This window comes from Cornus florida, unplaced genomic scaffold, assembly GCF_030987335.1.
Source record: "Cornus florida cultivar Cherokee Brave unplaced genomic scaffold, ASM3098733v1 CherokeeBrave_3.0.0_Hap2_Chr11, whole genome shotgun sequence".
Classification (NCBI taxonomy): Eukaryota; Viridiplantae; Streptophyta; class Magnoliopsida; order Cornales; family Cornaceae; genus Cornus; species Cornus florida.
In genome coordinates this window covers 96,731,339-96,802,874 of record NW_026775581.1, presented here as the reverse complement: position 1 = coordinate 96,802,874, position 71,536 = coordinate 96,731,339, and the positions used below count along the sequence as shown (strand labels likewise).

The 71,536-nt window shown below is 36.2% G+C and overlaps 5 protein-coding genes and 1 pseudogene across 10 annotated transcripts; 4 read left to right on the top strand and 2 right to left on the bottom strand.

Moving 5' to 3' along the window:
* The first annotated feature begins 14,636 nt into the window (after positions 1-14,636).
* On the top strand, positions 14,637-18,680 carry LOC132284419 (checkpoint protein hus1). 5 transcript variants are annotated; one of them, XM_059786540.1, is made up of 3 exons: positions 14,637-16,118; positions 17,398-18,257; positions 18,379-18,680. In XM_059786540.1, exons 2-3 carry the CDS (start codon positions 17,469-17,471, stop codon positions 18,454-18,456), a joined length of 867 nt encoding a protein of 288 aa, XP_059642523.1. In that variant the 5' UTR covers positions 14,637-16,118; positions 17,398-17,468; the 3' UTR covers positions 18,457-18,680. The 5 variants fall into 5 exon arrangements, with proteins under 5 accessions (XP_059642523.1, XP_059642522.1, XP_059642520.1 ...); XM_059786539.1 differs by having other exon boundaries at positions 14,638-16,118; positions 18,366-18,680; XM_059786538.1 differs by having other exon boundaries at positions 14,639-15,299; positions 15,919-16,118; positions 17,398-18,680.
* Positions 18,681-19,586: 906 nt separating this feature from the next.
* Positions 19,587-22,713, bottom strand: LOC132284442 (putative pentatricopeptide repeat-containing protein At3g15930; annotated as a pseudogene).
* Positions 22,714-22,846: 133 nt separating this feature from the next.
* Positions 22,847-26,425, bottom strand: LOC132284441 (zinc finger BED domain-containing protein DAYSLEEPER-like). Its single transcript, XM_059786556.1, has 3 exons — positions 26,238-26,425; positions 25,528-25,625; positions 22,847-25,049 (listed from the first exon to the last, which is right to left on the bottom strand). The coding sequence occupies exons 2-3, from the start codon at positions 25,622-25,624 to the stop codon at positions 23,068-23,070; spliced, it is 2,079 nt and encodes a 692-aa protein (XP_059642539.1). The 5' UTR covers position 25,625; positions 26,238-26,425; the 3' UTR covers positions 22,847-23,067.
* Positions 26,426-33,620: 7,195 nt separating this feature from the next.
* Positions 33,621-38,960, top strand: LOC132284559 (uncharacterized). Its single transcript, XM_059786669.1, has 5 exons — positions 33,621-34,079; positions 34,190-34,289; positions 34,968-35,067; positions 37,333-37,421; positions 38,218-38,960. Exons 1-5 carry the CDS (start codon positions 33,917-33,919, stop codon positions 38,489-38,491), a joined length of 726 nt encoding a protein of 241 aa, XP_059642652.1. The 5' UTR covers positions 33,621-33,916; the 3' UTR covers positions 38,492-38,960.
* Positions 38,961-50,986: 12,026 nt separating this feature from the next.
* LOC132285606 (adenine phosphoribosyltransferase 5-like) lies at positions 50,987-55,319 on the top strand. 2 transcript variants are annotated; one of them, XM_059787794.1, is made up of 7 exons: positions 50,989-51,285; positions 51,417-51,527; positions 53,290-53,382; positions 53,865-54,014; positions 54,132-54,190; positions 54,513-54,584; positions 54,973-55,319. In XM_059787794.1, exons 1-6 carry the CDS (start codon positions 51,189-51,191, stop codon positions 54,567-54,569), a joined length of 567 nt encoding a protein of 188 aa, XP_059643777.1. In that variant the 5' UTR covers positions 50,989-51,188; the 3' UTR covers positions 54,570-54,584; positions 54,973-55,319. The 2 variants fall into 2 exon arrangements, with proteins under 2 accessions (XP_059643778.1, XP_059643777.1); XM_059787795.1 differs by lacking the exon at positions 53,290-53,382 and having other exon boundaries at positions 50,987-51,285.
* A 3,018-nt stretch (positions 55,320-58,337) lies between these two features.
* Positions 58,338-71,302, top strand: LOC132286379 (pre-mRNA-processing-splicing factor 8A). The gene is made up of 25 exons (XM_059788707.1): positions 58,338-58,784; positions 60,522-60,645; positions 60,753-60,845; positions 61,278-61,668; positions 61,888-62,374; positions 62,465-63,255; positions 63,424-63,509; positions 63,587-63,769; positions 63,959-64,273; positions 64,368-64,672; positions 64,768-65,222; positions 65,329-65,455; positions 66,003-66,368; positions 66,456-66,645; positions 66,731-66,838; positions 66,994-67,247; positions 67,631-68,247; positions 68,333-68,439; positions 68,551-68,805; positions 68,895-69,368; positions 69,603-69,764; positions 69,926-70,123; positions 70,208-70,486; positions 70,640-70,882; positions 71,036-71,302. Exons 1-25 carry the CDS (start codon positions 58,489-58,491, stop codon positions 71,225-71,227), a joined length of 7,098 nt encoding a protein of 2,365 aa, XP_059644690.1. The 5' UTR covers positions 58,338-58,488; the 3' UTR covers positions 71,228-71,302.
* The last annotated feature ends 234 nt before the right edge of the window (positions 71,303-71,536 follow it).

The window sequence follows — 71,536 nt, the reverse complement described above, 5'->3', positions numbered from 1 at the left end:
TTGTTGCAGATGAGAGGAAGAAACGGCGTCGTAGGCCATTAAATAGACTTGCCAAAAAAATTTGGCAGCTCTTACATTTGAGAGAAAAAATGAGATTTTCAAATTTTGAGAGGCCAAATGAAAGGCCATTGGAGAACTTGTTTTTTATTCATCTCTCAAATTATAAGTTTGAGAGCCCAAAATGCCATTGGAGATGCTCTTAGTAAGAAATCAAATAAACGAACTCAACTAAAGTCAAAACGTGATGGTTTAGACATCCCTACCTTAAAAGTAGCCAAAATGCATCCCCGGCCGAAAAAATCAACACCGGTCAACGCGGTCAATGCCGGTCAACAAAAGGAGATTCTAGTGTTCCAGCAGCTCGGCTCCGAAATCCAACTCTAAGTGGCCCAAAATCCTCTCCGAAGCCTTAGATCCAAAAACTTAAAAAATTCGTAAAATAATCACTGCTCCTCAAAAAATTAAATCCTTTGACCATGTGATAGAGAACGACAAGAGGGACGTTTTTCATCAAGGAACCAAGGCCGGAATTGTGATACTTCTCGATTCTAGAACCACGGGTGATCAAGTCCGAGCAAAGATCCGAGGGATACCAAACAATTAATATGTAAACAAGCAGAAAATAAAAACTGAACTAAGAATAAATTAATAATATGCTGAAAGAAATCTGAAATAAGAATCCTTAAACTTGAAATAATAAATTAATATAATTGAAAACCGTACAACTCGGGAATCCACCTAGTGGACCCCTAATCCTAAATCCTTGAATAAATTTACAGAATTAAAATCCAAAAATTAAAATAGAAAAGGAAATCTTATGTAACCGGAAGAGTGAGTGTCTGTATCTGCATCAATACGATCAAGCTCTAAGCCTGGTACTGTCGAACACCTGAAAAATAATAGAGTGGGTCAGGCCCACATACAAGTCCTGATCTTCTACGATCCAAACAGTAATCCGATACGCAGATACATCCTAGGAAGACTCAACAATATCTAGAGTAGTCCATATATATATATATATATATATATAGTACACCCTATAGGACGTTTGCTAGTCCAGTAGGTCTGTCTCAGCCTGAATAGAAGGCTACATGCGAATACGCACCCTAAGGTGGGCATGAGTACCTAGACCTACCAGGAATAACACCTATGTCCAGTTATCCATCCTAGGCGATATACGCGCCCTAACCATGGTCCTGAGACTCAGGCTCATACCATGGCACATAAAATATATATATAAAGTTCGTACTCCCAATACCAAATATCAGCCATCTATGTAAGGGTGTGATATATGTAAACACTTCATCCTGAAACCGTAGTAAGTCTTTCAATTCACAATTGATATGACACATGTAAGTGATGGACTTAACCTTTATGGTTAATCCATACCTTAATCCAATTTAGATAGGTCTTAGTATTTTGAGCTAAGCCATCCCCAATATGACACCGTCCCATACCGGTTCATATATATGCATCCGTATAAGTAGGACTTAACCTTTTTAAGGTTAATCCAACTCATTCCAATTTAGGTAGGATTTAGTATTTGAACTAATCCATACCTAGTATGTCACCGTCCCATACCGGTACATACAATCTTCCAGTTAACACAGTTGACCATACAATATTAAGTAGTCATCAACCACACTCCAGAATATGCACAAGATAATTTAATGCATATACATAAATATTAGGCATTCATTACGGGGCCTAAAATCTAATTCCAATAATGTAATGTGCTACAATAAATTCAAGCATTCACATACTCCATCATAGTGCACGAATTGATATAGTGAATAAATATTTTAAGTATCAACTTCACCCAAGCTAAGCATAGATAATTTTAGTTAATTCACTATACTTACAATACTATGGACATATGATTTATTATATATATTCAAATTATATTTAACAACCTTGTTAAGCTAGCAAATCCTCCAACATAGCATAGTTACTAAGACAACGCTATATAATTAACTACCATCCTCCAAACTATGCACCAATATGAATTCATACATACATATCAACATTTGGTATTTACTTCAGAACCTCATTATCATACTCCAACAATTTAAATAGCTAAAATATTTCATAGTATTTAAATTCTATATATAGTGCATAAGCTGATACCTTTTAACAGCCCTTAAGTACCAATTCATTTCAAACCAATCATAGTTGAATTTACAGATAATTCACTGCGTTCATTACATGGTGAAAATATGATTAAATATAATTAATTCATATACCAACAATTTGCTAAGTTCCGGTAATTAATTTCCTTAGCCAAACAGTGCAACGTATAGACATTTCTTTGAGCTGTTCCTTACTCCTTTCCTTAATCCACTACTGTACTAAGTGTTTTCAACTTTAACATAAGTCCCTAACATTTAATTACACCTTACAATAGCCTTTAAACAGCTTCTGAAAACACTATATAGCCCAAACACGCCCCAAAACCTTACAGAAATGCAAAAACTGGACAAGAGCAGGCTCTAGAAAAATGGAGCCTGCTCTTTGGTTGATTGAGTCGGCTCTATAGCCCTCAGAGCTGGCTCTAAGGCTGCCAAGAGCCGGCTCCAACATTAGGGAGCCGGCTCTAAGGGTTACAGAGCCGGCTCTTTCCCCTTTTTGAGATTGCTCTTACTCCCTTAGACGCCGTCGACTGCTTCTGTGTCTTCTTCTCCAACTCCGGTGTTTTCCCAGACCTCTGTAATATTTTTAATAGTTGTTCTAGGGTTCAATCTTTGTCCTAGATTAATCCTAACCCACTGATATGCAACCACGATCTGAATTAGACACAAGTTTTGAAGCAACGATTACAGAATTTCCGATAGCAACTTTAAGCAACTTACAACAGATTTATTTAGTAAAAAAAAATCAAAACTGTTTTAAGATCTTGTTCTAGGGTTTAAACTCACTCTTAGATTAGTTACAAGGCATCCAACATAAAATTTATAAACCTCAGTTTAAACCAAACTTAACCACAAACTATAGAAAGAACAGAGTATCACAATTAAGCAAAACAGTTAATTCACGAGTACTAAACCAGATTCGTATATACATAAAACATGTTAATAGGTTTGTTTACAACTGTTTTAGCCTTTATTAAGTCCCTGGGGTCTAACTAGGCATGCATAGAACATGAATTAAAGGGAAAGAGTAAGATCAAGACTTGCCTCTAATTTCCGGTTAGAAAACTGAAACTGTCGTCTCTAAGTTTTCCATCAACGTTGTCGACTATTGTTCTATACCTCCGATGCTCTTGGTTCAACCCAGAAGCACTCCGTTACAACCTCCTTGAACCTCTCTGCAAGCTCTCAAGTTCCCACTCTCTGCTTCTCTGTGTCTCTCTATCTCACTGTATGCGTGAATAGGGTTTTGTTTGTAACCCTAATCATACGTATAATGCAATTTATATAGGGCATCATTAAACCCTAAGTTTAATTCTACACCAACCCTAAGTCGGCTATATAAAACCCTAATAATACGTTAATACTTAACAACCATATAATTCATTAAACAAGAACTCCAACTAACGTATTTAACTAATTAATATAATTAATACAATTACATCAAATAACCAATAAAACAAAATCCAATTAACTAGAAAAATTAACAAATAAATACAACACTTAATTCAATTAAGGAAACAAAACAATTAAAATAATTCATCAATGCATCCAAATAATAGCATTCAATTAAACAGTTAAACACTAAAAATGCACTTAAACAAATAAATTAAATTCCAGGATATTAATTAAATCAATTAAGCAAACACAATTAATCACTTTTAAAAAAAAAACAAAAACAACTAAGTCACATAACTACATTAATTAATCAATGAAAAACAAAATTAAATTTTCAATTCTATCTTTTTGAAAACTAGGGGTATTACAGGAATCCCAACCAATTAGCTGGAAAATGAAAGAGAAAATCGAAGCCTCAAGAAAAAAGAAAAATGAAAAGGAAATGAGAGGAGAGAGAGAGAGAGCTGTGTGAGAAAGAGAGATTTCTGGCCAAAAAGAAAGGACAAGTGACATATGATATATGTGTATATCATGTGGGGCCCACCAAAAAAAAAAAAATCTTCTTTTTACTCTTTTTATATATAAACTGAGGAGGCCCAGGACGACATGGGCCGGATCTGACTTGCAAGCACGACATCCGGTCCGTACAGCTGGGTCGGCCCATAAAAAGACACTGCCATATGGGCCGAACGTGAATAAGCCCATCAAAAGTGACCAGGACTTATGGAGGAACAGGCCCAGATCCAGCAATCCGTCAATATTTGTAAATATCTTGTAAATATCTATAAATAAGGGAAGGAATGGAAAGAATGGGGGGATCTTTTTGTTGAAATGTAAGAATTCTAGAGAGAGAAAGAGAGTATGAATTTCTTGCATCTTCAATTGGCGCCGTCTGTGGGAATCGCATGGAAGTTTGGTTGATCAATGAGGAATATCGAGTGGATTCAGACCAATTCGGTTGATCGAGACTCGATCTTTGGGATTTGGATCCAGATCTGAGCGATTGTGACCTACTCTGGAGGAATTACAGTTCTTGAAGCTTTGGCAGAAGTGGCTTCAGATCTACGCAACAACGAGTTGTTCGATTGTGGCAGGATCTGACGGATTTAGAGTTCAGACAATTCAGATCTTGTAAACGGTGAGCATAATTCGGAGAATTCGAAACCAGATCTGAAAAATTCCCACTCACGAAGCTCGGATCTACTCGCGAACTTGAGATTAATGCCTTTACTCCGTTCAGGAATAATGATAGGTGAAAGCTCCAATCCGATGGAGGCTGTCCAGCAAACAAAGCTTGAGGAGTTGATGAACTTGATTGAAGCTCTCAAAAAAGAGAATGCAGAATTGAAAGCTGGAATGCAACATCGGCAAATACCTGCGGTTTCGCATCCACTTCCGGTCGGTGAAGGAGGTGTTCAATCTAATATCGCGCGTCAAGGCGAGCAGGACGAGAACAATCAGTCAGCTCACCACCGTGATGAAAGGATGATGGACAATTTGCCGCCAAATGTTCGTCGAGTTGAGGATCACGAAGGATCGACTCACGTTGATCCGCGACATGAGCAGATTAGACGGAATGAAGCCATAACCTTTGATCCGCATCGGGAAAGGTTCGACCGAGAGGAAGTGATAGAGGTTGATCGCCGTTGAGTAGCGTCGCCTTGGCAAAGAGAGTTCATAGAGGAACGGTCGTTCGATCCGTCTTACCGGCCCTCCATGGCTACTATCACTCATCGCGGTTCGGAGGGCAGAACCGTAACTCACAGAGCTACCGCTGGACTCCAGAGAGAGAATGAAGCTCTCCGATCCGCAGCTCGGACGGTTGATTCACCATTCACCGACGAGATCTTGAATGCCCCGCATCCAAGGAAGTTTGCTATGCCAGTCTTTATTCTGTTTGACGGAACAACCGATCCGATCGATCATGTGTACCATATCCAGTTGAAAATGGCCCTGAATACGGAAAACGACTCTTTAATGTGCAAATGTTTCCCTACAAGCCTAGCCGGACCGGCGCTCAGCTGGTTCAAAAACTTGCCTAGGAGCTCCATTGGTAGTTTCAGAAACCTGTGCGATCGGTTCATAAGCCAGTACTATGGGAACAAGCGCCCGCCGAAGGACATCTCGAGCCTATTCACGATGAGGCAGCACAAAGATGAACGTCTCCAGGCTTTTCTTACCAGGTTTAATCTCACTAAGAGTATGGTGATCGAATGCCACCCTTCTACAGCAGTTCAAGCCTTCAAGTTAGCCATGACACGTGGAACTCCGTTTCACACCAGTCTGGTAGTGAACACGCCGACTACTATGGATGAACTCAATGAAAGAGCCGATGGCTTTGTGCGCCTAGAAGAAGAGGAGGCAGCTAATGCTCGGACAGCGTCGCTCGTGTCGACCGAGGAAAAGTCCAAGGCAAAGATCAGGCAGAAGCAGGCTCAGCCGCAACGTCAGACCTCTTGGAAGGCAGAAAAAAGGTCCAGGGAGGAAGAGCTGATTACTCCGCTGAAGGTCACTCTGGCGAGGCTGTATCAGGAGAACAAAGATAAGTTTCATCCACCACTGCCAATTAGGCAACCCCTCGAACAGAGGGATCAAACTAAACATTGTGCTTTCCATTCCGATTTCGGTCATCAGACTAACGAATGCAGGAACCTGAGGAGGCAAGTGGAGATGTTGATAGCTAGAGGGGAGTTCGCGAGTTATGTTCAAGGCTCGGCGATAGAGCAGAATCGACCGGTGGAACAAATAAAAAGGAGTCATAAACAAAGCTCCCACAATTCACAACCAGTTCGTATAATCAATCCTATCCATGGTCGACCCGAGCCTAGTGAAGAGTCAGATGAGCTATTCCGGGCGCGCCTGCGGCAGGCGCAGATGAAGAAAAGGGTCAGCAGTGTGAATACTCTACACCAGCAGAGCCCGTCGATGCAGATAAAGTTCGACTGGACAGACCTGCAGCGTGTTCAACTGCCCCATGAAGACCCGTTGGTAGTCAGTTTAACAGTGGCGGACTGCTTAGTGCGCAGAGTTCTGATCGATCCTGGGAGCAGTGCGAATGTCATGCCGAGGGACACATTTGATAGGCTCGAGATTAAACCAGAGAGGCTCAAGCCCACTGGAAATCCCTTGTTAGGGTTCGATGGGAAGAGGGTGGAGCCCGTCGGGATGGTGGAAGTGGAAGTTCAAGCTGCAGAACGAGCTCTTATGGAAACTTTTGTGGTTGTAGAAATTCACCCCTCGTATAATCTCCTGAAGGGAAGAGGATGGATTCACAGAGTCCAAGGTGTACCCTCAACTCTGCATCAGGTCATGAGGTGCCTCGGACCCGATGGAGATAAAGTGATAGACATTCGGGGGGATCAGGTTGCAGCCAAAGAGTGTTATTCCGTCACACTAAAGCATGCTGGGAAAAGGAAGGCGCCCGTCCGTTCGGCAAGCCCCAGATAGCAATTACAGGAACCTCCGCCCGAGCAGAACAGGGTGGAGGAGTCAGTCGACTTGACCGAGGAGCCCCTTCTGGATGTGCAGATCGATCAGTCCAGGCCAGAACGAACTACCAGAGTAGGTATAAGACTGACCAGAGAAGAGCAGCAAGAGCTAGTGGATTTCTTGTCCCACAATGCCGACGTATTTGCATGGAGTCACCTAGACATGCCTGGAATTAGTCCCTCTGTATCCTGTCATTCCCTGAATGTCAATCCCAATTTCAAACCAGTGAAACAGAAGCAGCGAAGATTTGCTCCAGAACGTAATCAAATCATAGCGGAAGAAGTCGATAGGCTGCTTGATGCGGGATTTATCAGAGAAGTGCACTACCCTGATTGGTTGTCCAACGTCGTTGTCGTGCAGAAGAAGAATGGGAAATGGCGAGTATGCATTGATTTCACCAATTTGAACAAAGGCTGTCCGAAGGACAGCTTCCCGCTGCCTAAGATTGATCAAATGGTGGATGCCACCACCGGGTATGAGCGTTTAACCTTTCTGGACGCTTATTCAGGTTATAATCAGATCCCTATGGACCCCGTAGATGAAGAAAAAACTTCTTTTGTCACCGAGCGAGGAACATACTGTTACAAAGTTATGCCTTTCGGACTAAAGAATGCGGGAGCAACTTATCAAAGACTTGTTAGCAAAAATTTTAAGAATCAAATGGGAAAGATTGTGGAAGCCTATATTGATGATATGGTGGTAAAGAGTAGGAAGAAGGATGATCATCTGAAGCATCTGCAAGATGTATTTGATGTACTGAAGCGATATGGGATGAGGCTCAATCCAACCAAGTGCTCGTTCGGTGTGAGTTCCGGACAGTTTCTGGGACACGTGGTCAACCGCAGAGGCATCGAAGTTAGCCCCGCTCAAGCAGAGGCTTTGATTAAGAATGCCGAGCCAAAGACGATCAGAGAGGTGCAAGCCCTCACAGGACGAATAGCTGCATTAAGTCGATTTATTTCAAAATTGTCAGATCACTGCAAGCCGTTCTTTGACACGATTCGGAGCCATGGAAGGCAGGTCTGGGGGGATGAGCAACGACAAGCATTGACTCATTTGAAGGAATATATGCAGAATCCACCAGTCCTGTCAGCCCCAGATCCAGAAGAAAAGTTATTTCTATATCTTGGAGTATCTGGTGTCGCGACAAGTGCCGTTCTGATTCGTTGCAAGGAAGGGGTGCAATACCCGGTATTTTATGTAAGTAAAACAATGACAGAGGCAGTACAAAGATACTCAAAGGCCGAACGGGTGGTACTTGCACTTGTAAATGCAAAAAGAAAGTTGAGGCATTATTTCGAATCCCACCCCATAGCTGTTCTAACAACTTTTCCAATCAGAACGCTTATGCACAAGCCAGAGCTCTCGGGCAGAATGACAAAGTGGGCCATAGAGTTGAGTTCATTTGACATAACGTATGAGCCGAGAACAGCTGTTAAAGGGCAAGCGGTGGCCGATTTCCTGCTAGAATGTGATGCCGAGGATACGGAAGAAGACCTTAGATGCGGCTCTTGGAAACTTTTTGTGGATGGCTCCTCTAACCAGATGGGGGCTGGAATTGGGATCAAACTGCAAACCCCAGAGGGTACTTCCTTGAGTCAAGCACTCAGACTTGAGTTCCGAGCCACCAATAATGAAGCGGAATACGAGGCGTTGCTAAATGGATTAAAGTTGGCCAGAGAGCTACAGATCAAAAGTTTGACTGTGTATAGTGACTCGCAGTTGATTGTTCGGCAGGTAAATGGTGAGTATGCGACCAAGGATGACACGATGGGGGCATATCGTTCTGCCGTTTTGCATAAAGCCAAGGACTTTGCAAGGATTGAATTCATACAGTTACCGAGGGAACAGAATGCAGATGCGGACCGGTTAGCATGTAGTGTTTCGAGTTCCGGTGAAACATTGGCGAGGGTGATTCCAGTAGGAATACTGACCCAGCCATCTATTTTCGAAGAACCCTTGGACTCTGACCCTTGGCAAGTCAACGTCATACCGTATGAACCGAGTTGGATTGACCCCATTATTACCTATATTCGAGATGGCGTTTTGCCTATGCAGAGGGATGAAGCTAGGAGACTCAAAAAGAATGCTGTAAAGTACGCCATCGTGCGTAACCAGCTGTACAGAAGGTCCTACTCTGGCCCATACTTGAAGTGTGTCACCCCCGCGGAGTCGCAGCAGGTATTGCGAGCTATTCATGAGGGTGTGTGTGGCAATCATTCTGGGGGGCGATTGTTAGCGCATAAAGCAATGACACAAGGGTATTTCTGGCCAAACATGTCAAGAGATGCGGAGGAGTTCTCTCGAAGGTGCGATAAATGCCAACGATATGGACCATTGATCCACCAACCACCTGAGGAATTGCACGTAATGGCCTCGCCATGGCCTTTCGCGCAATGGGGGATGGATGTGGTCGGTCCTCTGCCAACTGCAAGAGCTCAGAACAAGTATGTGTTACTGGCCACGGATTACTTCACTAAATGGGTGGAAGCAGAACCATATCCTAGCGTGACTCAGACTCATGTGAGACGATTTATTTGGAACAATATTATCTGCCGTTTCGGCGTTCCCAGATCAATAGTCATGGACAATGGCACAAACCTCGACAGCATGCAAGTAAGAGAGCTGCTGGAGGAGTATGGAATCAACCAGAAGTTGGCTGCAGTAAGTCATCCTTAGGCCAACGGACAAGCAGAAATCACAAACAGAACCATTTTCGCCTGCATTAAGAAGAAGCTGGAAGACCATAAAGGGAAGTGGTTGGATGAGCTCCCGAACGTTCTATGGGCTTACAGAACCACCCCAAGGCGGCCGACTGGGGAGAGCCCGTTTGCAATGGCATATGGTACCGAGGCAGTTATACCGGTTGAGCATTTGGTCCCCACTATCAGAAGCTTAGCATGGAGTCGAGATCAGAACGACAAGATGTTAAGATTGAACCTCGATATGATAGACGAAAGGAAGGACACAGCGGCTATAAGGTTAGCATCGTATCAGCAAGTATTGGTGAATAGTCACAACAAAAGAGTAAAACACAGGGATTTTGCCCCTGGCGATCTGGTTCTGAAAAGAAAGGTGGGGATGGTCAAAAAAATGATGCCACCCTGGGAATGCCCATACAGAATTGCAGAAGTCATAGGCAAGGGAGCATATACGTTGGAAACCATGGCGGGAAGGTTGGTCAGCAAGCCCTGGAACGCCACGTCTCTGAAGAGGTACTACCAATAAAAGCTAAGTTTCGGCTTTAATTGGATGTTGTTTGTTGTCAATCAAATACGTATGAATGTGCAAGTTACTGAAATTTACAAAAAAATAACTTTCTTTTCCAACGGCCTACTAAAAAATGAAAAGCCAAGTGGCAAGTGGCATTCTAGCCGAGCGCCAGGCACTTAAGCAAGATAAGTGGCAGCTGGCACCATAAGCCGAACGCCAGACACTTGCTAAAAATTTAAAGCCAAGTGGCAAGTGGCATTCTAGCCGAGCGCCAGACACTTAAGCAAGATAAGTGGCAGCTGGCACCATAAGCCGAACGCCAGACACTTGCTAAAAATTTAAAGCCAAGTGGCAAGTGGCATTCTAGCCGAGCACCAGGCACTTAAGCAAGATAAGTGGCAGCTGGCACTATAAGCCGAACGCCAGACACTTGCTAAAAATTTAAAGCCAAGTGGCAAGTGGCATTCTAGCCGAGCGCCAGGCACTTAAGCAAGATAAGTGGCAGCTGGCACCATAAGCCGAACGCCAGACACTTGCTAAAAATTTAAAACCAAGTGGCAAGTGGCATTCTAGCCGAGCGCTAGGCACTTGCCATAAACAAACACACGGCAAAGCTAATATAAAAGAAAAGAGAGAAAAGATATATATGTATTGAAAATAGGTTGAACAGAGCACAACACAAAGGGAAAAAGAGTTCTGTCATTTCATTGATATTAAGCATTGAGTTTACAAAAAGTGAGATGTCCATCGTTACAAAAAGATATGGAATCGAAGAGTCCGAAGGAGCCCTAGCTAGATGCCTCAGTACCAACAGCATCCTGGTTGTGCCGACCTGCCTCCTCGGCCCCATCAGCCGTCTCACCTTCACGAGGTGGGGAATCAAGATGAATGACTGAATCGTTCGGCTGGGGCTCAGCGTCAGCAGTGGCTATGGAAGGTACCACAGTTGACGATTGAGGAGCGGTCAGAGGCAGAGCGGTAGGAGGAGCTGTGATGATCCTTGAGGAAGCAATGTCTTGGCACTCATCGAATATGCGCTCCGCTTCGGTGGGTTCTGGGTCGACATAGACCCCCAGAGGTTCGATCCCTAAATCCTTGTCGACCTCATCTGGAGTGGAACTGGTCTGTCCCTCATCCGGAACTCAGTCGGCGAAACCTTCCCGGAATCCTTGAGCATATCTAAGAGCACCGACCCTTGAGAACCGAGCGTGAAGAGTCAGCATCCCACCGCTCACTTTGCTGATCGCATCGATCAGAGCGGTACGCTCGTCCAGAGCTCTCTTCTCAAAAGCCATCCGAGCAGACTGTTCATCAGCCAGAAGGCGCTGGAGTTCTGCCTTTTCGTCTCTGATTGAGTCACGCTCAGTCTGCCAGACGCTCTTTTCAAGCTGGAGGGCATCCTTCTCATCCTGAAGAGAGTCATTCTCCTTCTTCAGGACATCTCTCTCTTGTTCAGTTTTTTCAAGCCGAGCCAGTACCTCGGTATTCTTGATGGCGAGAAGGTCGTTTTCTTTATTAGCCACCTCCAGGCTATCAGAAAACTTACGAGCCCTGGCGTTCCCCATCTCCACCTGCTTCTGCATAGCCATCATTCCGAACAATGTCTGCATAGGTGTACATTAAGAACGGTTAAGCCAATAGTCAGGTCGGGCGAAGGCAAGACCAAATAATATGAGAGAATTCATGAGTTGGAAAATAAAAGTCACCTCCATAGCAGATTGGGGAAAGCGGCTGAACACATCCTTCTGGGATAGGCCCTTTGCCGCCTCAAGGTCTTTCGGAGTCCACATGCTCCTATAGTACGCCATGGCGGTCTGGCCATCCTTCAGCATGGTCTCGTTCGGTTTCACGAACGTCCCATCCGTTCGGGTGTACCGAGGGGCCCATGGCGGTAAGGTGGGGATAGAAGGGGGGCCTGAAGCAGAAGCGGAGCCACCAGCTGCAGTAGGCCCAGAGGGAGCAGGAGCTCTGATCGCACGATGCAAGAGAGCACTCGGCCCGGAGACCCGGGTCCTTCTTATGAGAGGTTCCTCCTCAGGATCGACTTCACTGTCAGGATGAGGCCTTTTGCCTCGTTCTTTGTCCCGAACGCCCCCCGCGGCAGCAGGAGCTGTGGTAGTTTGGGGAGACGCGCTCGGGTTGGCAGCAGGGGTGCTGACAACGGAGTTAATAGCCACTGTGCTCGGGATAGTGTCAGAGATGGTGGCTGAGGAAGAGGCTGATGCTGGAGAGGAGGTCGCCCCAGCAGCAGGAGTGGCTGGGGGAGTATTTTTCTTCCTGCCAAAAGAAGGAATCTGAAGCCTGCTCATGTTGTAGCCGAGTGATGAGAGCGCTAAGAGGTTGTCTGAAGTGAGGAGATCTGAGCAGGAAGGAATATCGTTCAGAATGTATTTCTTCAAGTAATTACTCCTATCCCTGCAAACACTGTAGCTCAAGTCATCACAAGGTATTCCTAAGGAACGGCATAAGAAAGTACAAAAACGGGGAACGCATGTTTCGCAGGGGCAATCATGTTTATGAGATTTGAATTTCTTATAGGAGGAAACAGAACAGACACCAAAGGCGCTCGGGATTGGGTAACCCTCTGCAGCCGGCGAAGACCAAGCCCCACTAATGCCCACGATGCTATCCCTCCAACCCTTTTCAAATTTTATTGTGTCCGTACATATGGACATCTTCTCGAACGGGTAGAGGTGGTAGAAGGGTTCGTTAGTACGGATCTTACTGACCTTATAACACAGAAGAAGGTCTATGAGGTCAAGGTCCAGATTTCTGTCACGCATCAACAGGAGCATAACGGATATGATTCTAAAGAAATTGGGGTTTACCTGCAGGGGGGATATCCCCAATCTATTAAAGACATAACTAAAGAAAGGGTGCAGAGGGAACCTAACGACATTCAATTGAAGGTTCGTGAATAAGACTTCGCCGAGCAGGAGGCCGGCACCGGTCATAATGTTAACGTCCTGAGGGCAAACCCTAACTTCGATGTTGTCAGGAAGTCTAAGTCTCATACGAAGAACATCCAGATCTACAACCATGGTGGAAGTGCTTGAAGGATCTAAAAGGGGGTAAATAGAAGCCTGCCGAAAGTAAAAAGGAACAAAACTAACCTCAGAGGACTGCAAGATCGCTGGAAGAATGACTCTTGAAGGATTTCACCAGAAAAAGCTTAGCACTGTTCTAGAAAGAGAGAGATTTGACTGATGATGGAGACGGTAAAAAGACATGAAGTGGTATTCTAGAGCCTTATAAAGGCGAGGGGGGCCCGAGGGCCGAAGCGTCAGGAAGGCGAGAAATTCATCGAGCCCCGGAACATTGATTCTGGATCTGACCGTCCGTTCCCCCACGTGGTTTTCTCGAGCCGTCAACGTCATGATGAGACGCCATCAATAATTACCCCCTTATTAAATAAGGGGCAATTATGGGGGCAGTTGAGGAGGCCCAGGACGACATGGGCCGGATCTGACTTGCAAGCACGACATCCGGTCCGTACAGCTGGGTCGGCCCATAAAAAGACACTGCCATATAGGCTGAACGCGAATAAGCCCATCAAAGGTGACCAGGACTTATGGAGGAACAGGCCCAGATCCAGCAATCCGTCAATATTTGTAAATATCTTGTAAATATCTATAAATAAGGGAAGGAATGGAAAGAATGGGGGGATCTTTTTGTTGAAATGTAAGAATTCTAGAGAGAGAAAGAGAGTATGAATTTCTTGCATCTTCATAAACATATATACACACACTAAATACTTCACAACCACACATTTTCAAACACATAACCACATAAATATATATCATAAAATAATGTATGAAAAATAACGGCCCTGAAAAAATAATTCCCGTGCACAACAATACCGGTTGCGGGTCCCGCCCGGGACTTTCCCGCCCGAAAAACTGAAAAATGTCGAAATGGCGAACAATGCATTTCTAAGAGACCTGGATTCGAAGAAATACCCCAACCAACTCTCGAGACTCACCCGGCACACCCCACAATGTTCGGCACGTAAAACGAGGTACGAAAAGAAAAAATCTCGAAAAATCAAAAAATCTCTAAAAATAGAAAATAGGGAAAATCGAAAACATTACACTCTCTTTCTGCAACATTGCAAATTGACAAAAATGACCTTTCAGAGTATAATATTAATTTAAAATTTAAATATGATTTTTTAAAATGAAAATTATGTCTTTCATGGGGTCCGCCACAAAAAACTAATTTTCCATTAATAGATTTTTTTTTTTCACACCTTTTCGTCTAAGTATATTTATATATATATATATACATATCCAAGTGTATATACTTATCCCAATATTTTTTAGACATATATACCCTTAAAATATAATTCTCTGTGGTTTATATAAGGGTTATTTAAGTTATTTAAATGTTAGGTTTTTTTTTTAATCTCGTCTCTGCATCATATAACACTGCCACCATCCCCACCTTATTTCCACCACCACCTGCAAAATTAAAGGCACAACCACCACAATGGTGGCGCTAACACGACCATAATTGTGTATTTCAAATAATAAACCACCACCAACACATACCGTTACCCCCAACCATCACTAGTTTAAGACGACAAACTAACGAAATCGGGGTAAAATGGCAATCTTCATGTGGAAGTTCTTGCCGTTGCCTTAGTTCTGGCTCAGCAACACCTCTGGCAACATCATTAACTCTGCCTCACAAATCATTCGGCCTCTTCTCTGTATAGGAAGCAGCCACCAACGCCGACAAATCTCAAATTAGGGTTCTAATAGGCATATTTAGAGAGAGAATAAGACTTGAAGCAGATATATCAACCGTTGCTGGTATTATTATTCTCTATATTCTTCTTCCAGTACCTCTGTTGCCTCATTAATTTCATCTCTAACTAAGACCGAATCCGGCGAAGTCAATCGGTTTTACTATAGGGGTTGTGTGTGACTCATGGTTGATGACTGATTTTGGAAAAATAGGTAATTGGTGGTGGTGGTGGTGGCGGCGGCGGCGACGACGCTGCCGTCGGTGTCTGATTTCTCATTCTACAATTGCGTCCACACCAACAAATCACGCATTGTCAATTTCTCAGTAACTGAATCCAAACCCTTTCTTTCTCTATCTGATTTCTCTATTTTTGTTTTAAAATAATGATAAAACAATAACATATTTTTGTCAGTTATTGACCAAGCATTGTAGTTGTTTTGTATTGTGTGCCATGAGAGTAGAGGGAGAGGATGACGATGAATAAGAATAGAGAAGGATTTGGTGGATGTTCAGTGCTGCAACATATCTGACTAAGGCACGTGCAAACTAAAAGTATGTTACAAGGGCAATTTAGTCATTATGTAATTGAAAGGGCAGTATGGTCACAATATTATGCACGTGACTCTCAAATGCTTTTCTCCAGTTAGTTTTAGACGACCACTTAATAGAATTAGATAATGTGATAGTTTTTAGAAAAGATTAGGGGGTAATGTGATAGTTTTTTTTAGTTGAGGGGTTAGTCGATAGATTTTGTACACAATAAGGGGGTTTTGTAATTTTAGCCTGCTTAAGTTCAAATGTCAATAATTTGTTTTCACTTCTCAAATAAAAATGTAAGGCAAAATAAGAATGCGTATATTATTATTGAGAAATTAGAAAAAATTATTTATTTTAACATATTCTTACGGCGTTTATGTTCTAACTTTTTTTTAAAAAAAACCAGAAACTATCGTATCACTATCACAGTATTCCACTATTCCTGTTGTACTCGTATGGTAGAAGCAATTGCAACAAAATCAGGGATGATCTGGTAATTTGACCGCTCCCTTTGGTCCCTTTTCATTTCCCTCCATTCTCTCTCTCTACACTGCAAACCTCAAAAGAGTTCAAGAACCAGAAACCTAACCCTAGATCATTCAACAGGTACGCTTGTTACTCTTTCTCTACATATGTAATGATTTGTATATTGTAGTCCCGAAATACGCCTAGCCGTCTTGTTTACCCGTGTTGCTTTAATGTATGCTTTGATTTAAGTTCTGAGTACATGAAGTGGAAAATTGTTGGCTATTTTTGTTTCTATGGAAGAGTGAGGAGAAGGGAGGGAAAACTTCAAGTTGCTTTAATAGTTCTTCAACACATTGGAAGCAAATAGAGACTTGGCTCCTTTTTGAATTTATTTATTCTAGTGATAATTTTTCATGTGATGGGAAATTAAGATAAGTAATCTGAGGTGCTTTTATTGCTACTGAAATTAAAATCAAACTGATTTTTGCTCTCAAAAGCAGAAAATTAAGTACTCTTTTAAAGACTGAAGCAGGATGTTGTTCCTTGAATTATTATTATTATTATTTTAATTTCTTCTTTAATTGTATGGTTTGAATTCTTATTGGAGAATCAAGCACTTCATAAGATGATGTAAATTATGTTTCACATCTTTGTGATTTGTTTGTGGTTGAACTTAGAAACCGTCAATTCAAAGCCAAGTTGTTACTTGTCATTGCAATTTCTTGATTTCCATGACCATAGTGGCTCAATAATACAAGTACTTTCATGCTAGTTGGGATTGCTTTCATTCTTGGAAGTTATTGAATGTTATTGTTATCATGATATCTTAGTCACACATGCATCATCTTAGATTCCATAATACTTTTAGACAGATGAGTACTAGTACCTATTGTGGGTGGATCCATGTTTGTAAATAAGTTTGAGCGACATCTTGTGTTTGTTTTTCGCTTTTTGCTCTTTATTAAAACCTAGAAGCTGTAAATTATGAACGGAATATTCGGTCTTACATGTTTGCTTGTAAGTTGCATATTATCACAACCAGAACCTCAAAACTTATGTTTAATGTGTTGATGGTGAGCATCTTCTCTAAAAGTGTTCTCATGCAAAGAAGAATCGCTTGAACTCTGCTAATACCCATATACCACCAAATATTAAAAAAATCTACGTTGGTAAATTTCTTAAAATAAAATATTGTTTTCTATTTTGTTTTTTACTAAAAATAAAAACATACATGAGAACATCACTTTTATTATTGCCACCCCCTCTTGAGAATCATGAATTAGAAGTTTTTACTTGTTTCATATGAGGACTCTCTCTTTCTCTCTTTCTCCTGTGTGTTTGTGTTTACTATCTTGTGCAATGCTTAGAATACCTGAATTTCTGACGTTCATTTATAAAGATATGTCATTCTTCTCAGGAAAGTGAGTGTGCTTCAGAAATCTGTGGGGCATTACTATTTTTTGTGGCAATCAGAGTTGACAGTGAGGGATGAAGTTCAAGGCATTTCTCACCGATAATGGTGTAAACCTTTTAGAAAAGAGGCTCCTGCCAGCCCTAGACAAAATGGGAAAAATCTGTCACCTCTACCTGACCCGAGACCACACATTCTTCCTCCACAACCTCCTTAATGGTGATGGCATCCAATCAATTGCCCAGTTCCGCAAAGAAGCCCTCTTTGATGACTACCGCATCTCTAGCCAAAATGATGACCGCATTGCTTTTGCAATTGACCTGTCACTCCTCCACCGAGCTCTCCGTAGCATCATCACTATCTACACCGAATTTGGTGGCAGCCACAGTGGTGGTGGCATTGCGCCCAACTCTAATCGCCTCCAAATCAAACTGGTGAAGAAACTTCCTCCTCATTCACAGCAACCACTGCCATTCCTCACTTTCGAAACCAAGGGTTACAAGTCTGCAGTCATTCAAGATGTGCCCATCTCTAAACCTTTGTCAAGGTCTGATGTACTTGAACTTCAAGCTGCTCTTGATATGGCTCAAGATTTGCCTCAGACTTTAGTTCAAGTCCCAGATATGCATCAGTTACAAAACTTTGTTGATCGAATGAAGCATGTTGGGGATGTAATTAATGTTTCTATAAGCAAATATGGGGATCTACATTTGCAAATCTCAACTCTCTTGATCACACTAGGTGCCGAATTTCGAAAATTGTTAGTTATAGGAGAGCAAGCAGAGGTTCCAGTTGGAGATCAAGACTTGAGCGCTCAGACTCGAACCCAAAGAGCAATTCAGAGGGGAGATGCAATGACGGTGCAAGTTAGTGTGAAGCATTTTGCCAAGAGTCTTCAATGTCATTTAGCAAAGCCTGATTGTGCTTTTTATGGTATTGGTCCCCAGGGTGCTTGCTTGACTGTGATATTCCAGTTCTTTATTGCAGGTACACGTCAGACAGATAAATCAATCAGTCTACATTGCCGGCTTCCTGTACTTGAGACTGGGTCTAGTTGAAAGCTAACTGGTAACCATTTAGAGCTAAAGTAATGATGCAGAGAAAATTGAATAGGCGTTGCGCAGGGATAAGAATCTTTAGCTGTGTTGATTATCGGATGATAAAATTAAATAGAAATGTCAGCTTGCTCTATTTGTATTGAAAAGCATAACAGTGTGTAATTCAAAGTGCATTTTGAGAACTCAATTTATATAGAAAAAATATGGATTATCAATGCAGTTTAGGTATTCTCTTTCCTTGTTTGTTGATAACAGATGTGCATTTTGCAATTTGTGAATGCCATCTTACTATCATATTTCCCTCATTACTTTTTCTTGTAGGAAGTAATTTGCCATGCTTTTGCGTTGTTTTAAGTTCTCTTTGGAAAATGTCTCTATACATCGGAGAACATGATATGCATAGTTTTTCTAATGATGAAGGATTCCTAAAGTTGCACTTTGGAGGCTGATACTTGTGGTTGAAAGTATATTTGCATCTGGGAGATCTTCAGAATTTACTTTTTGTTACTCTTCTTATCTTATGTTATGGTCCAACAAAACCGGTTAGGAGTCCTGATTTCCTTGAACTTGTATCACTGAGTTTTGGGGAAGGAATAAAGCAAGCAACAAATTGTTGCAGTAAGTTGTTGCTAGGGATTTGGTAATTTTTTGTTGGCTCGCTTGTCGGGGTACTCATATTTGTTGCTGCGGTTTATACTGTCATCATAGTAATCTGTTGATGAAGTTCATTTTTTTTCCCCTGTTATTAAAGTTAATGTTGTCTTTTCAGTAATTGAAGTGATGTCTGGTTTCCTAAATCTTTTGTGTGTGTGTGTGTGTCTTCTCAGTCCCTCGGTTTTTTACTACTATGTTAATATAATAAATCCATTGTCAAAAGCATGAAATAAACTGCCCTTTTAAGTAGTGTGATCACAGGTTAAACTTAACCTGCCAAAATATTTCTTCACTCCTCAGAGCAGGCCAAGAAGCAAGATAAATGATGCTAGGAAACCTGGAAGCAGCTTGAAGTTACTAAGAAAAATGTAATGCCGGACCAATGCAAAGCTCAATTGAAACATATAACACGCTGGCTCAGGAAGGTAGATACTCTTCGAGTTAAGTGGACTTCAAATCATGCTAAATTTAATTTCAGCGACAATACATACTATATTTTTTCAAAGAATGGAACAGTGTACTTGATTACAAATTAGCTTAGATGATCTTGCATACTGTGGTAACTCTAAAATTCGGTCTGCTTTTGCTCAGGTATAGTAATCATGAAAGCGAACCAAATTGAAATAACAATTTATTCCTTGATCAAACTCTCACCAATATTCTTTACAAGAGCATGAGCCATGCCTGAAATGGTGGAATCGAGTTTGATCTCTTACAATCACTTCTCTGTCATACACTCCTGATACTAACTTGGCTACATTGTGACAATCAACACACAATCTAAGGTTCTTCACTATTCTAAGACTGACCCCAGGTCTTGAACTGATCCGCCCAAAGGCAATTGCTAACTTCTCACTATGCTGGTTTAGTGCTGTCTCTTTCTTCTCTTCTCCTACATCAAGGAACAATTTGGCAAATACCCAGCAAATTTCAGATCTTCTGTCATTTCCTCTAACTTCAAGTAGATTTCTTTGGATTGGGGGTGTGACTGGTCCCCGGCTACGAATTCATGAACATTACCATCCATCTCTATCAAACTGCAACCTGGGATCTTCTTGATACCTTTATCCATCATCATTTTTCTTACTTCGCATAAATCTCCCAATCTATTGCAAACAGAATATATATTGCATAAGAGAACATAAACAGCTCCATTTTCAGGCTCTAATTGAAGAATTTGTTTAGCTGCCATTTCTGCATATTTGTTAACTCTACAAGCACCAAGAAGAGCTCCCCAGACAATTGAATTTGGTTTCATGGGCATATCCTTATAACCTCATAAGCTTCATTTAGATGCCCAGCTCGACCAAGAAGATCAACCAAGCACCCATAATGTGCCACATTGGGCTCAATCCCATGTTGAGTGGTCATGCCAGCAAAGAACTGTTTTCCTTCATCTACCATACCAGTGTGAGTACAAGCACAAAGAACACCAATGTAAGTTATCTTGTCAGGTATGATTGAAGCTCTCAACATCTGTGAGAGCAAATCAAGAGCTTTTTTCCATGCCTGTTGATAGCAAGACCAACAATCATGGCCGTCCAGGTGAATTTGTCCCTCTGATGCATTTCATTAAATACCCTTAACGCTTTCTCCACAGCTCCACGTTTAAATCAGAGCATTACCTACATAAACATCATTCTTGATCTTGTTCTTGTCAATGTAATCCATTCTTCTAATTCAAGTGCCCCCAGACGTGCACAAGCTGTAAGAATGCTAACCACGGTGAGCACATCAGGTTTTATTTTGGAAGTCAGCATCTCACGAAAAAGCACTACGGCATCTTTAAACTGCTTTGGTTGGAGATACCCATTGATCATGGCTGTCCATGAAATAGTGTCCCTTTTAGGCATTTGATCAAAATATCTTCCACCAAAATCAAGATGTCCAGAATCCACAAATCCATTCAAGTGCCCCCAGACTTGCACAAGCTGTGAGAATGCTAACCATGGTGAACACATCAGGTTTTATTTTGGAAGTCAGCATCTCACGAAAAAGCACTACGGCATCTTTAAATTGGTTCGGTTGGAGATACCCATTGATAATGGCTGTCCATAAAATAGTGTCCCTTTTAGGCATTTGATCAAAATATCTTCCACCAAAATCAAGATGTCCAGAATCCACAAATCCTATCACAATTATAGTCCACGATATTACATCTCTTTTTTCATGCTCTCGAATATTCCAAGTGCAACATCCATCATCCCACAGGATGCATACATATCAATTAAAGCATTTTCCAATGCCAAACTAGGCTCAATTTTATAATCTTTAATGTGTTGATGAACCTGCTTTCCAGCATCTAGATCCTTCAGTACCAAGACAAGCATAACTGATGTAGGTGACACTCCCTTCTTCCCCATCTCATTAAAAAGCTTTCTTGATTCATCAAGCTGCTTACTTCTGTTGTACCCAGGAATCATAGCATTCCAGGTAAACACATCAGTTTTTGAAGTCGTAAAAAAAACCCAGCGAGCACTAACAATCTGCCCACATGAAGAATACACAAGTATCAAAGTTTTTTTGGCAAACACATTACAATCAAACCCAAACTTGTATGCATAGGCATGTATCCCTCTCCCACAGTCTAATGCAATATCTCGCGTAAACATCTTGAGCAAAAAGGGGAATGTGTAATGGTCTGGCTTGACATTCTTTTCTAACATTTCTATGTACAAAGATACCGCACATTTGGGACAGTCAATTCGAGAATAGCCCTTAATCATTGTATTCCAAATAAAAAGGTTTGGTTCAAGAATTGTATCGAACAACTGGTAGGCATAGTTCATATTGCCTTTTTCACGAGTACAGCAAAAGGCAATGATTTTGTAAAGCACGATGGGATGGGGTTTGAGGTGAGGCCTATCAGGATTATCTGTGAGTGAATTTGTTTGAATTGTTCCGTGGATTTGCAGCTTTCCAAGAGAGAGAGTTGAGAAATGCTTGTTGAGAACATAGAAGCCATGGAAATCCCTCTCTCCTTGAGAGCTGAAGTGTAAACATTTGAGAAGATCAAATGGGTTTTGGAAAATACCGAGACAGGCATATAATGGAAGAGATTTGCACAACATTTCACAAATTTGAGAAGAACGCCAGAAGATCTGCACAAAGGCTGAGCAGGACAGCCACTTCTTGTGCGTTAAGACAAACTAAAAAGCATTCCTTAGCTACAAGCACAAAACTGCTAATGTTTCTTTAGCACCAGTCTTTGGCTTCGTTTGGATTGAGGAGATTTGGTTTGCCATTAAGGAGAAAACATTTGAATTCTACCTTAACATGGGACATAAAAAAATAGTTTTTTATTATTTTTTTATTTTTATTTTTATTTTTTCTTTTTTTCTTTTAAACAAGAATGTTATCATTTCCTTTATAACTAATGTTGTCATTATTCATCCAAAGGAAGCCTTAATGTTTAAGGGCCGCTTCTACTTGCTAATAATTCAAATTGAAAGTGTTGATCTCTTAATAATAAAACTAGAAAATAGAGCCAAACCACCTAAAATTATGTAATTTTCTATAGTTCAGTTCTGATAAATAAGCTTCCAAAAAACTGTCAATCAGACTATTTTTCGCACCAATCTCTAGACTGGAAAATTAGATCCACCTGTTAGAATGCTACTAATCTCCGGCCGGTTCCCTATTTTCCTTTTCTCCAAGAACAGATCGGTAGAACTATGCATGTCTCATGTCTAAACCAAACCTTGATTGAAGTGATGAATTTTGAAACAATCATTAGAGTACAATGAGAATAAAAAGATTCTTACCTGAATGATAAAGCACCAACTTAGAAAATTATTTAGATTTACTATTATACCCAAAAAGAATATCGTAATATACAAGAAGAAAGAATCAGAAATCAAGGACTTGTGTCGACCTCTAGACTGTAAAGTATCATCAGACAAGACGCCAAATTTACAAGATTAATTAGTAAATCTAAAAGTCCACATTCTAATGTTCTGAAGATTCATTCATACTGGAACCAATCCTTAGCACAAACAAGGGCCTCTAATGTTGCAGGTTTCAATGAAGTCCGATAACTATCCACCTTCTTGCATGCAGTGTCAAACACACTATCTCGATCAACGGTGGAAACTGGTAAACACAATATATCAGATGCCAATTTGGAGAGAGTTGGGTACTTCAGTCTGTTTAGTTTCCACCATCCCAAAACATCAAAATCTTGTACACGAGGCAAAAGGGGTTCATCCAAATACTCATCTAGTTCTGATTTCATCTGTTGGTTACAAGTAATATCAGAGATATCCACATCAAAATCCAAAATATCATTACTGTCAGAAAGGTGGGTTCCTTCTTGAGGCATCATCTCTGTGTTGGCAAAGATTTCTTCTCCTTCCATAAAAATTGGTGGAGGAAGTGACTGCACAATGTATTCGAGAAACAGTTCACGAACACCCTCGTCAACAGTCTTGTTCCAGGCCTCCGCATTCTCACCGTAAATCCTGGAAAAACTGAACTCCACAAGCTTCATCTTGAACCTTGGATCCATAATTACAGCAATTGCCAGAACCAGGCAGCTGTCCTTCCAATATCTATCAAACTTCTCTTGCAGAGGTCTGATCAGGTTGCGAACAAAAATATCCTCATTTGTGACTGCATGCATCAATTCAAGCTGAATTTTCCAGACCTCATGGAAGAATATGTTCGCAGTTGGGTACGTTGTAGCAGTTAAAATGTTGGCAGCATCATATAAAAGCTTTAAATACTTGCAGACAGTTTCCACCTTTTTCCACTCATCCATAGATGGCGTTTCCTTGTAATTTGGATCAGACGTATCCAAGCAAGAAAACACTTCCTTCAGTCCACAAGCAGCCACCAGCATACGATAAGTAGTATTCCATTTTGTTTGGTCATCAATGACTAGGCTCTCTTTACTGGGCACTTGAAGCTGTTGTTTCACCTCAACAAATTTCTCTTCATGAACTTCTGAAGTTTTTACATACTTGACACTTCTGCGAACTTTCCTGATGGTATCTCTCATTGACCCTAGTGCATCTTGCGCAAGACAACTTAAAACACGGGCAAAACAATTTCCAATTAATAGCTGGCCATTGAGAATAAGCGGATTTTTTATATTGAGTAGACCTCTGAGATTCTCTCTAACAGTAGCACTCACAAAGGATTGATCAAGAGTGAGAGTAAATAACTTGTTATCCAAGCTCCAATTGGTTAGGCAAGCAGCAACAGCATCATTGAAGGAAAATTCTGATTCAGGATATGGTACCACGATAACATTAAGAATTCGTCGATGCAATTTCCAATCACCATCAATGAAGTGTCCAGTTAGAATTACATAGCCTAGATTTTGAAATGAAGTCCACAAATCCAGGGTAAGACTCACACGTCCAGGAATTCCACTAAGCAAGCCCAAAACGCTTTGCTTCTCCCTAAGGTACAGACCCACACAATCATCTTGAACAGTATTGAAACTAACCATACTGAAGTCAGGTTGAAGAGTCCGTACAAAATCAACAAAACCAGGATGTTCAACAATGTGGAGTGGATATTCATGCAGGATGATCATTTTGGCAATATCATGTCTAGAACGGTCCTGGTCGAAGGGGATTCTTGCTGATCCTCCTCTATAGCGTTTTCTTGGCAATTCAGTAACTCTTGCAGAACCATCAGTGTTTGTTCCACCAGGGTTATAAAGAGAGGGTTGATTTTTTTCCTGATTAAGGCGGCTAACAGGGCAGATCCCCAAAGAAATATGTCGTTTAAGGTGGCTAGTACCTGCTAATTTTGAGCCTGTAATGTAGGCAAATGACTTTCTGCACTGCTTACAGTAGGCCCTGGTGCAGTCATCACCAACAGTTTCAATCGTAAAGTAATCCCAGACAATGGACTTCTTTCTACTGCGCTTGTTCGGCTGTGTTTCCAAATTGGGTGGCTCATTGTTCTCAGTTGGGGTAGCCACCACTACGGATCCTGCATTAGAAGGAGAAGTATCATGAGAAAGAGTATGCATATGTAATTCCTGACATTAAATATGTCAAAATGTCCTCAACTAAGTAATATAATAGAATTCTTAAACTTATAAACTTGGTAAAATATTTGAAAATATGACCAAGCAGCGAAACTACTCCAATTAAGCATGTAAGACTAACTCATCGCATTCAAGCATATAGGCTGAGCCTTGGGCCAAGTGGCATCTCATTCCTCGGTGCTGATAGTCTATGGGTACACCCAATGGAATGAGACAACAGTTAAATTCTCAAGCTAATTATTACACATAATCATTATTTTTAACTATTCAAACAAAAACAAGCTTCAAAAAAATGACGTAAAAAGAGGCAGAGGCATTAAAATTGAGAACCAATTTAAGCACATATAATCAATTGAAGTCCACTGAGCACATAATGATCATGGATCATCAATCATCAATCAGATAATTTAGAAGACATACCATAGGGTTCTTCTGCACCTTGAAGTACCACTGTTACATCAACCATTTGAACTTGACCTGATGTTGAGATGTCACTAGAGTCGATTGAACACACCATACTGCATAAATACAAAATAAAGATTAGAGGAACCTTGTCAAAGATGTGCAACAACGTCACATAATTTTACATAGAAAGCAAAATAAAAAGGGGAAAAGAAAGAGAGAGATATATAGAGAGAGAGAGCAACAAAGCAGTTCAAAACGTCACACAAACCATATCTTCAACGAAGGAGATAAATTAGAGAGGAATCTGTCACAGACATACCGACCAAGAACACAAGAACCTTCATGCAACCAATTCAGGGGTCCAAAACTTCAATGAAGGATGAGGAATCACTGTATCTAAAATTGCTCCCTAAATCGGTTCGGTCTCATGTCTAAATTCTATAAAGTCATGAAAGTAATAATATTGATTAATCATAATTTAGGTTTTCAACAAACCCTAATTTGGGTTTCAACAAACCCTAATTTGGGTTTGTAAAAAAAAAATCAAGATCAGAATCAGAACCAATTGGTTAAACAAAGAACCAGTAGATCGAATAGAAGATGGAAAAAAAATTGAAAAAATTTTGAAAAAAAAAAGAAGGAACCGCATGATTAATGAAGTTCTGAATTGAAGAAAGTACGCAGAAAGACGTAAACTTGCATAAAAGTAAATCAGAAATTCATACCTCGAAATTGAAATCAGAGATCAATTGATGAGCCGATGGTCTCTGCAAGTACAATCTAGGGTTTAGGGTTTATATTTTTTTCCTTTTATTAATATTGTTATTATTTTTGGAGAGGTTGGATATATAATGGGCTTGAACGGGAACGAAACCCTAGTGGACCTTATACTCGTATAGGGCTGGTAGTGGCTTTGAGCTTTTAGCCTTTAGTCCTTTTTATGGGGGCGAGAGAGAGATTTATGGACCTAAATCCACCGCCATACACATTACCTAGATTGAGCCCACCATATTATTAAATCTGTACCGTTGAAAATTTGGTCCACAATCTAATACCAATTGGTTAACATTATCAACGGTGATGGTTTGCTCTATCAGCAATATAAAAAGGAAAGTGGTATTATTGTGTTTCAGATTCTATTTACTATTTCCCAAAAAGAGAAGAATTTGTTTTCCTTTCTTAGTACAATTACCTTCGTTTGGTATTAATATCCCTTTGCCTTTTACTATTGCTTAATGGAAAGAGATAACAGAAAGGAGACGTTTTCAAAGTTGGAAACAAAAAAAAAAATTTATTTTAAAAAATACTTTTTATAATCACCTAACTTTTTATTAAAAAAAGTTATAAAAAATGCAGAAAAAATTTAATTTATTGAGAAATTAAATTTTATGAACTTACAATAATGCATTTTCTTTTCTTGCAAGTTTCATACTATTCATAGCATGAAAATTTAATTTTTTATAACCTTTTTGAAAAAAAAAAATTCATGTTTATTCAATACATAATGGAATTTTTTTTTTTTTACCTCTCATCATTTCAGTTTCACTATTATTCTCCATCCAACCAATTAGAGCCTTAGAAACATTCATTTACTCAATATCTTCATTTGCAAATCACCAAATTAATGGTAAAAAAAAGCCTCAAGAGATTATTATTAGCGTGCGAAAGTTTTCAATCCATGCCGACCTTACCAGAAAAAAAAAAATGTCAATAAATTACGAAAAAATTTATATATATATATATATATATAGTAGTGATAGTTATTTTGGAACATGCCAGTAGATAGAAGAAAATTTTGAGATACTTTTTACATTTCAATTAATTAAACTTGTCATTTTCTTTACTAAAAAAAAAATAAGGTGAAGTGCAAAAATTGTATATAATGCGGAATGCAAGTGTCACTATTGATATTACTAATTTTCTAAAAAGCTTTTCTCTAGTACCTTAGAAGAGAGTAGGGGTGGCAATGGATCGGATCAGATTAGACATCTATCTTAATTCGATCTGTTCTCAACGGATTGGAAAATTTTGAATTCGCCACCAATCCGTTCTCCCGCAGATTAGATCAAATCGAATCCGTTGAATGACAAATTGAATCTACAGATTGAGATTTTTCCTAAATAATCCAATATTATTATTTATTTTATAACCATAACCAAATAGATAAAATTTTAATTTATCACATTAATTCATATATTTAAATAATCATTAACTAATACATTCTTAGCGTCCATTAAATGATCATCAACTAATTAAATTAACTAATACATTCTTTGAGTATACACACACACATATATATATATATATATCACGGATCGGATTTTTTAACAACCCAATCTGTGAGTTATCAATTCAAGTTTTTTTAATTCGCCGCCAATCCGTGGGTATAGCAATCCGATCAGATCCGCCCGAATCGGATCGAATTCGTGAATTCAAGGATTATTTGTTCACTCCTAATTAGGAGAGAAATATTAGAGATAGACATAACCTTTAATTACATTATTTTGCATTAAGTGAGTATTATAATTTGAACTCGGACACTTGTCAATCCCAACTTTTTAACAAAGACTTTTTAATGAGAACAAAAGTTGTAATATAGAGTTTGAAAGAATGTCACATTTAATTAAATATATATTTAGAAAAGAAAGTCGTCAAAACAAAAGTTGTGATATAGAGTTAGAATGTAGTCACATTTAATTTTATTTATATTTAGAAAAGAAAGTTAGATGTGCGAGAACAAAAGTTGTAATATAGATTTCGAAAGTATGTCACATTTAATTATATTTATATTAAGAAAAGAAAGTCAGATGTGTCCAAAACAATTGTAAAGACAAAAATTTTAAGGTTGTGTTCGGCTACATAAAATTGAAGTTTTGGAATTGAAATTTGTGCAATTAGAGAAAATTTTTGTTCAAGTTTTTTAGTTATTTTTCTCAAATTCCATAAATTCCAATTTCAAACAGCTGAACACACCTGCATGAAATTGGAATTGGTAGGATTTGAAAAAAAAAAACAACCAATTTTTATTCCAATGCTCTAATTCCATATAACTGAAAACACTCTTAGGCTGTGTTCAGTTACATAGAATTGGAATTTGCAAAATTGAAGAAAATTTTAATTTAATTTTGTGAAATTTTTTTTTTTAAATTTCAAAAATTTCAATTCTAAAACTCTAATTTCATACCGTCACAAAATCTTAGTATTTTGATTTGAAAACACTCAAGCTTAGAACAAAGTGCTGATGGAAGGCCCATGGTCATTTGCAGGCAAACACATAATTTTGAAGCCCAATATGAAATTTCACAAAAGAAACAGTGGAGCCACACTAGGCCCAGTGGGGGCAATTGCCCCCACTGGACTTTTCCATTATTAGTCATTTTCATGCTGAAATTTTAATAATTCTAAAAATGCCCCCACTAACCCCTAAAAATCCTTTAAAAGCCTTTCGAAATTCAAAGAGACCCTTCATTTTGAAAATATACAATATTGTTAATCATTAATTTTTTAATTTTCCTTGGACCATGGTGTTGCTATGCCTTTTAGAGTATCCAATAATCAATCAACGCATGCAGTCCTCCCGTCTCACATACATCAAACAATTACTAAAAAATTCTCTGAAAGCAATTACAAGGAAATTCGAACTTCGAACCTCCCATGGCATGACCATTAATCCAGGAGTCGTATTTCAAAGAGTTTTGACTTTTACTCTCAAAAGTTACTATTCGAACAATCACAATTTTTATCTCAATTTCATATACCCACCTTTGTGCAGTGTGGAGTCCACACCCTCACTCATTTGGTTTTTGGAGTTCTGCCTCCAAATTATATTCCAAATACAATGGCAGTGATTTATATATAATGAGAGATCGTGTTGGGAGTTGAGACAAATTTCAACCTCCCATCAGAGAGATAAAGGAAAAAAAAAAACACAAAAAAGATGGGACGTATAATACTAACAAGAAGGATAATTATTAGTGATGGAAAGGCAAAGTGGGGAATCTTCTCTGTACGTAACACAACAAAACTGTTTGTTAATTAATCTCTTCTGATGAGCCACAATGTAAACAAATATCCTGTGTGGCTGTGTGTGTGTGTGTGTGTGGTGAGTGAGAATATCTTCTCTATTCTGTCTTTTCTTTTCAAAACTCCAATTATATTCTTGCATGCCCATCCACAAATTTAAAAGAAAAACAAAAAAACATGCTGCATATATATTACTAATATGAGTGAGTGAGAGAGAGATCTATCTAATCCTCATGCATGGATTAAATTCATTAAATTACATATTTCATCAAATTTTGAAGCAGGAGTACGTATTGTCCCATAACTTTTCTTGGGCTTCCTGCTCATTCAAAACATGCATATATTCATGTATATAGACTTAAGTTTTATGATATAATGCATGATAATTCATCCAGTTTCTTGATCGATCGATCTTCTCTTTCCTTATGCTATATATTTATGGTACAATACTCTTGTTATGTACTGATGAGCTTCCTTTCTGATCTGCAGTCCACATACACAACATATAGCACCTTCCAAAAAAAAGAAAAAAAAAAAACCATATAGTGGTCTCAACAGGTCATCATGGAAGAAAGGACTCACTTAAATGACTGACTAATTCTGATCTAATACTATTAATAATAGTATATAATTAATTACCAATCTAATATAAGACATTATATAATAGAATAGAAAAAAGAAGGGTAAATACTAAGTATCCTTCTTATTGATGTACTTGGATATATTCTCCTTGATTTCTGAATAAAATTTTCTCATTTACCAAAAGAAAAGAAAAGAATTGTAAATATAACTATATGCACTCAATTTACCCAACAAATCATGATATATCATAGAATTTCAAAGTTTTGTAGGTATGATTTGGTTTTGCAAATGTTCTCAAATTAGTAGAAGTAAGGTAGCTAAAGCTAGATTCATACATAACCAAAAAGAAACTGTGGAATTTACTTCATTCAAAATTTAAAGTAAATATTGCATGAGAAGTAGTCTAAAATTCATAATAATAGGAAATTAAGGATAATAAAAATAATAATTATGACAATTCCCATGAATTCAACATAATAATAAAACAAACCACACCGGCCAGAACATTCATATTTCCTGATTAACTTGGTAGAATCTGCGATAATGAAATCAAATCCATCTACTGGGAAGAAATGATAAATTTTAAATTGGGTATTTCATTAACTAAAAGTACAATTACCTTCAATAGATGATGAGCTACAGAGGTTGCCATGAGTTGCATTGTGATCGATGATCATATATAAGAACGCTTAATTAGTACAGTAATTGACAAAGTCCTTAGTTTGCCATGTTGTCCCACAACTTTCTTGAACTTCTACCTGCCATATCAAGGGATTAGATAGAGAAGTTCAAGAAAGCTGTGGAAAAGCATGACAGGACTTAATTATAACCTAATTCGATCATCTCTCTCGCTCCTTAATAATTAAATCTCTCACACACACACACATATATATACTGGTTTCTTGAAGACCTAAACATGATCACTAGGGTTATGTTCGATGAAGAACTCACAAGCTTGAGAAAGAGAGACCACGTACACTCAATTATATATAACAATGTACGTTTGTGTGAAAATTTCAGCAAGTAGAGAGAATTAATTCACGTCCACATATATAATTTACAACAAGGCTGGATGAAAGTGCAGTACTTGAGTGCATATGCATGTACCAATGACACAAAGGACATTGGAGAGAGATCAGAGAGAGAGAGAGCCTTGTCCATAAGTTGAAGAGGACCACACTCTCCCATACGTATACAGATACACGTACAGTACATAATCTGTTCAGCAGCTTTATAGAATAATAGAAGAGTGGTGTGTAGGGTTACCTTCACCAGTCACAAGAGGGCACACATTGTACTGCATGCTCCATGTGGTAGATGAGCAACAAGACACAGGTGAATATAATTTATTCAATGCAAATTACATTATTTATTGTTCATTTAGAACAAGATATATATATTAACCAAGGATTTAGAAATATATAATTAAAAACATCACATCCCATCACATACCACCATTTGATCATTGCCATTTTTAATTCAAGGGATGGAGGGTCATGCAATTTGAATGTTTATATGGTCCCCCAACCCAACCCTTATTCTGTGCTTGATCTACCTTACATTCGTTATATATATATATATATATATATAGATATATATATTTTCGGACGTAGTATTATATATATAGAAAATCGAGCATATGTTCTACAAGCATAGCCTCCGTTAATCAAGATCCTGGAAGGAGAATAGGTAGAGACTCTTAGAAAAATGATTATGATAATCTAACTTGCACAAGTGCAAGGGATTGTGGCAGCTTTATTTTGGATTCTAATTAACAAACTCTGAATTGGATTCAATCATATTGTATTTGGACCGATATATTATTACATGTTGTACCTAATCTCATTTTAGAATGTCCAAGTATAAGAAAAAAAGAAACAAGTGAGAGTCCAGAAACTTGAGTTTGAGTTGAGATTTTTTTAATCCCTATTCGAGAGATGACTTACAGGATTCATAACGCCAAGTTATGTCTATGTCAAACATGTATCTAGTAATTCTTGTTCCAGAGAGGACTTACAAGATTCGTTACGCCAAGTGATGTCTATGTCAAATATGTATCTGGCATTGCCACAACACTCTTAGTGAATTGGTGTTTGTTAAGTAAAATAATTTTACTACCCATTTTTAAGAAAAATATATAATTGATCGGGGTGGATATAGACGCTCCAAAATAATATTATGGTTCTACCACTGTTTTCAGTAAAATAAAATACCAAAAAAGCCCTTGTTCAAGGTTTTAACTAACTTCTACTTCTTATATTGAGATGTTTCGCTTCTCTCTTTCTCTCTCACAAATCTCTTTACAAAACTCATCAAGGTCATCTAATTGTCAAAAATTCATACATCTAAAGATCGTAATCATTTTGGATAAGTATGATTGCTTTACTTAAAAAATAATGTGGGTCGATCATGGTTGATTACAACCACTCTCAGGAGTTTAAACACTAAATTCTAAATCCAAAGATTATAGAACTCTATAACCTTTCAAATATGTAATTCTAATGATTCTAATAGAAGTTTCATTAAACTTTCAAACCCATAATAACTAATTGTCAAAAAAAAAAAGAAGCAGAAGTCAATAGCCAACAGATCGAGTTAATTAACAGTTCGAAGCTCATTCAATTTTTTTCCCTTCTTCCTTCCAAACAAGGCATTAAACAAGGTTATAAGATTTGTAATGCTATGGACCAAAAGAAGTAATAGCATGCATCTGTGTAAGATTAAAAGCATAGGAGAAAAGGCATCTATGTTGTTATGTGCTTGCGGTTTGGTCCAATTGCCCTGCCTCCTCATAACCAAATTGAAGCGAGAAATTTATGTTATGTGGTTACCCTTTTTGTTAGCCTTGTGGTAAGAGGCCACATCAAGAAGTAAACCTGACGAAGAGAGAAAAAGAAAGAATGATGTTTATGAAGAGAGAAAAAAAGAGGAGAGAAAGATAGACATGTTAAAAGACATAAAAGTTTAAGAAAGTCTACCTACGGTGTATTTTGTCATTTCAATTTAATAAAAAAATAAGTGAAATTTTATTTTATTTTTTTTTTTTTTTTCTGAGTGTTAATATCATCACCCTATTAATCTGGGTATAAATATTTTCATTCTAAAATTACAAAATAGGCACAACCATATATGAGGCTCTCCATTTGTGAAGGCCAACTCCAATGACATTGTGTCAAATTAAGAATCCTCATTTTTGGACTTATGTAACCTGATTTGTGATTCAGTAAGATAGTTATTAGTTTAAATTATATTCAAAAGCCTCAGCTACAATAAATAATGTACCAAAGGAATATATAACCAATGGAGTTTGTTACTGTGGGGCTCGCCACATGACACTCGTGACAGCCCCCTTGGCTGGCAAAATACTTGTGAGAGTGTTATGGCTAGCTAATGGGCCCCACTTCGATCTTCTCTCCGCTCTCTTTCGGGCCACGTTCGAAATGTAGCCGTTGACTCTATCAAAGCAAACAACTAAGCATTTAAATTTTGGAGCCAATTTCAAGTAATAATACAACTGTTCAGTCGCGAGTATGTAATCTGAGAGTATGTAAAGTTAATACCCTCTGTAACGGTCTCCGCTTTCGAAGCTAAACCATTCGACAAATAAACCCTCTATTTCTCTCTCTAAATTTCTACAGATTCTAGTGAATCTGGACAGATCAAAACCATAAACCCTAAAATGTTGAATGTTTCTCTCTCTTACACACATAACTTCTCTCTAGATTTTCGTCAAACCAGAATTCTTTGAAGCTGCGATCAAAGGAACCAGTATAGGGTTTTTAGTGTTAGAAACAGAGGGATGGTCAGGATTATGCCAAGCATTGACCACGGCAATCGAAACCCTAGGGCTTTTTCTTCATTGTCGCTTAACTCTGGCATCTTACCTCGAAGTTTCTCGTACCACAAGCTTCCTCAACAGCATCTCAAGCTCTCTGTTTTCAAATTGGATGGCTCTTCATTTGGTAATCAGCATATATATATATACATATATATATATTATTTTTTGCCCTTCTTGCTATTGTTGTTGTTGGATGGTTCGTTGTCGATTCGATTGCAATTTTGAATGTTTCAGATGTTCATATTTCGAGGAACGCCACGGTTGCCGAGCTTAAGGTAGCAGTAGAGGGTTTATTTACTTCATCACCAAGGGAGGGTCAAGAGAAGATTTCATGGTATAGTTATAGTTAAATTATACATTAACAATTCATTTGGTACTATGTGCAAACACACACACACACACACATATGTACATGTATTTTATGTGTATGTACATTTGCTAAAGGGGCAATAGTATTCCAAATTGCTGAAACGACATGCCTGTTGTCCTTCAAGTTTGTTAATATACCAATGGTACGCTGTGCATCCCCTGCAAATCATCAAAAACTAATGTTTTGTTATCTAGAAATGGAGCATTGGAGAAAAGTACAAGTCATCGTCAAAAACTAATGTTTTATTAGGATTTTATCAAATGAAATTGTTTAAATTATCTATTGTTAAGGCTTGATTGGACATCCCATGATTTGAATGTCCCCATATACAACATACCTTGCATAATTTGGAAAAGTAGGGCATTTCGATATATTTATTCAAACATGGCCATTTCAGGTTTAATTGAAATGACAAAATTCAAGATGTCAAACATCTTTTTTGAGATGGTTATAGTTTCCTATTAAGATGATTTATTTTTACTACTGAAATGATGTCTGAAAATTAGATGAATCCACAAAAATTCAAGAGGTCATCCAAACAAGCCCTAATTTCTGTTTTGATTGCTGTCATTGTCTCCGTGGACATTTAAGCATGTGCCCTAAATGGCTAAATTACTTTTTTTCCAAATTTGATGGGGGTAGGTCGCATGTATGGGGGCACTTCTGCTTATGCCATGAAGGTCAGAAGCTAGTCAATGAGAAGGCTAATATTCGGAATCTTGGTATCAAGGATGGTGATCAGGTCAGTGCCACGTATTTCTCATGTTCTAGCTTAGCACATTTGTTCGCTGCATTTGCAATTAAGAACTTCTCATACAATTACATGGTAGCATGCCCATACATCTCTTCAAACTGTTTTATTTGCATATTTAAATATAGTTGAGTTCCATATTTCTTAATTGAAAGTTTTGCTACCAAATTATTTGAATAAATGAGAATCTTGTATGGTTTCTGAGACCTAAAAGTTGGAAGAACCTGTTGACTGTGACTCCTCTTAGATAATGGCTGGCTTTATCAACAGCATGTTGAGTAAAGTCCTCTCATAAGGAATGTTACATATATATCAAATATTTAAAAAGCTTATACATATATTGTCATGTTCATTTAGGCAGTATGCATTATTTTTAGTGGTTATATTTTTAATCTACTCTTATGTATTGCCTTTACGTTTTTGCAAGGTTCCTTGAGTTTTTGATTGATATAGATCGGTGAAGGGCCTCCGAAGGGAATAATAAACGTGCTCTGATATTTATGTCACCTTTACATTTTTTTTCTTCTTTTAGTAGTTACCCCTAGTTTTTCCATTCACAGCCAACTACATTTAGATGGTGGGACATTTTCATAACGTGATCCTACCGCTTGGGAAGCTTTGGACTAGTTTCTGTTGAAGTGCATCCATGAAGGGCCTCCAAAGAGAATAATAAACAGACTCTGATATTTATGTCACCTTTACATTTTTTCTGCTTTTACTAGTTTCCCCTAGTTTTTCCATTCACAGCCACTTACATTTAGATGTTGAGACATTATAATAACATGATCCTACCACTCAGGGAGCTTTGGACTAGTTTCCATTGAAGTGCATCCTTGAATGGCAAGGTGTTGCTCATAATATTTAGTAATTAAAGTTCTTAGTATTGCCCACTTGCATTTTAGTGCATAACTTGCATCATTTTTGTGACAGTAACTAAATCAAATCATTTAAGCATGACTAGCTGCAACTTTGGTAAAAGTGAAGAAATATATTAAAATGTGATTTTATCTACTTAATTCTTCTTCCTCCTTTTTCCTTTACCATATCTCCTGCTCTATCATTTCTCATCATTTTTTTTTTACCATTTGCAATCTTTTTGGCCTCCCCTTCATCACTCTTAGCATAAACTGTATTGCCAAATGTGTGGATGCAGTGATGGTTATTCTTTTTACACGAGTATCCAAACTTGTTCACTTCTTTTTATTCTTAACTTGTCATTGCTGCTTTGGCCATTTTTTTAGTATCTACTATCTATCTACCTTTCATATTGGCAATTTTATATTAACTTAGTTAATTAGACTTTTCTTTGCAAATAACTACTATGAAATGTAACCTATGTTGATCTCATTACAAAATTACCTACTAAATTTCTCTTCCTGTTATGGATGTATCTCGTGGATTTGTAACCGTAAACTTGCTTATATTGAAGATGGTCTGAGCCTCCTTTTGGCACTGTTTTGTCAATAATGTTTTGCAACTTCGTGAGTGATGTAGTTCTCCCTTATGATCTGCTCATGCCACTACCTTCTTGGCACTCACTATATTTGTAAAAGTTTTTTGTCTGATGGATGAAATAAAGTCATCAATGCATACAGAGGTCCTGCCTTTTTTTTTTTTTTTTTTTTCCTAGCAAGAAACTCACGCACCCACATGCCCCTATAGGGACTTGAACCCTCAACCTTTTCCTTTGGAAGGCGAGGAAGTACCACTGGGTTACAGCCGTTGGTAGGTCCTGCATATTGAGAGGGTGATTTTTGTTCTCTGGTATGGTGATCATCCATACATTGGCATTGGTAACATAGGCCACTAAGCTGAAGTTCTACAACTTCTAATCAATGTTGGAATCTTCGAGGTCAATGCAAGATTCCTTTATTAGATCAAATGTTTGAACCCTTCTTCAATTTCTCATGTCAAGGATTATGCCTTAGGGTTCATTGTTATTGGTGAATGCAGTGATTTATTGTGGTTACTTTCTTGTCCCTTTGTGCAGTTTTTTTTTTCTTCCTTTTCTCCACTCCCCCAACCCCCCACGTTTGTTTTGTTCTTCTGGGTCCCCTTTCATCAATTTTTTAGCTTTACTTTAATATGCTTATTATTTTTTATTGCAATGTTGCACCATTTGATACTTCTCCCCTCAAGGAAAACCAAAGATATGAAAATTTTATTTTGCTTACCTTGTATTGTTTTGTCTTGCATATATTGAATATGAGATACTGTTTACAATTTTTGATTCTCTTCTTGAAATGTTACCTGCAGCTTCAATTTATCCGGCATATGTCAATAAACTATAAAATAGCGAAACAACGATCTAAAAACCAGAGTGCTGCTTCCAGGCAGTTTGCAATGTAAGACTCTCCTCGGACCTCATGGTTGTTTCTTTGTCATGGTTGCGTACATTAGGAACTTGAACAGATGACTTTTTCTCAACTTGAATGAATTTGAACCAGCCATTGAGACACCCTTATAGTCAGGTCCAGAGATGCATTAGTGTTACTTATCTGGGCATTTTATGCCCAAATTTATGGTGCAGCTCTGTGCTAGATCATTGAGTCCGGGTACGAATACGTTAGGAATGCAATCTATGTGTCAAATGCATGATGCTTGGGGCATCAATTCTCACTGGTTTTATCATTTATTAACTGCCATCGTCATTTCTTAGTGTGGTCCTAATTTCATTGTTGCTGTGAACTTGAGATCCTGGCACTAATAAGATAGTTTTGCCCATAGAGATACCTGATTTCAGGAAAGAATTATCTTCATTGAGCAGTCAGCAGCTTAGTCTTTGAAATTAACCTCAGGCAGACAATATGCAGAATTGAATTACTACACCTTTTGAATCAATTTTTGTAAGAATAGATAGAATGTCAAAAGTGACATGCCATGCATAGTCTGTCATCCATTTACTTTATCAGCTCTACTTTTCCACATAGGATAATTCTCAACTTGACAAAGCATTAGACTTTACATGTGGTTGGCGATTACGAACACTTTTTTCTTTCGCCTTTTATTCTATTTATGGCCATATATATTTTATATATACACACACACACAGTCATTTATTTAACACATATCTTATGATTTCAATTTCATAAAGTTATTCAGTGCTTGCTGAGAAATGGAACTTAAAGCATTCTTTAACAGGTCACAGGGATCAAATGTTCATGAAGAGGGAGAACAGACCACTGTCAATGATAATCATCATAATGATGATCAAGAGAAAATCTCCAGACACCATGATTGCGAAGAAGAGCAGGATGTTATCATGCCAGAATTCAAGCTGGCTCACTTTCTGAAGGGGTGGCTCTCATACTCTAAATTGTGGGGTAGTACAAGAAAGGGTTGTGAAGGCAGGACGCGCCCTTCAAGATTTTCGCTGCATTGTTATGGAGGAAGATCCGGGATGACTCGGCTTTAGGGATGATTAGCAGTTAACGAGTTTGAATAGGGAAGGATCGATCTAGCATAGGAGGATACCCATGGTATAGTAAAGCCTTGGGTAGACATTTTGTTTCCATACGTCTTCGTTAGTAGACTTTTCCTAGCTATGACGGTTGTGACTATATATCATTAGCTTATTTGTATGAAATTTAAAAACTGATACAGGCATGGTCTACACTACCCATACTATTAATTTTGTGCCTTCCATGAAATGACTATAGGAAGAAGAATATCATGATTACACTGGCTTTCGCAGCAGGAATCCGGGTCATGCCATACTAATTGGTAACATTAATTTTGGAAATTTAAAATGAGCTGATAGTGGTTTTGTAGTATTCGTGTTTTGGAGCTCAACCCGTTTAATCCGATTAGACCTGTTAATTCATCGTGTCATAATGTTTGGTGAGATGATTATAATGGCCCTTCCCTTTCATTTTTTTTCCCGTTAGATAGCTCACTGTTTCATTCCATCCGATTGCAAATGTTCCTTTGCACTTCCATTAGGAGGTGGATCTTATATACCGTGAGTTTATTTTGTGGTTATTGCTTCCTATTTTACTTAGAATTGAAAGTCTTTTGACTGTTTTTGCATAGCCAATATACCTAACTTCATAACAAATAAATAAAAAATTGTCATAAAATATATAAGAAGAGAACTATGATCATAAACAATCTCCACGAAAAGATTGTATAAACAGGGGATGTATATAACAGGTACAGGTACATATATAATTATAGTGACTTCCCTTGATAGTTGATACAATCTTTTTACTTTTGATTTTTTTTTATTTTTCTTTTTTATAAAATAAACATGCTGCACTGTGTTTTTAATTGAGTCCATTTCTTGCAGTCATTGTTTGGTTATGATTTGTGTTACCACTTGGAATGAGAGTTGAACAGATATTTTTTTACATGACACTCTGAAATTCAATTTACATTGATTTTATTTTTGCCATGAGGGTGAACTTAAGGAGTTTATGTTTTCCATGACAGAACCATCAATTTTACATTTTTTTTTTCTTTCGTTACAGTTATCATGCTTGAAAAACTGTTGAACGCTAACATTTTCTTTTTATGACTTTTGCTCATATATATTATTAGTATTCAAAATTTGAGAGTGAATTGAAGTTCAACTACCATTTTTCTTTTATGAAAATATGATTCTTCTAATTTCATAATATATTTAAGATATTGGAGTAAATTAAAGTTACCAGAAAATTTCTTCATAAATCTTCACCGTCAGTAACTAAAATTTGAGTTTAGCAAGAGAATATAGAAAATTTAATAATGAAATCGTCAGCAAAGTAAAGAAGAGAACAAACAAAAGGAGAAAACGCAGATAGAAGTAGCAGAAGCGGATGCAATTAGTATTGAGATGATTGATTAATTGCAACTCTTTTTATTATTATATTTTCAAAAACCAATTGGAAAATAGTTGTTTTCAAAAATTGGCAAGATTTCTTGGAACTTCAATGTGAATGTGTCATTTTAATTTTTTTAAACGAAAAGACACTCGTGAAATTATATATCTACAATTCATATTATATGGTAATCTGTATGATTATCTTAGTGAATGTTAATTTAATAAGTTTATGTTGGAATGTGTTCATGTTGGCTAAAGGACTAGATTGAGGTTCTGTTATTAGGGATGGCAACGGGGGCGGGTTTGGGCGGGTGTACCCTCTCCGCCCCCACAACAGTTTAAAAACCCCGCCCCCGTCTCCGTCCAAAACCGTAAAAAAAAATTGGCAAGATTTCTTGGAACTTCAATGTGAATGTGTCATTTTAATTTTTTTAAACGAAAAGACACTCGTGAAATTATATATCTACAATTCATATTATATGGTAGTCTGTATGATTATCTTAGTGAATGTTAATTTAATAAGTTTATGTTGGAATGTGTTCATGTTGGCTAAAGGACTAGATTGAGGTTCTGTTATTAGGGATGGCAACGGGGGCGGGTTTGGGCGGGTGTACCCTCTCCGCCCCCACAACAGTTTAAAAACCCCGCCCCCGTCCCCGTCCAAAACCGTAAAAACGGGGATACTTCCCAACCCATTCCTGTAACCGTTTAATATTTTTACCGCGGGTACCCGCCCCGCCCCGTCCCGTTTAAAACCATAATTTATTTATTGTTGAAATAGATTTACTTTTTTTTTTTTTTTTTCTCTCATCTTCAATTCTTCACCATTGCAAATTTCATTTTAATCAAATTCATTTTTAAACGTTAATATTGTTATATAGGGTACTTAATATATAATAGGAAATATATATACTAATGAAATGTGGGTATTTAAGTAATTTGCATATCTAAACGGGGCGGGGCGGAGCGACCTTTCCCCGCCCCCGCACCAAACCCGCGCGGGTTTTTATTACATCAAACCATCCCCACCCAAATAAGCAAAACGGTCCCCCAAAACTGCTAAAAACGGTGCGGGGTGGGGCCGGTCAAATTGTCATCCTATCTGTTATTGAAACTTAAAGTCCTCTAATTTTCTTCTCAATTTTCTTGTAGTCATTGTTTGGTTCTGATTTGTTACCACTTTCAATGAGATTGAACTAACATTTTTTTTACATGACACTGTGAAATTCAATTTTACATGATTTTAGTTTCGCAATGAGAATGAACTTTAGGAGTTTAGTCCGTCCATGAAAGAACCATCAACTTTACATTCTTTTTTTCTTCTGTTCCCATTTCATGCATAAAAAAACGGATGAAAGCTAATATTTTTTTTATGAGTTTTGCTAATATATATTGTTAGTATCCAAAATTTGAGAGTGAACTGAAATTCAACTATAATTTGTTTTTTTTTATGAAATATGAATGGTGATTACATTTAAGATATTGAAGTAAACTGAAAAAATCAAATCTTGAAGATGGTTAGTTGATTATTATTATTATTATTTTATTATTTTGTGTTCTATGATATTTTAATTTGAGTCTAATGTTATCTTCAAAATTTATTTATTTATTTATTTTTAACAGGAAATAAACAAAGAAAAATTCACCTTCCAAAAAAAGAAAGAATTAAGTAATCAAGTTTCATAATACGAAGTATATTTTACAATGTTATAGAAAATCAAAGAAGATTCCTGTTTGGCTGCATTACAATTTTTGGTATGTAGAGGGGATGAAGCTCTGTTTCCTATTCATGTTTTAATATGAAGAATAATATATGTTAATTCACCAAATTATCACTATTCATGTTTTGACTTTTTTGCATAGCGGATATAACTCACTTATATCTTCATAACAAATAAAACAAAATTTGTCATAAAAAATATAAGAAGATAACTATGATCATAAACAATCTCCATGAAGAGATTGTATGAACAGGGCATGTATATAAGAGGTACATATATAATTATAGTGACTTCCCTTGATAGTTGATACAATCTTACTTTTGATTTTTTTTTTTCTTTTTTATAAAATAAACATGCTGCATTGTTTTTTCAATTGACTTCATTTCTTGTAGTCATTGTTTAGTTATGATTTGTGTTACCACTTGTAATGAGAGTGAACCGACATTTTTTTTACATGACACTGAAATTCAATTTTACATGATTTTATTTTTGCCATGAGAGTAAACTTAAGGAGTTTATGTTTTCCATGACAGAACCATCAATTTTACATACTTTTTTTTTTTCTTCCATTACAGTTACCATGCATGAAAAACTGATGAACACTAACATTTTCTTTTTATGATTTTTGCTCATATATATTATTAGTATTCAAAATTTGAGAGTGCACCGAAGTTCAACTGCCATTTTTCTTTCCTGAAAACATGATTCTACTAATTTCGTTATATATTTAAGATATTGGAGTAAGCTGAAGTTACCAGAAAAATCCTTCATAAATCTTCACCGTAAGTAATTAAAATTTGAGTCTATCAAGAGAAAAATTTAATAATGAAGTTGAGAGAAAAATTTAATAATGAAGTTGCAGCGAAGATGAGAAATGTTCGCGATGCATATGAAAAAGACAGGAAGGATTGGTTGATCGTTCGAACTTCCCAAACACAATATATATCTTTCAAGATTAAAAATTATCACAAACGGATTGAAATTAGTATTCACATGATTGATTAATTGTAACTCTTTTGTATTATTATATTTTCAAAAATCAATTTAAAAATAGTTAGTTTTTAAAAATTTGCAAGTCTTCGAATCTGAATGTGAACATGTCATTATAGTTTTTTTAAAGTGAAAAATTACTCCTGAAATTATATATATATCTAATCTGAATGTCAACTTTTAAAATGAAAAGTTACTCCCAAAATTATATATCCACAATTCCTATTATATGATAGAATGGATGTATGATTAATTATCTTCATACTGAATGTTAATTTAATGGGTTCATGTTGGCTAAAGGAGGAGTGTTTCTGTTATTGAAACTTAAAGCACTCTAATTTCCTTCTCAAATTTCTTGTAGTCATTGCTTGGTTATGATTTGTTACCACTTTCAATGAGAGTGAACTAACATTTTTTTTTCATGACACAGTGAAACTCAATTTTACATGATTTTAGTTTCGCAATGAGAATGAACTTTAGTAGTTTAGTTTGTCCATGAAAGAACCATCAACTTTACATGATTTTTTTCTTCGGTTCCCGTTTTCATGCATAAAAAAACTGATGAAAGCTAATATTTTTTTTATGACTTTTGCTCATATATATTGTTACTATCCAAAATTTGAGATTGAACTGTAATTTATTTTTATTGAAATATGAATGGCTATACATTTAAGTTATTGGAGTAAACTGAAAAAATCAAATCTTGAAGAGGTTAGTTGATTTTTTTTCTTTTTTTTTTTTCATTTTCTGTTATGTGATATTTTAATTTGAGTCTAATGTTATTATTTAAATTTTTTTTAACAGGAAAGAAGCAATGGAAGATTCATTTTGGAAGAAAGAATTAAGTAATCAAGTTTCATAATATATTTTACGTAGTTATGTTATAGAAAATCAAAGAAGATCAGTATTTTACTGCATTACATTTTTGGCATTTTCAATTATCGTTGTTTTAAATCATCTACGAATTATCTGAATAATTATGTAGAGTGGATGAAGCGTTTGGTTCCTATTCATGTTTTGATATGAGGAATAATATATGATAATTCACCAAATTATCACAAATCTAATCGCCAATTTATATGAAATCTGGTGTACAACCATAACCATGTAAACAAATTAAGAGCATACATATTAGACTTTATGGATAGTTGGAACGTGGTATGCAGCATTTTGACATTTTGAGTTACATAACAGAATTTAAGGACTAAAAATATATATTTTTTTGAAAAATTAGAACAATTGATGAAGGAAAAATTGATTCTCTGCCCATTTCTTCACCTCTTCTCTTTGAATGATCTTTCCTCGCTTCTCTCCTCTGGTCTTAAATCTTAACCATTGGCATTCGAGTTAAGTACTTCTTCGATATTGATTTGTCTATAATCATAAATCTTACTCCCTCTCACAAAAAAATAAATAAAAACGTCCACCTTAATTTCTATTTTTGACTGTAACACCCCCTTATCAATGAAAAGTGAAACTTACAAGGTACTCTCTTTCCTTGTTTCTCTCCTCCTGCTTCTAATTGATTGTGATGCACAGAGTTTGAATATGGTCAAGTGAAGTGCTAACAATAAGCTACCTAATTCTTATATTTTGTATGTGCTCTTAAATTTTAACTACTTGTGTCCAAGTCCAGTACTTCTTAGATATTGATTTATTTGCGGTCATAAATATTACTCTCCTCTCTCACCCAAAAAAAAAAAAAAAAAAGATCACCATTGATAAAATTACTATTTTACTAGTAACAAAAACACAAATAACAATCGAATATGTTTGTACTGTGCATAGCATAAACACACGCGTGTATCATCTCAAAACTTGAAAATAACTAGACACTAAGCACTAAGAGACTACCTAAGAGCTAAGACTAGACATGGTTAATTAGTATACAATGCAAAGAAAAGATAACCCCCAATGAAATGACCCAAGACTAAATTAAACGTGGTTATGCAAGAGAAGATTGACAACCCAAATACCCAATGAAATGAGCCTAATCACCACCCTAACTACTAGGGTTATAATATGACATCTAGTTTCCAAAATAGGAGCACAACATTAAAAACAGGGCATGAAATGATCCTAACCACCCTAACCGTTTATTTTGTTAAATCACATCAAAAATCTAACATGAGAAAATGCCAGTCTTGTGGGCCTTCAATCCATGGGTCATTCACATGAACGACTCACAACATGTAGTGGATGATCCACTAGAATACCAAAATTTCACATGGGAAATAGCTTTTCGTTTGCCTAACTTCTAATCTCTCGCTTTCCATCGCATCTTAATTTTAAAATCTTTTGAAAAAACGACCTCATAGATATCTGTACCCTTTGTCTTCAAGTCTTATTCTAAATCAATGTGTTTTTTTTAAAAAAAACAAAAATACATTACACTTGGGTGGGTAGGACTTGCAAGTTGCAAAATTCATTATCATTATTTTAATTGATGGAGACCTAGGTCACGGATGCTCCGGTGGAGATGTCGTGATAGTATCGGATACGTGTCAAATATGAACATATATATCAAAAGTAGGTAGAACATATATGAGAGACGACTAAAAATATTCATAATTTTAAATTTTTTTTTTCCTCAATTACACTAAAAAGATGATTGGATATGCAAGAACACGATTGATTGGATAAGCTTCATAATACAGGATGATAAATTTGTGAATATGTTTTGTATAAAAAAATAATAATAATAATAAAAAAAAAAAATTTGATAGGGGGCTTAGCTCAAATTTTAAAATCTGTTAAAAATAAAAAATTTAGACTTTAAAGCATGACTACTAGAAAAACGTATTTATATATCAAAAAGAAAAAAAACAATATAAGCTTATTCAATTTTTTTCTTTTTTTTTTTTAAAGTCTTGTTATCACTTCTAATATCAAAAATCAAAATGTAAGTCAAATCAAGAATGTGTATGGTATTACTGAGAAATGGAAGAGTTTTTTTTTTTTTGTTTTGTTTTTTTAAAACTGTATATGTATTTATCTTATAGACTTCTATTTTAACTCTCTCTCTCTCTTCTCACCTTTTTCTTATTTTTAAAAAATATTGTCACTTTTTTTATAAATAAAAAATAAAATTTAATTCCAACGGATTGTTTCAAATGGGCAAGTCATTTGGTCTTGATACATGCCTCATAAAGGATCAGAATGTTCAACTCCTCTTGAGTTTTCTCATTGTAATTTTTAAATTAATTAATGCTATTTAATTTATATATTGAATAAAAAAATCATCAAATCCCTCACCTTAAGCATAATTATCCTTATCCATCTAGCTGGTAAAAACGTTATCACATGCTTGTCCTGCTATTAATTTAAAGCTTATTTTGTTGTCGGTCATCTTTGAAGATCTAAACAAAACGTTTGTCACGTTTTCGTTCCAGTGAGAAAATGGTATAACCCTTAGCTATTATGTTATTTATGTTATTTATTTATTTCGGTAAGTAGGCCTATAATGTTATTAATCTTAATTACTTGCTCAAGGGAAACAAAATTCTCTTAGGACATCACAATAACTAACATATACCGTACCAAAATCCTCTAGCACAATTATATGATCTGTTATCTTGGAATAGTTGAAAATTTGAGTCCCACGAAAAATATATTGTAAATAATGAATTTGTGTGATCAAATTGATTCACTCATTCTTCAATATATAGTCCCATTGACTGACGGATTCAAGGGGGGATTTGGGTGTGCTCTAAGGTCACCCAAATTTATTTATTTATTTATTTATTTATTAAATTATACCTAATTTTAGCACAATCAAAAAATAAAAAATTATTACTAATATTAGCTCGCTCGAACAAATATTAATTCACTCCATTGACAATTCCTGAATCGGCCCTGATCCCACTAAAAACATATTATAAATAATGAATTTGTGTGATGAAGTTGATTCACGCATTCTTCAATGGGCTAACTTTAGAAATTAAACTGAAGCTAATCATTGTGTCTTACCCGCATAAAAAGCAATAGGAAAATTAAATCAAAAGGTGGTGAAGAAAAAGGATGAGACATGATAACAATGGCATTGACTTGCTAGTAAAAGGCTAAAATCTTGGAGAGTAGGGATCTTTTTCTGTGTGTCACTTGAACGGTGAGTATTAGAAGTTGTAAAAGAACATGGCCGATCATGACCGTCCAACCAAGAATACATATGTATATATATATGTATATAAATATATGTGGAGCTGTAAGCATGAAAGAAAGGGTGGAGATAGATAATGATCAGAGTGGGGTTGGCTTGATAGCATACGAAGTAATAATCAAGAGATAATGCTTAACATCCACATACACGCGTGCATGTAAACAGTGGTCTTGCACCCTTCAATCATAAGGCAGATAAGTCTTGTAAGGAAACTTCCTCTACTTGCATAGCTCTCATATACTACTGCCCCCATAAACAATCATTCAAGGTTGCCATTAAATGGTAAGGTAAACTAGTGGATTGACCCATAATGCATTGAATTAGAGCTTTAAAATTAAAATTGGATTATTGAATTCAATTCTATTCAGCTGCGCGTTCATTTGTGACTTTCTTTCGATTTAATAAATATTTTTAAGTTTAATTATTATGATTATGATAAGATTATATCATGTTAATCAGCTACTATTCTCTTATGCTTCTTACGGTAGAAAGGAAAAAAATTTAATAAAACAGTGAAAAGAAATGATAGATAAGACATCTTTAAAAAATAGATTATTTCATTCCTTCTTTTTGTTCTGTTAGATGAAAAAGTGAAAAAAAAAAAAAAAAAAAAAAAAAAAAATGACAACTTACTTGTTCATTAATTAAGAGAAAATTTTAAATTATTTTTACCATTATACCATCATTATTTATAGTACCGTAATTGATTAAGGATAGTATTATAATTTAACTTTTTAGAGGAAAATGAATATTAATTTATTTTAATTACATATTAATTAGTACACAAATATTGTTAGAAAAATACATATAAGTGCTGACATAGACGGTTGGAGAAGTTTTTGTTGCATTATATTCATTATTTTATTTGATTTTTTTAATGCAAAATTATTTTAAGAATAGATTCTAATAATTTATCTTTCCATATTTCTTTTTATTCAATTTTGGCCATATAAAAGAAATGTGATCCAGGATAAAAAATGCTTTTCCAGTCATCTTCTCCTTTTGATACCCTTTTTACCTTTTATTTCTAATAAATTTATCTACCAAAAAAGAAAACGCATTATGCCCAAATTTGACATGCAAGTGAGATTGAAAATTTTCTAATTTTTTTTTTTTTTTTCCCTCTTCGAATTTACACGTATCGGTCCCACAATACATATATCATTTAAATTTAAAATGCGATTTTCAAATTCTTGTCAATATCATTATACTTTTAAAGACCGATAATTTTCTAACTAAGTAAAAAAAAATTTAACTAATTCCGTCCCAACTCCACGGATTGCCATCCCAATATCTAATAATAATTTCATTCATATTAATATCTGATATGGGCCATGAATAAGTAGGTACGTCCGCATTGCTCTCTTGTTCAAAACAGATACTACTACTTAGCATTTATGGTGTATCATGTGCATACCTATTCTACAGTACGCATAGATCTCTACGGAATCAAAGAAACATTAGGAATATCCGACCATGATATTAACCATTCAGTCAGTGGGGCCCATGCAAAATCTTGTAATCGAAATTTAAAGATTCGGAAAATTAGTATGATTGGACACTACCACGTTATCACGCATACCGCTTAGAAGTATAGGACTCCTCCAGGACCCCCAATCCCTTGCCTATTGCCACTAGTTCGTTTCAAATTACTAAATTAGCCTCACCTCGCCGTTTATAATCCAGCGTTTGGGTCCGATATAAAGTTGTTGCGTAAATCATTAAAGTTTTGTTCAGCCACATAAAATTATTGCGTAATAATAAAAAGGTAATTGTTGCATCAGCAATTCAAAATTATGATTTAAGAATCTAAAATTGTTGAGTTGGCACAAAACATTACAATTCACATAACACATATTTATTTTTTAAGTTTGAAATTTAAAGAAATACAGTAAGTTTTATCCATGGTCTAGACGAAAAGGTCAACAATGTATTAATATTTGAATTTTATAGGTTGATGCATTAGATTAGCATGGGGTATAAGAATAGAAAATTACTCTCTTCTCGTGATTTTTAAAAGAGACGTTCTTTTTAAAATAAATGGAGTATTAAATAGTGGCACACAATCTAACTGTTCTACAAATATAAATTTAGTATAGTGTATATACATATAATACAAGAAGTTGGGCTTGAATTTAAGGTTAAATTGGGTTGTCCAATTTCAATTGGTTTCACAAGCACTCGATCACAATAGAGGCAAATTCAGTCTCCCATATTTAAGTTGAAAATATATAATCCCTATTATATACTGCTAAAGAGATTGTAGTGACAATACTTATTTATTTTTAATTATGATAAGTTTTTTTTTTCACAATTTTAATTTTTTTAATTCTTTTTAGCAATTCAACAAAGAACAACAAGCACGTTAAAATCGTGCCGTTATTTCTGTGTAATTCATCAGATAACACTGTTCGAGATCAAGTTTCGTCATCCCTCAAAAAAATGTTGACAATATTCCTCAATTAAGAGTGTTTAAAGAAATTTTCAACAACTCGATTCAAAATTAAGTTCTAACGGCCCTTGGATCCGATCAACAAATGAGATCGAATCAGAAGATATTTTCTTTCTTTTGTAAATATGATTCTACTCATCAATTTTTTATTTTATTTTATAAATTAATAAAATTATTGTTTATTTCATATTTCATTCTTTAATTTGCAAGCACGAAATTTATGTGTACAACAAATTTCTTGTTTCGTTCTTTAATTATAATAAGTAACTTACACATTTTTTTTATGATTATTCTTTTATTTTTTATTTTGTTTATTTCTAACAAAACCTACACCCCCAACTTCTATCCATCACTTAAAATACTTGGGGACACACCATTTATTAATATGGTTGATATATTATTAGTCCAAAGTTGAATTGCTAAGAATGTATTCTCTCAATATATAAGGGGGTAAGATCCACGTCATTCATAAATGAAAAAGGGTAACAATCAATCATGAGTACAGTTAGCATTTTTTATTGTTATATCTACCCCCAAATGATTATTTTGTTATTTATCTCACATGGGTGGTAGTTATTAAGATTACACCTATTGTCAAGATTGCAGTCATTGCCACTCAAATTAACTTAAATGGCCATTCAGGATGTATATATATATATGCGTGTGTGTGTGATATAATATAATATTAATATAATAAGCTAATATTATCCATTCCACACAAGTGTGTGGCAAAGAAAATCTCAATATTAGCTTAACTTTAAATATTATTTTATCTAAAACGATTGCTATTGAAATTTGAATATGTTAGTGTGATTGTATCTAAGTTTTTTTTTATTAAATATCACTGATGAGGAGTGAATTTATATGATTTTTAGTGTTATTTGTATTGTAATCATGTTAAGGTATAATTTTAATGTTATTTGTATTGTAATCGTGTTAACTTGATTAACTGTGTTGAATTAATCATAGTGCATTAAATTTTAAAACTCAAACCATTTAACTTAATTAAATTAATTGTGGTATAATCATCTTAGGTCAATCGGAATGGACCCTTTCAGTGTTTCAACCTATCATCTTTGTATGATATTGTAGTAAAATTATTGAGTAATTGCATTTTTTTTATTTTTTATTTGAACACAAGTTTACGTGATAAACTACTTAGGTGTTATTTATTTATTTATTTATTTTTAATTAAGTACATTTGATAATGCAATTTGAATAGCACTAAAAATAATAAACACATTTAAAATGAGGTAAAATATTAATAGTAGAGATATATTGTTTATCACGGCTGAACATTGAAATTAAAAAAAAAAAATTTACTTTTAATTATCACTTTTTTAAATTCACTACTTAATTTTCAATTTTATCAAAAAAAGTAACAAATTCGTGATTAGTGGGGCAAAGGGTCAAAGCGAGACCAGGAGCAATTTGGACTATGAAGGCGTTTACAAAATTTTAATTTTTTTATTATATTTATATATATTAAAAAATAATAATAATAAATTATCAAAGAGTTATGCCCTTAACCTTATTTATTAAACGTCTTACACTTGATAATAATTTCATATTCTTATTTCTAAATGAAACCAACACCAATATATATATATTTTTTGACGTCAATTTACACCACTCTCCATCCTTTCACCATGCAATGGCCCTACTATGATTAAATTTCACATTTATATAAATAAAAAAATACTATGATTAAATTTCACATTTATATAAATAAAAAAATGATTTTTTTTTTCCTTCATAAAAATATTATGGTGTAAGCTTTAAATATGACATGCAATGGCCCTCACTCACAAAAGTCTGAATTTGAAGCAACTGGATCTTCTTCAGTGATGCTTTGGCCAACAAAGATTTGATAAGCGCAACTAGTAACAGACAGTTCCACACACTCTCTCTCTCCCTCTCCTTGCTTAGAGAGAGAAAGCTGGGTTTGAGAAGGAAGGAAATAGACATAGTGGGTCAGTACTGAAGAAGATGGAGATGTTTGCAGGAGAGAATGGGTTACAGGGAGACCCAAGATTGAAGGCCATATCAGAAGCCATTAGGGTCGTCCCTCACTTCCCAAAACCAGGTACTCTTTTTGATGCTACGATATGTGTATGTGTTGTGTATATATTTTGTATCGTATACATCTATATATATGAGGACTTTCATCGAACAGCTTATATACTTAATCTGTGGCTGTTTCTGAGTGTGGCGTAGGAATAATGTTTCAAGACATAACCACGCTGTTATTGGATCACAAGGCGTTCAAGAACACTGTTGACATCTTCGTCGATCGTTACAGAGACATGGGTATCTCTGTTGTTGCTGGTATGTGCTTTTATTTATTTATTTTATTATATTTATATCTTCAGATAAAGAAAATTTTAATGTACTATTCATTTGATTTTCCTTTGCCTTTCGCCTTCATTCCGTGGCAATTGGGCTTTAATTTCCTTCTTTTTTTCGTTTTTGTTTTAATTTGGATTGGAAGAATAAATTTCTTTAACTACTTAGATGTATACTTTTTTTTTTTTTTTCTTTCCAAAATGAAGGCTCCATCTTTTTAGGCCAAAACTTGTTCCATCAAAAGTTCTACGTACAAAAGTTCTCTCTCTCAATAGTGTTTCTATGAGGCTCCATGATTTGTACTTTATCAATCTAGATAGCATTGGGGAGCAACATAGGAGGACATCTTAACATTTTTTGGATTGATTTATTTGTGTTTAAGCTTGTTATCATGTTACAATAAATTTTATTTGTCTACCTTTGGAAATTGTGTTGAGTTATATATGTAATTCTTATAAGTCAACTTGATTTAAAAGTTTCCTTTTTTTTTTTTCCTTTCTGGTTATAGTTTGGTAGAATTCTTTCCAAAATTATTTTCTGTACCATCTGTTTTTCTGCCTGTTATGCTTTAAATTTATCCTTGGTGTAATTTATATGGCTTGATTCATAAAGCCTATCATACATTAAAAGGTAACAAAGTGTAATTTGAGAGAAAAATTGGAGAGGAGAGTGACTTATGGTGCTCTATGGAGTGACTCTTCCACTAGGGGTGGGAGCATGGAAACACATTAGAAAGGGATGGAAATAATTATTGTTTGGATAGCCTGAGACTGTAGAGATAGGGAGATATTTTCTTTGTGCAATTGTTCTTTGGGTTCACCATCCTCTGAGCCTTTTTTTTAATGGATTTTAACTTATAAAAAAATGAGTAATAAAGACAAAAACAAAAAACCACTGCAAAAATTAGATTCATCGCCGAACTTTTTAATAAAAACTAATTTTTACCTTTTAAATCCTAAATGTATACCTATCTCATTTCGAATGACATGAAAGATTATACCTCTTTCATCTGCCGTCAAATGCACACCAAAGGATTCTTACTTTCACGGGAATTGTGTTTTTAAGTTTATAGCTAACTCGGCTATTTGATCAGTGAAAAAAATAGAAAATGTAAATGATGTATATTTGTTGCGGTAAAGTCACTACCAAAGTTTAAACAAACTAGCTACTGGATGAAAAATATATATATATTCCATTTCTGCAGTGACTAGTAGCAGACTGCAAAAGTAATCGGAGCTACATCACAGATTTGAAGTAAACTTTTCAGCCTTTTTTGGCTCCTTTAAGAATAAAATTTTGTAAAGCTAAACCATGTTACCATTACATAAGATTAAACAAAAGAATGGAAAATATGTTTTTGAAATTAGGAAGAAATTCAGGGAAATGAGAGCAAATAATTCCGATATTCAGAAAAGGTGATCCAGAACTATACCCGGATTTGGCATTATGGAGAAGTTTGTATCAGCCTATCAGGCTAAAAAAATGTAAAGAAATTTATGAATTAAAGACGGTTTGATGATGTATTTTGTTATGGAACTCTTTAGAAGAAATACTAAGATTTCCAGTTTAGTCTTTCTGGTTGCCCAATTGGTTTGTCTAAGTCATAAAAACTCTTTTAGTTCTTGATTTTACCTTCTAATATAATATTAGTAGTTGTCTGATAATACAATGCGAAAATCGCCCTTTAAATTGGATCTTACGCATGATGTTTGATGCTTACTCACTGTATCAAATTATATTCTAGGAGTTGAAGCTAGAGGATTTATGTTTGGTCCTTCGATTGCGTTGGCCATTGGTGCAAAATTTGTTCCACTACGTAAACCAAAAAAATTGCCAGGTATACTTTTAGACATTGATTCTGTGTTTATTGAGATATAAGTAGTATAGTCTCTGTGAGCTTGGCAACTTGCAACTTAACCACTAATTTTTATAAAATTGTGGAAATCTCTCTCTCTCTCAAACTATCTGTCTATCTATCTATTGAAATTGATTGAATAACTATTCTGAGAGAAGGAATTTTTATTGTTCAAGGCCAAAGATTAGTTCATTATATATCGCTGTTTTAGTCTATCATTTCTGCTCGGGTTCAGCTTCTATGTGATGCCCAAACAAACCTTAGTATGTGTAGATGATTGAACTTTTGGTGACATATTTCTTAAGCACCAGTTCCATCTTTTCTCCTTTCATTTTTTCTTAATTGAACCACCTTATTTTGCTGTCATGGGTAGGAACTTTGTTATCATGATTAGTTCTTGCCTGTTATGATTGAATATTTTCTGATATATTTAAAATTAAAACTTCTAAATTTTTGTTGTCTAGGAGAAGTCATATCCGAAGCATATGTGCTCGAATATGGTACTGACTGTCTAGAGATGCATACTGCTGCTGTTCAACCTGGGGAACGTGTTTTGGTCATTGATGATTTAGTGGCTACTGGTGGGACCCTATCTGCAGCCATAAGGCTTTTAGGTAAGCTATAGTGGTTCATTACGGCTTTCCTTTATCAGTTCGTTGAGCATATGTACTTCAACTGGTTCCTTAGCTCACTAACAGACTTCTATTATGCTTTAAATTTTTGTTAACTAGAACGTGTTGGGGCTGAGGTAGTTGAATGCGCATGTGTCATTGGGTTGCCAGAGGTCAAGGTAATGCTTCTTAAATTTTTATTTGTATGATTTTTCCTTGTTAGTCACATCTTTCAATCTTAGTTTAAGCTGCTTCCTAGAAATTTCTATTTGTATACTTTTTGATACTTTATAGCGATGAAAACTCATATTGATGATGGTGTTGCATGTTCACGCACATGATCTCTGGTGTGGTAGATTTGTTTTGCTTTAATTTCAATATCTACTAGTCCTTTTCTCATTAAGTTGAGTTTTGTGACTGTCATTTTCAGATCATCCTTTTGAACTAACTGTGGCACAATTGTATTGTTTTAGTATGAATCCATAATTGCATCTTTTGCAGAGACAGTGCAGGCTGAATGGAAAGCCACTATATGTCCTTGTGGAGCCTCGCCAATAATCTATTATTGAGATGGTATTTTTTATTGTTCTCATACTGTCATTTTCAGATCATCCTTTTACTGATTTTTTTCCTGTGATTATATTTTGATATTTCTACTTATCGGGGAATTTTATTTTATTTTTTTATTTTTTATATTTCTGTTCGTAAGCAGCTACTCAATATGCTATCATATTAAACTTTGAGTGAACCAAATATGTATTAATAGTCAGTGCAGCTTTTCTAAGAATCCACTCGGTTTCCTACCATACTAAGAACTCTTTCCTTGCTCCTACTCGGCCACTCACTAGTCATGTTCTTTCAGTCCATCATGGAATATAAATGACATTCTTTATGAAATGGATCTATATGTATGGTGCCATTGTTAATTCTTCTGAGATTTACTTTGAATTTCTCTGTGTAGGGTATATTCTAGGAGCTGCTACAAAAAGGAGCTTTTATGAACACTCGATGGTGGACTTGCTATCACCAGCTCCGCCTGACCTGTTTGTTGGGTGTATATAACTTGGTGATGATTCCTAAAGTCAGGAGTTCAGGGTTCTGTAGAGATTCCAATAAATATGCGATGAGAATATGTTGTAAATGCCGAACTAGGCTTTTAAAGTCATTAGCTTCACATTGAGTGTTACTGTGGCTCAGTGAACAAGCTAGGTTCTGCTTTTAGTCTCCTCCTGTTCAAGGTTTGCAAACTGCAATGCCATTGTTGTATTCTTATCCTTTCAAATGAAATCTATTCGGAAGAATTTGTAATTTCTTTTGTGTGCTACTTCTGTAATTCTAAGCCATTCTAAACCGCAATGATTTGGAGATAATTTGCTACATGTTTTACAAAATAACAGAAAAAGTTATTTGTACTCGTGGGTGAAACAAGGGTTATAGTCTAGTGTATCTCTTCTACTTTGTAAAGACAAAAGTTTAGAGTTTAAGTATCATCCCGACGAAAAAGAGGGTGTGATTTTAAAAAAAAAAAAAAACACTCACCACTGTGACAAACCAGAGGGAGAAAAGAGAAGGCAACTTGATTGAGCAATCCAACCTCACGTATGGTGGATTATATGAAGTCAGCATCCAAGTTCATTGGTGATGACAAGATGAACCCCATATAAGATAGTTTTAGTCCCACCATTTCCTGAAGGAGAGTATGATTATATGCCGCCATATTGGCTTCGTATCAATTCTAACTCCTAACCATGACAGACTGCATTTTGTATTACATTTACCAGGGATGGAGATCATTGTTCTGTGGCTTATGAAGAGAAGTCCAAGAACTTATTATGGTACCAGAACATGGCAAATAAACTCTAATGCTCTGTTTGGTAGAAAGAAAGAAAATTAGATGGAAGGGAGAGAAGAAGAGATGAATAAAACATTTCTAGGGAAGAGATTGCATCCTTCTCTCTTTTTGTTTGGTCGGATGGAAGGGAAGAGAAGGGAATAAGACAATATCTTATTTTGTTTGTTAGGAGAGAATAAAAGAAAGTGCTAATTATATGGAAATTTTGTAATTTAAAAACATTTATAATAGCCTTGTCTTTCTTCTTCCGTGTCTTTCGTGGAGGAATAGAAATTTGTGAAGGAGAAAGGATGACCCAACCATTCTCTTTTCTCTTCTCTCCTTGCCTTCTCTTTATTAAAAGAAGGTTGTTTGTTTCTTCCTTCTTATTTTCTCTCCACCCCTCTTCCTTTCTTCTTACCAAATGGAACATAAATATTTGGATAGAAGAAAGCTGTGATGAGGGCATTTTCCGTGAGGGATTAGGGTCTGTTTTGCCATTTCCCATCAATTTGGCTGGTCAATTTATGATAATTGTCAGTTGACTAGTTAAACGTTAATTAGTTTTGATCAGAAAATGTGTGTTTTTTTTTTTTTTTCATTAAAAGCATTTTAATAATTTTTTAGAAAGAAAAAGAATGTTGTTGAAATGTCATGGTCTATGTTGCAATGGGTAGGGATGTTAACGGGTCAAGTATGATACCAGTTGCTCTTATTTTTTAAATAATCAATTATCGAATCCATAAAGTCAGTCAGGTCTGAAGCGCCCATCTCACTATATAAATGAATAACTAAATACATTTTTAGAAATATTCAAGATCAATACTTTTAGAAAAATATACATATATATTCAATTTATATAACTACTTAAAACTAAACGGATCAACTTCAGAGTAAAATGAATTTTGACTCTTATTTAAAAACTTAATCTAAGTAGATTATAGGAGAACTCACTCTTTTCATTATGGTGGAAGTGGTCGGATTAAATTTTAAATCATCATAAATAAAAATTATTTGTTGGGTTGTGAAGTACCAGAATTATAATTAAAGAAATCTTACTACAAAGTTTGAACTAAATTAATACTAAGTTTGAACTTAAACTAAATTTGAAGGGTTCCTAGCATTGGTTCAAGGAGGCAGATGAGTTCATTGCCAATGGATCATGTGCTTAAGAGTAGTCTAGAAATTTATTTGGTTGACAGTTTTATATTTTTGTGCTTGTATGGAAGGTAAAAGATAAAGAGATTGACTAAAATTAATATGAAATAAAATAATAATAAACGATTTTTTTTAAAAAGATAAAGAGATTGACTAAAATTAACATGAAATAAAATAATAAGAAATATATATATATTTTTTTTAAAAAAAAAATAAACTAAATTTAGTAGGACAAATGACTTATATAAAAAATATTGAAAAAAAGAAAAGAAAAAAGACAAATGACTGTGCACACATCTTATAGGTTGAAAAACCCTAGAAGTTGTAATTAATGTCTCTTTCTTATTTTTTTGAAATTATAAAACTTCATCGACTAAATTACCCTTTTAAATTATTTTCTCTTTCTTTATACCTAATAACGTTCCTTCTTTCCTTTGTTATATATATTTTGTTTTATTTTATTTCTTTATTTTTAACAATTGTCTTTCTTTTCTTTTCTTTTCTTTTTTTTTCTGATTGGATATATATGGCTATACTTCATTCTTTATTTTATTTCGTTCACTTGTTATATATATATAGTGAACAAAAAAAGTTTCACCTTGATGGATTTTTTATTGGATTTTATGTAACTTAATTGAAATAAAGGTATGAGATTGAGTTTTAATTGAAGTAATATTATAAAATTTGAGTTTTAGTTAATATATGAAATAAGAGAAGTATGGTTTCTTGATCTATTCACAACAATATGATTATATATATATATATATATATATATATATATATATATAATGAAAGAATTGAAAAGAAAAAAAAAAAAGAAAGAAAAGGAAAGAAGCAATCAATTCACATATAATTTTTTTATTTTTTTGCTCTCTCTTTATTTAAAGAAGAGGGAGAAACAGTGAGAAACCATTTACAAGGTGAGCGCACACATATATATATATATATACATATATAACTAAAAACAAAACAATTGAAAAAAGAGAAAGAGAAAAGAATAAGACAGGTAAGCAAATAAGAATGAAAGTTATATATACAAATGCACATACGTGTAAGTAAGATAGAATAAAAAAAAAAGAAATATGAAAAGATAATTTGATTTCAAAAGTTGAAATTTTATAATTTCAAAAAACATAGAAAAGTGATATTAATTACTCCTATAATTGAGTTTTTTAACCAATAAAATGTGCGACTCAAAATGCTTGCACGACTATGTTCCGTTTTTACTAAGAATTAACATTTGTGGTGTCACACACCATAGCCTCCTAATGCGGAGTCTGGGCTCTTTTGGCCCATTATAATACCGAATGACCTAACCGAAGTAATTCATCGCCATCCAGACTATAAAGTTGAAACAGACTATAAAGTTGGGGCATCGAAGGATTTACAGTCATTATTACTCTCTCTAAACACATACACACTCTATCTCAAAACTCGATGCAGTGTGTATTTTAGGAGTTTTAGGGTTTATAGATCCGAAACAAAGACATGTGGAACAATAGCGGAATTGCTCCGCCAGGAACGGCGGGGTCGTCCATGGCACCACCGGGGACGGTGGGCTCGTCTATGGCACCGCCGGGGACGGTGGGCTCGTCCATGGCACCGCCACAACAGCCTTCTTACACTGTTCTGCCGTCGCCGGCGGAGGCGGAGGCTATTATCGAAGAGAGAGCCAGAAAGTGGATGCAACTCAATTCCAAACGCTACGGCGATAAGCGAAAATTCGGTTTCGTCGAGACGCAGAAGGAGGACATGCCTCCCGAACACGTTAGGAAGATCATCAGGTCAGTTGTTTTTTCTCGATTCGAGTTCAAGTTATGCAACTGTTTAAACAACGCTATCTTTACTTTACATGTATGTATTTGTTATGGAACATGTGTTTGTTTTCATGAACAGCTTTGTTTGTTTGTATGTGTGAACATGTGTTTGTTTTCATGAACAGCTAATTGAGTAGCATGGTTAGACTCCAATTGAGTAGCAGTGGAGTCGCTAGTCTGTCAAGAACAGGAAGCTCCCCGATTATGGGTGGTTGTAATTGTATTGATGAACTAAGTTCATCTAAAACTTAGAAGAGAAACCATACTAAAACATCATAAAGTTAAAATCAGCTTAATTGAGTAAATCAGCTTAATTGAGTAAATGATTATTATATCTTTCTGTGAAAAAAATATATATATATTATATATTTCTGTGAAGTTTGTAAATTTGGTTGATACGCGTACTGTTTATATGTTAAGTTGAGGGGTGTAGTATTCTTGTTTATTGTTAACGAATTGATTCTAGATTGAAAAATTGTAAGAACGATGAAACAATAGAGCGTGAAGTTGAGTTGTGTTTATTGACATGTGTTAGGTCCAATTTCTTTAGAGTATGATGAAGAGAAATTGTTTATTTATTTATTTTTATGGCTAATGATTATTGAGAGACTGGATGAATTTGGACCTTGTCGTTCATAGTGACAATAGCTGAACGTGGAGAAGTTTATTTAGGGGTAAGATTATAATTTTGAATTGAGTCATCAGAAAATTTCAAAGCAATTTTGAAGCCAGGCCAACTCACCAGACCTAAATAGTGATTCCAGAGCTGTATTTTATTAAGCAGGAAAATTTCATATATTGTGTTGAACTATATTATTGTTATAACTAGCTTGTAAATCTTATTGTTTTACAATATATTTGCTTGTCAGTAGGATGTATGATGTATAGTGTGTCGGAGTATAGACAGATGAAGAAAGTGTAGGAAGTTGTTTTAATCATATAGTGTGCCGGAGTTTAGATAGATGGAAGATAGAGTAGGAACGTGAGGTTGGGTTGTATAATAGTTTTTACATCTTGCAGTATTGGCATTTAAAACAATAGTTTTCTCTGCAAAACTAGAATAATGCATCCGCACTAAAAAAAAAAGAAAAAGAATAATGTAAAATTAAGTGTGTTTCCTTTGTAAAGAAGAAAAAGGAAGGGTAATTGATTAATATGTAAATTACCGGGAAAAAATGCTTAATATGTACCAGGAAGGATGGTCTGTGCTTGAAGCTGAGTTGGAGGCTAACTTTGTTTTAGCTGATGGCTGAGCTTCTGGAATATTTACTTAAAGAAGCTGCTTGGAATATGTTGATTGGTGATGATCAAACTGTTATTGGCATCAATTCCTGTGCACTGCTAGTTTCACTTCCACGTACCTAATTTTTAAGTTGACTCTAATCTTAATAGATCTGTTCACTTTTCGTCTGTCGACACCCACGGGATTATTTAGCATTGGGAGTTTATTTTTTTATGGTACTTGTGTTTATTTGTTGGTTGAAAATCTGGCATTGGACATTCTCGAAGTAGTAGATTTGATATTTTTAGTTCTTCAATTGCTGAGATTCAATGTGATTCATCGTTCATTTTCTGTTAATGCTCACCATTCATATTAGTTTATTTTTGCGTAGCCTTCTGTTATGATTACAAAAAATATGTATGTTTGCAAAACATAGTAAATTCAGTATCAATAGAATTTTTTTTTTTTTTTTTTTTGTGTAGGGACCATGGTGATATGTCATCAAAAAAATTCCGCCATGATAAACGTGTGTATCTCGGAGCTCTTAAATTCGTTCCACATGCAGTTTACAAGCTCCTTGAGAACATGCCAATGCCTTGGGAGCAGGTATTTGTCCTTTCTCTCCTTCCATGATTTTTCTTCATTACTTTACCTGTTTTAGGATGCTTCCGTTGCTTTTGCTTTGTAATCTTATGACGTTTATGTTATTCTAGGTCCGTGATGTGAAGGTCTTGTACCATATTACTGGAGCCATCACTTTCGTGAATGAGATACCATGGGTAGTTGAACCTATCTATCTTGCTCAGGTAATCTAATTTTGAACTCTCTCCCTCCCTCCCTCCCTTCCTCCCTTCCCTTATCTCCCTGGGCTATATTACAAGAACTGCAGAAGGCTATAGTCAATGGACAACAAATTCAGTTATGTCCCATTTAGTGATCCTGAAAGGTTCTTAAGAGTTCTTTTCTTTGGGAATGATTTTAGGAGCCACGATATTTTCTTCCATTTTTGTAGGGACAAATATAAAGCATGTGGCTTGACAAAGGTTATGGCCCTAAGTAGAGCGGAGTAGCGAAACAGGTTTCATAAAGCCGGTCCCTGATATTTGTAAAAAGGCTTTGTTGAGTTGAGTGTTTTAGGGACGTTAACTTCTTGTTTTATACTTCTTGTGCATGTGGTTATGTAGAATTAATTAACTATATTTTTGGAGATTGGTTAATCTTAATTTACAATTTTACAGTGGGGTACGATGTGGATCATGATGCGAAGAGAGAAGAGGGATCGTCGGCATTTCAAGAGGATGCGATTCCCCCCTTTTGATGACGAGGAGCCTCCATTGGACTATGCTGATAATCTACTAGATGTTGATCCTCTGGAACCTATTCAACTGGAGATGGATGAGGAAGAAGATTCTGCAGTGTATAATTGGTTTTATGACCATAAGCCTCTTGTGAAAACGAAGCTAATAAATGGTCCAAGTTACAGAAAGTGGCATCTATCTCTTCCCATCATGGCAACACTCCATCGGCTTGCTGGACAGCTGCTTTCTGATTTAATTGATAGAAACTACTTCTACTTGTTTGATATGGAATCATTCTTTACTGCTAAAGCCTTGAACATGTGCATTCCTGGTATGTTCTCAGCTTTCTTGGTTTACCTAGTTCACCTTTGTGTAAGTGTTTGTCGAAAATTGAAATATTATGCTATGGTCTGTACTATTTTAATTTAAAAATTTGGCGTCACAAGCATACCACGTTTTAGTTTGGCTTTGAACCTTGGTGTCTTATTGTGCTTCAGTTCTTTTAATACCTGTAGATTGAATAACTAATAAAGCATTCACATTCTTGCAGGTGGTCCTAAGTTTGAGCCTTTGTATCGTGACATGGAAAAAGGAGATGAGGATTGGAATGAGTTTAATGACATTAACAAACTTATCATTCGCTCGCCTCTTAGGACGGAGTACAGAATTGCATTCCCACATTTATATAACAATAGGCCCAGGAAAGTAAAGCTGTGTATCTATCATACCCCTATGATCATGTATATAAAAACGGAGGATCCTGATTTACCTGCATTTTATTATGATCCTCTAATACACCCAATAACCACCATTCATAAGGACCGTCGTGAGAAGAAAATTTCTGAAGAGGACGATGACGACGATTTTGAACTGCCAGAGGGGGTGGAACCCTTGCTGACGAACATTCCAATTTATACTGACACCACAGCTGCTGGTATTTCACTATTGTTTGCACCACGTCCTTTTAACATGAGATCTGGTCGTATGCGACGAGCTGAAGATATACCCCTTGTGTCTGAGTGGTACAAGGAGCACTGGTAAGATTGAATTCTATATTTCTTTGTGCTTTATATTCAGCTTATTTAAAAAATATCTGGGCTCATGCTTTTATGGTTGTTCTCTTGCAGTCCTCCGTCTTACCCGGTTAAAGTCCGGGTAAGCTACCAGAAATTGTTGAAATGTTTTGTGTTGAATGAGCTGCATCACAGACCTCCTAAGGCTCAGAAGAAGAAGCACTTATTCCGGTCTCTCCAAGCTACAAAGTTTTTTCAAACTACTGAACTTGATTGGGCTGAAGCAGGTCTTCAAGTTTGTAAGCAAGGGTATAACATGCTGAATCTGTTGATACATAGGAAAAATCTGAATTACCTTCACCTGGATTATAATTTCAATCTGAAGCCAGTGAAGACACTCACGACAAAGGAACGTAAGAAGTCACGGTTCGGTAATGCTTTCCATCTATGCCGTGAAATCCTGCGTTTGACAAAGCTTGTAGTTGATGCCAATATCCAATTCCGCTTGGGAAATGTGGATGCATTTCAGTTGGCAGATGGTTTGCAATATACATTCTCCCACGTTGGCCAGTTGACAGGCATGTATCGTTACAAGTACAGGCTTATGCGACAGATTCGAATGTGCAAAGATTTGAAGCACTTGATATATTATCGGTTTAATACTGGACCAGTTGGGAAAGGACCTGGATGTGGCTTCTGGGCACCAATGTGGAGGGTGTGGTTGTTCTTCCTTCGTGGCATAGTACCTCTTCTGGAACGGTGGTTGGGTAACTTACTTGCACGACAATTTGAAGGGCGACATTCAAAAGGAGTTGCCAAGACTGTGACAAAGCAACGTGTTGAGAGCCATTTCGACTTGGAACTTCGGGCTGCTGTCATGCATGATGTTCTTGATGCCATGCCAGGTGATCAACTCATTTTTTTACTTTATTAATCTTCTATAGGATATTGTTTTACTTCATTTTTTGACTTTATTAATCTTCTATAGGATATTGTTTACTTTTCACATTTTGTTATTAATTGTTCATGTGGTTTCCTTGTCTATGTCATGATGGCGTATCTTTGAACTGCAGAGGGCATTAAGCAAAATAAAGCAAGAACTATCTTGCAGCATTTAAGTGAAGCATGGCGTTGTTGGAAAGCAAACATCCCTTGGAAGGTATTATAGGTGTCTTGGTTTTTTATTTCTCCCGTTATTCATCTATTTTGATATTGTCTCACTAGAGGATTTTTTAGGTGCCTGGTTTGCCAGTTCCAATTGAAAATATGATCCTTCGTTATGTCAAGTCAAAAGCTGATTGGTGGACAAATGTTGCTCACTATAATCGTGAACGTATTAGAAGGGGTGCAACAGTTGACAAGACGGTCTGCAGAAAGAATCTGGGGAGACTGACTCGCCTTTGGCTAAAGGCTGAACAGGTCTATATATTATATTTTTTGTCTATATTTCTTAAATCTATCTTGTACTTTAATGGTGATATTTCTTACTGCATAGGAAACTTATTGCCCATCATTTGATGCTTCTAACTATTGATATGTTCCTTTTTAATTTTTTATTTGTTTTATTTATTTTTCTTTTGCTTATAATTTTTTCCACCCTTTCTATAGGAACGTCAGCATAATTATTTGAAAGATGGTCCATATGTCACGCCAGAAGAAGCAGTGGCTATTTATACGACCACTGTGCATTGGTTGGAATCAAGAAAGTTCTCCCCAATTCCCTTCCCTCCATTGTCTTACAAGCATGATACGAAACTTCTGATCCTTGCTCTTGAAAGGTTGAAGGAATCATATAGTGTGGCTGTGAGGTTAAATCAACTACAAAGAGAGGAGTTGGGCCTCATTGAACAAGCTTATGACAATCCACATGAAGCTTTGTCACGGATTAAGCGTCACCTGCTTACGCAACGTGCTTTCAAAGAAGTATGTTTTATGATACCTGAGAATGAGTTTTGTTTTAGCATCTGAAAGTCACTGCTAAAAACATGAATATAATTGAGAATGTTATATTTTGCAGGTTGGAATTGAGTTCATGGATTTGTACAGCTATCTGATTCCAGTTTATGAGATTGAACCTCTTGAAAAGATTACAGATGCATATTTAGACCAATATCTGTGGTATGAAGGTGACAAGCGCCATCTCTTTCCAAATTGGATAAAACCTGCAGATTCAGAGCCACCACCGCTTTTAGTTTATAAATGGTGCCAGGGAATAAATAATTTGCAAAGTGTATGGGACACTAGTGAAGGACAATGTGTGGTGATGCTTCAGACTAAGTTTGAGAAATTCTTCGAAAAGATTGATTTGACCATGCTTAACAGGTGAGACTATGGTTTGAATTATTTTGTTGCATCTATTTGGCATAAAATTTCGGAATGTTAACATTGTTTTTTTTTTTTTTTAATTACTTCTGTAGGCTTTTACGTTTGGTGCTTGATCATAATATTGCTGATTATGTGACTGCAAAGAACAATGTGGTGTTGTCGTATAAGGACATGAGTCATACAAACTCATATGGGCTTATACGTGGTCTTCAGTTTGCTTCTTTTGTCGTACAATATTATGGACTTGTGCTGGATCTCTTGCTTCTTGGTTTGACTCGAGCCAGTGAAATTGCTGGTCCACCACAGATGCCTAATGAGTTCATTACTTATTGGGACACCAAAGTAGAAACGAGACATCCAATACGGTTGTACTCTCGGTATATCGACAAGGTGCATATATTGTTCCGCTTCACCCATGAAGAGGCTCGTGATCTTATCCAGCGATATCTTACTGAGCATCCTGATCCCAATAATGAAAACATGGTTGGTTATAACAATAAGAAGTGCTGGCCAAGAGATGCAAGAATGCGTCTCATGAAGCATGATGGTAAGATTTTATCCTATTTTGCCTTAACCAGAAATTTATGCAAAAGTCTTTAATGCAGTGGTTTTTAAGAGATTTAAGGAAACCTGACTGCTTTGCTATTTTCCAGTCAATCTTGGGAGAAGTGTATTCTGGGATATGAAAAACCGGCTTCCTCGAAGTATCACAACTTTGGAGTGGGAGAACAGCTTTGTTTCTGTTTATAGCAAAGATAATCCGAACTTGCTTTTCAGCATGTAAGTATATTTTGTTACAGTTTCTCTGATCATCTTTTTCATGTATGATTGATTTTGTGTAGAGTAATAATAAGCTTGCCTTTCTACTGGCTACTGTCATATCTTAGTCCCTCTTGCACCCTTAAAAAAAGAAAATTTTGACAAGTAATCCCTCTTGCACCTTTTGGTTCTTCTCTCCTGGTCACACCGTGTTCTTCAGTCTGATTCTGCTTAGATTATTTACTTGTTGATTTTTGTGTGAGCATCACAGTCGTGAATTAACAAATTCTTTGTGGTTTGACATTGTTGATTTGGACTTTATTCAACCATGGTTTGCCAAAAAAAAGGGGTTCCCAGTTTAGCTTGTTGACACAGATATTCTCATAGTCATGTCAGTGCAATTTAAAGCCACAAGGCGCCACCACACCACCCCCCCCCCCCCTCCTCCTCCTCCTCCTTTTCTGTTTCACCTCTGTTATTTGCTGTCTGCTGCTAGAGGACAGGATGATTAGATTTTCATTATTTTGGTTTTGATACATGATATATAATAAATGCTGTTGATGTGTAGGTGTGGATTTGAGGTTCGTATACTACCTAAGATAAGAATGACCCAAGAGGCATTCAGCAACACAAGAGATGGTGTTTGGAATCTGCAGAATGAACAGACCAAGGAAAGGACTGCTGTCGCTTTCTTACGAGTTGATGATGAACATATGAAGGTTTTTGAGAATCGTGTTAGGCAAATTCTTATGTCTTCAGGATCAACCACGTTCACAAAGATTGTCAACAAATGGAATACGGCTCTTATAGGCCTGATGACATACTTCCGTGAAGCAACAGTGCATACACAGGAACTGTTAGACTTGCTGGTGAAGTGTGAAAATAAAATTCAAACCCGTATAAAGATTGGATTAAATTCAAAGATGCCTAGCAGGTAAATTTCTTCGTCATGCAAGCTATTATATTTCAATTAAGACCTATGTTAGTGGGGTCTTCCTAAATGTAATTTTTTTGTTTTCAGGTTCCCTCCTGTCATTTTCTACACACCAAAGGAAATTGGAGGGCTTGGCATGTTATCAATGGGTCATATATTAATTCCACAGAGTGATCTCCGGTACAGTCAACAGACAGATGTTGGTGTAACACATTTTAGGGCTGGAATGAGTCATGAAGAGGACCAACTGATTCCAAATCTTTATCGTTACATACAGGTATAGGAATTCTTATATTCATATATCATATTTCCTGCATATATTTTACTTCATTGTGTTAATAATCATTCTGGCTTCTTAACAGCCATGGGAGAGTGAGTTCATTGATTCACAGAGAGTTTGGGCAGAGTATGCACTCAAGAGACAGGAAGCTCAGTCACAAAATAGGCGTTTGACCCTTGAAGATTTGGAAGTGAGTATTTCTGGTTTACCGGGATGGGTGGTATTGGAATGTATTCTATTTGTAGCTGTTAACCAATTATTTGGTCAACAACATTAATTTTGTGAAGCATGAATATGGTTTATTTTAGTGGGGTGACTAATTGTTTATTTCAATTCATTCTACAGGATTCATGGGATCGCGGAATACCTCGAATCAATACTCTGTTCCAGAAAGACCGACATACACTGGCATATGACAAAGGATGGAGAGTTCGGACAGATTTCAAACAGTATCAAGTCTTGAAACAAAACCCATTTTGGTGGACTCACCAAAGGCATGATGGGAAATTGTGGAACTTGAATAACTATCGTACTGATGTTATCCAAGCACTTGGGGGTGTTGAAGGAATTCTGGAACATACATTATTCAAGGGAACTTAGTATGTTTCTCTTTCCCTCTCTCTCTCTCTCAGTTTTTTTTTTTTACATTTCTATTATTACCATCATTACTGTTTCTTAGTATCATAAGCTAATTATTAATTTGGGCAACTCAATGGACTTAAGAGAAGAAACTATAATATAAAGTACAATCTACACACAGCATATTGTCTGCCTCCTGATAGAAGGTTTGGGATTTATGGAACCAATGAAAATCATTTATATCCTTCTAAGATGATGGCTGTATTTAGGCTCACGAGAAGTCACTTTGGTGTGTGGCAATTAGTATTTCTGGCAATAGTTGAATGTGTTCACAAATTGTTAAGGTTGAGAGTTTGCATTGACAAGTACTTCGGTAATTAACTTATTATCTTTGATATTTCAGCTTTCCAACTTGGGAGGGTCTTTTCTGGGAAAAGGCTTCAGGTTTTGAGGAGTCCATGAAATACAAGAAACTGACAAATGCTCAAAGATCTGGGCTCAACCAGATTCCTAACCGTCGGTTTACCCTTTGGTGGTCGCCCACAATAAATAGGGCCAACGTCTATGTTGGATTCCAAGTGCAATTAGATTTGACTGGGATATTCATGCATGGGAAAATACCAACTCTTAAGATATCACTGATACAGATATTCCGTGCCCATTTGTGGCAGAAGATTCATGAGAGTGTAGTAATGGATCTCTGCCAGGTTTTGGATCAAGAATTGGACGCATTGGAAATTGAGACTGTTCAGAAGGAAACAATCCATCCTCGAAAGAGCTACAAAATGAACAGCTCTTGTGCTGACATCCTTCTGTTTGCAGCCCATAGATGGCTCATGTCAAAACCCAGTTTAGTTGCCGAATCAAAAGATGTTTTTGACCAAAAAGCGAGCAATAAATACTGGATAGATGTGCAGCTCCGTTGGGGAGATTATGATTCTCATGATATTGAGCGCTATAACCGGGCAAAGTTCATGGATTATACTACAGATAACATGTCTATCTATCCGTCACCAACTGGTATAGCATCCTTTTTTGTTTTTGGTCATAGTTAACTTGTTAAATTTCTGTATTCAGGCTAATTAGTTTGTTGTTTTCATTGCAGGGGTTATGATTGGCATTGATCTTGCATATAACTTGCATTCTGCTTTCGGGAACTGGTTTCCAGGGTCAAAACCGCTGCTTAATCAAGCTATGAATAAGATTATGAAGGTGTGCTGATTGTAGTATTTATTGTTTAAATGTTCTACATCTACAGATAAGTTTATACTAGTAGATTATAGATTCAGAGCAGTAGACTAATGACATTTTGTGTATATGCAGTCAAATCCAGCTTTATATGTTTTGAGGGAGCGGATAAGGAAAGGGTTGCAGTTGTATTCTTCTGAGCCCACAGAGCCATATTTATCATCTCAAAATTATGGGGAGATATTTAGCAATCAAATAATTTGGTTTGTTGATGACACAAATGTGTATCGTGTCACAATCCACAAGACATTTGAAGGAAATCTCACAACAAAACCCATCAATGGTGCAATCTTCATATTTAATCCAAGGACAGGGCAGCTGTTTCTGAAGGTTTGTTTTTGTTATGAAGCGCAATTAAAGTAATAGTCTTCTTCTTTATCATTATTTAATATAAAGCGTGTAATTCTTATTTCTTTCAGGTGATTCACACAAGTGTATGGGCGGGACAAAAGCGACTTGGTCAGCTGGCCAAGTGGAAAACAGCAGAAGAAGTGGCTGCTCTTGTGCGTTCCTTGCCTGTTGAAGAACAGCCAAAGCAAATCATTGTGACTCGTAAAGGAATGCTGGATCCCTTGGAGGTTCACTTGTTGGATTTCCCTAATATTGTTATTAAAGGAAGTGAGTTGCAACTGCCATTCCAAGCTTGCTTAAAGATTGAGAAATTTGGTGATCTGATTCTGAAGGCGACAGAGCCACAAATGGTTTTGTTCAATATATACGATGATTGGTTGAAGAGTATTTCATCTTACACGGCATTCTCCAGACTCATTCTGATTCTGCGTGCACTTCATGTTAACAATGAGAAAGCGAAGATGTTATTGAAGCCTGACAAGACAATTATCACTGAGCCTCACCACATCTGGCCATCTCTTACAGATGATCAATGGATGAAGGTATGTCAACTTAACCACTTGCATGTTTAGGTACTGGTGTAGTCGTATGCATAGGTTGACTGATTGCTTCCACTTGATCTAAAAGGATTAAATTGAGACTTTTTAATTCGATTTTACTTTACAAAGCTTGTATTGACTTTGAGTTGCCATCCTTGAATTTTGTGAATAATTGCTGTATGAAGAATTGTTCTTAATTTTCATATGCAAAGCACACTAATAGATTGTATGGTGCAGGTTGAAGTTGCTTTAAGAGATCTTATACTCTCAGACTATGCCAAGAAAAACAATGTGAACACATCAGCACTGACACAATCTGAGATTCGTGATATAATACTTGGAGCTGAGATTACTCCACCATCACAACAGAGACAACAGATTGCCGAGATTGAGAAACAGGTGAATTCTTGTTAATGTGTGTGTGTGTGTGTGTGTGTGTGTGTGTGTGTGTGTGTATTCATTTTGTGAAATTGTGCTGTTTTCTTTCTAATAATTATGATAAGATATATTAGTTGTGGTTGTGTATCTAGTTAGAGATATAATTTTACTTTTGTGTTCAGGCAAAAGAAGCGAGTCAGTTAACAGCAGTCACTACAAGGACGACAAATGTGCATGGTGATGAACTCATTGTCACTACCACAAGTCCTTATGAGCAAGCTGCTTTTGGGTCCAAGACTGATTGGCGTGTGAGAGCAATTTCAGCTACAAACCTTTATCTTCGAGTGAATCATATATATGTGAATTCAGAGGACATAAAGGTACTTCTTCACCTATCTCTTGTAGTAATTTATGAACTTTGAATGTTTAATATTTGCTTACATTGGAGTTAACTGATGATGCAGGAAACAGGCTACACTTACATCATGCCCAAGAACATCTTGAAGAAGTTCATATGCATTGCCGATCTGCGGACTCAAATTTCAGGGTACTTGTATGGCATAAGTCCTCCAGACAATCCTCAGGTCAAGGAAATTCGCTGTATTGCCATGCCACCACAGTGGGGCACCCATCAGCAAGTTCATCTCCCATCAGCTCTCCCTGAGCATGACTTCCTGACTGATTTGGAGCCTCTGGGATGGATGCACACACAACCAAATGAGCTTCCCCAGTTGTCACCACAGGTTTTTGCTTTGTTCATCTTCTGTTCTCAATTGTGTAATGGATTTTTGTATAAAAGTGGTTTTTTAGCTTCCTAATTATATATGTTAAGATTAGTAGTGGGATCGAGCTGTGCCATGATTTGTCCTCTGAACCAAGCAATTTACTGGATGCAGGATCTTACTAGTCATGCTCGGGTTCTAGAGAACAACAAGCAATGGGATGGGGAAAAATGCATCATTCTGACTTGCAGTTTTACTCCGGGTTCCTGCTCGCTAACTGCATATAAGCTTACCCCAACAGGTTATGAGTGGGGGCGTGCCAACAAGGACACTGGAAGCAATCCTCATGGTTATTTGCCAACACATTATGAAAAGGTCCAGATGCTGCTGAGTGATCGTTTCCTTGGTTTCTACATGGTAAGAATTTGTCAGATTGTGTTTTTTATGTCAAGAATTCCTTCTGTCTTTAAACTGTACAATTGCATCATTGATATTCATGTTGCGTATGGTATACTATTTTTTTTTATTGTCTTCAATGTTCTAACTAGGTCATTTTGTGGCTTGTGTTAGATCCCGGATAATGGTCCATGGAATTACAACTTCATGGGGGTGAAGCACACAGTGAGCATGAGGTATGGTATCAAGCTGGGAACACCTCGAGAGTACTATCACGAGGATCACAGGCCAACTCATTTCTTAGAGTTCAGCAACTTGGAGGAGGGTGACACTGCAGAAGGTGATCGTGAGGATACATTCTCATGAAGTTCAGTACTTTCGATTAGCTTGCCTAAATCACTGTATTCCTAGTTTTCACTTTGCTAAAAAAAAAAAAAAGAACCAACGTTAACAAGATAGTGGCAAGGCCAGTCATTGGACTGATGTACATTTTTTGATGTGGCTGTGCATCCAGATTGTAGCTGTAAGCTGTTGTAGTAAAGCCAATGAGTTGAAAATGTTATGATGTTTAGAAATGTGAATGCTGCATATTGATCTAGTTTTTGATGCGGTTGCTAACTAAGTCTTGCTTTGCTCCTTTTGATTACATCGTTCAGCATACTGAAGACACAATCA

Excerpts from the sequence above, each read along its gene's own strand:
- LOC132284419 (XM_059786537.1), top strand. The coding sequence starts at position 17,469 with ATGAAGTTCAAGGCATTTCTCACCGATAATGGTGTAAACCTTTTAGAA.
- LOC132284441 (XM_059786556.1), bottom strand. The coding sequence starts at position 25,624 with ATGGTGTGTTCAATCGACTCTAGTGACATCTCAACATCAGGTCAAGTT. Across the intron at positions 25,050-25,527 it reads AGGTGCAGAAGAACCCTATG|GATCCGTAGTGGTGGCTACC; the intron begins GTATGTCTTCTA and ends CTTCTAATGCAG.
- LOC132284559 (XM_059786669.1), top strand. The coding sequence starts at position 33,917 with ATGGTCAGGATTATGCCAAGCATTGACCACGGCAATCGAAACCCTAGG. Across the intron at positions 34,080-34,189 it reads ATTGGATGGCTCTTCATTTG|ATGTTCATATTTCGAGGAAC; the intron begins GTAATCAGCATA and ends TGAATGTTTCAG. Across the intron at positions 37,422-38,217 it reads GCTTCCAGGCAGTTTGCAAT|GTCACAGGGATCAAATGTTC; the intron begins GTAAGACTCTCC and ends ATTCTTTAACAG.
- LOC132285606 (XM_059787794.1), top strand. The coding sequence starts at position 51,189 with ATGGAGATGTTTGCAGGAGAGAATGGGTTACAGGGAGACCCAAGATTG. Across the intron at positions 51,286-51,416 it reads CCCTCACTTCCCAAAACCAG|GAATAATGTTTCAAGACATA; the intron begins GTACTCTTTTTG and ends AGTGTGGCGTAG. Across the intron at positions 54,191-54,512 it reads TTGGGTTGCCAGAGGTCAAG|AGACAGTGCAGGCTGAATGG; the intron begins GTAATGCTTCTT and ends CATCTTTTGCAG.
- LOC132286379 (XM_059788707.1), top strand. The coding sequence starts at position 58,489 with ATGTGGAACAATAGCGGAATTGCTCCGCCAGGAACGGCGGGGTCGTCC. Across the intron at positions 60,846-61,277 it reads AACCTATCTATCTTGCTCAG|TGGGGTACGATGTGGATCAT; the intron begins GTAATCTAATTT and ends ACAATTTTACAG. Across the intron at positions 64,673-64,767 it reads GATTTGACCATGCTTAACAG|GCTTTTACGTTTGGTGCTTG; the intron begins GTGAGACTATGG and ends TTACTTCTGTAG.